General features: G+C 38.0%; 1 long non-coding RNA gene across 1 annotated transcript; it reads right to left on the minus strand.

Moving 5' to 3' along the window:
- Positions 1–24,861: 24,861 nt before the first annotated feature.
- On the minus strand, positions 24,862–57,645 carry LOC111539329. The gene is made up of 2 exons (XR_002730638.1): positions 57,388–57,645; positions 24,862–25,974 (listed from the first exon to the last, which is right to left on the minus strand). It is a non-coding gene; the product is annotated as an uncharacterized LOC111539329 (long non-coding RNA).
- Between the last annotated feature and the right edge of the window lie 14,444 nt (positions 57,646–72,089).

The raw sequence follows: 72,089 nt of genomic DNA on the forward strand, positions 1-72,089 counted from the left end.
CGCGAATGACTTTGTCTGACAGCTTTGAAGAGAGCAGTGGATCTCCCAACACAGAGGTTGAGATCTGAGAAGGGGCAGACTGCCTGCTCAAGTGGGTCCCTGACCCCTGAGTAGCCTAACTGGGAGACATCCCCCACTAGGGGCAGTCTGACACCCCACACCTCACAGGGTAGAGTACACCCCTGAGAGGAAGCTTCCAAAGCAAGAATCAGACAGGTGCACTCGCTGTTCAGCAATATTCTGTCTTCTGCAACCTCTGCTGCTGATACCCAGGCAAACAGGGTCTGGAGTGGACCTCAAGCAATCTCCAACAGACCTATAGCTGAGGGTCCTGACTGTCAGAAGGAAAACAATTAAACAGGAAGGACACCTATACCAAAACCCCATCAGTACGTCACCATCATCAAAGACCAGAGACAGATAAAACCACAAAGATGGGGAAAAAGCAGGGCAGAAAAGCTGGAAATTCAAACAATAAGAGCGCATCTCCTCCTGCAAAGGAGCACAGCCCATCGCCAGCAACGGATCAAAGCTGGTCAGAGAATGATTTTGATGAGATGAGAGAAGAAGGCTTCAGTCCATCAAACCTCTCAGAGCTAAAGGAGGAATTACGTACCCAGCGCAAAGAAACTAAAAATCTTGAAAAAAGAGTGGAAGAATTGACAGCTAGACTAATTAATGCAGAGAAGGTCATAAACGAAATGACAGAGATGAAAACCATGACACAAGAAATACGTGACAAATGCACAAGCTTCAGTAACCGACTCGATCAACTGGAAGAAAGAGTATCAGCGATGGAGGATCAAATGAATGAAATGAAGTGAGAAGAGAAACCAAAAGAAACAAGAAGAAAAAGAAATGAACAAAGCCTGCAAGAAGTATGGGATTATGTAAAAAGACCAAATCTACGTCTGATTGGGGTGCCTGAAAGTGAGGGGGAAAATGGAACCAAATTGGAAAACACTCTACAGGATATCATCCAGGAGAACTTCCCCAACCTAGCAGGGCAGGCCAACATTCAAATTCAGGAAATACAGAGAATGCCACAAAGATACTCCTCCAGAAGAGCAACTCCAAGACACATAATTGCCAGATTCACCAAAGTTGAAATGAAGGAAAAAATTTTAAGGGCAGCCGGAGAGAAAGGTCGGGTTACCCACAAAGGGAAGCCCATCAGACTGACAGCAGATCTCTCGGCAGAAACTCTACAAGCCAGAAGAGAGTGGGGGCCAATATTCAACGTTCTTAAAGAAAAGAATTTTCAACCCAGAATTTCATATCCAGCCAAACTACGTTTCATAAGTGAAGGAGAAATAAAATTCTTTACAGATAAGCAAATGCTTAGAGATTTTGTCACCACCAGGCCTGCCTTACAAGAGACCCTGAAGGAAGCCCTAAACATGGAAAGGAACAACCGGTACCAGCCATTGCAAAAACATGCCAAAATGTAAAGACCATCGAGGCTAGGAAGAAACTGCATCTACTAATGAGCAAAATAACCAGTTAATATCATAATGGCAGGATCAAGTTCACACATAACAATATTACCCTTAAATGTAAATGGACTAAATGCTCCAATTAAAAGACACAGACTGGCAAACTGGATAAAGAGTCAAGACCCATCAGTCTGCTGTCTTCAGGAGACCCATCTCACATGCAGAGACATACATAGGCTCTAAATAAAGGGATGGAGGAAGATCTACCAAGCAAATGGAGAACAAAAAAAGCAGGGGTTGCAATCCTAGTCGCTGATAAAACAGACTTTAAACCATAAAAGATCAAAAGAGACAAAGAAGGCCATTACATAATGGTAAAGGGATCAATTCAACAGGAAAAGCTAACTATCCTAAATATATATGCACCCAATACAGGAGCACCCAGATTCATAAAGCAAGTCATTAGAGACTTACAAGAGACTTAGACTCCCATACAATAATAATGGGAGACTTCAACACTCCACTGTCAACATTAGACAGATCAACGAGACAGAAAGTTAACAAGGATATCCAGGAATTGAACTCATCTCTGCACCAAGCGGACCTAATAGACATCTATAGAACTCTCCACCCCAAGTCAACAGAATATACATTCTTCTCAGCACCACATCGCACTTATTCAAGTGGGCTTCATCCCTGGGATGCAAGGCTGGTTCAACATTTGCAAATCAATAAACGTAATCCAGCATATAAACAGAACCAAAGACAAGAACCACATGATTATCTCAATAGATGCAGAAAAGGCTTTTGACAAAATTCAACAGCCCTTCATGCTAAAAACGCTCAACAAATTCGGTATTGATGGAACGTACCTCAAAATAATAAGAGCTATTTATGACAAACCCACAGCTAATATCATACTGAATGGGCAAAAACTGGAAAAGTTCCCTTTGAAAACTGGCACAAGACAGGGATGCCCTCTCTCACCACTCCTATTCAACATAGTGTTGGAAGTTCTGGGTAGGGCAATCAGGCAAGAGAAAGAAATCAAGGGTATTCAGTTAGGAAAAGAAGAAGTCAAATTGTCCCTGTTTGCAGATGACATGATTGTATATTTAGAAAACCCCATTGTCTCAGCCCAAAATCTTCTTAAGCTGATAAGCAACTTCAGCAAAGTCTCAGGATACAAAATTAATGTGCAAAAATCACAAGCATTCTTATACACCAGTAACAGACAAGCAGAGAGCGAAATCAGGAATGAACTTCCATTCACAATTGCTTCAAAGAGAATAAAATACCTAGGAATCCAACTTACAAGGGATGTCAAGGACCTCTTCAAGGAGAACTACAAACCACTGCTCAGTGAAATCAAAGAGGACACAAACAAATGGAAGAACATACCATGCTCATGGATAGGAAGAATCAATATCATGAAAATGGCCATACTGCCCAAGGTTATTTATAGATTCAATGCCATCCCCATCAAGCTACCAATGAGTTTCTTCACAGAATTGGAAAAAACTGCTTTAAAGTTCATATGGAACCAAAAAAGAGCCCGCATTGCCAAGACAATCCTAAGTCAAAAGGACAAAGCCGGAGGCGTCACACTACCTGACTTCAAACTATACTACAAGGCTACAGTAATCAAAACAGCATGGTACTGGTACCAAAACAGAGATATAGACCAATGGAACAGAACGGAGTCCTCAGAAATAATGCCACACATCTACAACCATCTGATCTTTGACAAACCTGACAAAAACAAGAAATGGGAAAAGGATTCCCTATTTAATAAATGGTGCTGGGAAAATTGGCTAGCCATAAGTAGAAAGCTGAAACTGGATCCTTTCCTTACTCTTTATACGAAGATTAATTCAAGATGGATTAGAGACTTAAATGTTAGACCTAATACCATAAAAACCCTAGAAGAAAATCTAGGTAGTACCATTCAGGACATAGGCATGGGCAAGGACTTCATGTCTAAAACACCAAAAGCAATGGCAGCAAAAGCCAAAATTGATAAATGGGATCTAATTAAACTAAAGAGCTTCTGCACAGCAAAAGAAACTACCATCAGAGTGAACAGGCAACCTACAGAATGGGAGAAAATTTTTGCAATCTACTCATCTGACAAAGGGCTAATATCCAGAATCTACAAAGAACTCAAACAAATATACAAGAAAAAAACAAACAACCCCATCCAAAAGTGGGGAAAGGATATGAACAGACATTTCTCAAAAGAAGACATTCATACAGCCAACAGACACATGAAAAAATGCTCATCATCACTCGCCATCAGAGAAATACAAATCAAAACCACAATGAGATACCATCTCACACCAGTTAGAATGGCAATCATTAAAAAATCAGGAAACAACAGGTGTTGGAGAGGATGTGGAGAAATAGGAACACTCTTACACTGTTGGTGGGATTGTAAACTAGTTCAACCATTATGGAAAACAGTATGGCAACTCCTCAAGGATCTAGAACTAGATGTACCATATGACCCAGCCATCCCACTACTGGGTATATACCCAAAGGATTATAAATTATGCTACTACAAAGACACATGCACACGTATGTTTATTGCGGCACTATTCACAATAGCAAAGACTTGGAATCAACCCAAATGTCCATCAGTGACAGACTGGATTAAGAAAATGTGGCACATATACACCATGGAATACTATGCAGCCATAAAAAAGGATGAGTTTGCGTCCTTTGTAGGGACATGGATGCAGCTGGAAACCATCATTCTTAGCAAACTATCACAAGAAGAGAAAACCAAACACCGCATGTTCTCACTCATAGGTGGGAACTGAACAATGAGCTCACTTGGACTCGGGAAGGGGAACATCACACACTGGGGCCTATCATGGGGAGGGAGGAGGGGGGAGGGATTGCATTGGGGAGTTATACCTGATATAAATGATGAATTGATGGGTGCTGACGAGTTGATGGGTGCAGCACACCAACATGGCACATGTATACATATGTAACAAACCTGCACATTATGCACATGTACCCTAGAACTTTAAGTATAATTAAAAAAAAAAAAAAACCCAGACACATAGACCCATGGAAATGAATAGAGAGCCCAGACATAAGGCTGCACACCTATAACCATCTGATCTTCGACAAAGCCAACAAAAACAAACAATGGGAAAAGAGCTCCCTATTCAATAAGTGTTACTGGGATAAGTGTCTAGCTACATGCAGAAGATTGAAACTGGATCCCTTCCTTACACCATATACAAAAATCAACTCAAGATGGATTAAAGACCTAAATGTAAAACCTAAAACTATTAAAACCCTGGAAGACAACCTAGGAAATACCATTCTGGACATAGGAGTGGCAAAAATTTCATGACCAAGATGCCAAAAGCAACTGCAACTGCAACAAAACTGAAAATTGACAAATGGGCTCTAGTTAAACTAAAGAGCTTCTGCACAGCAAAAGAAACTATCAACAGAGTAAAAAGACAACAGAATGGGAGAAAACATTTGCAAACTATGCATCTGGTAAAGGTCTAATATCCACCATTTATAAGGAACTCAAATTTCCAAGAAAAACACAATAATCCCATTAAAAAGTGGGCAAAAAAGGAGAAGAGGGGCCAAGATGGCCGAATAGGAACAGCTCTGGTCTGCAGCTCCCAGTGAGACCAATGCAGAAGGCAGGTGATTTCTGCATTTCCAACTGAGGTACCAAGTTCATCTCATTGAGACTCGTTAGGCAGTAGGTCTAACCCACAGAAGGTGAGCAGAAGCAGGGTGGGGCATCGCTTCACCCTGGAAGTGCAAGGAGCTGGGGAACAGCCCTCCTCCAGCCAAGGGAAGCACGGAGGGACTGTGCTACTCAGCTGGGTTACTATGCTTTTCTCATGGATTTTGCAGTCTGCAGATAGGAGATTCCCTCATGTGCCTACACCACCAGGACCCTGGGTTTAAAGCATAAAATTGGGCAGCTATTTGGGCAGACACCAAGCTAGCTGTAGGAGTTGTTTTCCATACCCCAGTGGAGCCTGGAACCCCAGCAAGACAGAACCATTCAATCCCCTGGAAAAGGGGCTGAAGCAAGGGAGCCAAGTGGTCTCACTCAGCAGGTCCCACTCCTACAGAGGCTGAAGTCAACCTGGGACAGTCAAGTTGGGGGGGGGGGGGGGGGGTGGCGTCCACCATTACTGAGGCTTTAGTAGGCAGTTTGACAGTGCTAAGGAGGCTGGGAGGTCTGGACTAGGCAGAATTCACCACAGAACAGCAAACTGGCTGTGGCCAGACTGCTGCTCCAGATTCCTCCTCACTGGGCAGGGCATATCTGAAGGAAAGGTAACAGCACCAGTCAGGGGCTTACAGACAAAACCCCCATCTTCCTGGGACAGAGCACCTGGGGAAGGGCGATTTAATCTTTCCTGCCTGCCAGCTCTGAAGAGAGCAGCTGATCCTGACAAGAGGGATTCTCCCAGCACAGGGTACCAGCTCTGCTAAGGGACAGATTGCCTCCTCAAGTGTGTCTCTGACCCCCATGCTTCCTGACTGGGAGAGACCCCCCAGCAGGGGTCGACAGACACCTCATACAGGAGAGCTCCGGCTGGCATCAGGCCAGTGCTCCTCTGGGATGAAGCTTCCAGAGGAAGGAGTGGGCAGCAATATTTGCTGTTCTGCAGCTTGCACTAGTGATACCCAGGTGAACGGGGTCTGGAGTGGACCTCCAGCAAACTGCAGCAGACCTGCAGAGAAGAGGCCTGACTGTTAGAAGAAAAACTAACAAACAGAAAGCAACAACATCAACATCAACATAAAGGATCCCCACAAAAAAACCCCATTGAAAAATCATCAGCCTCAAAGATCAAAGGTAGATAAACCCATGAAGATGAGGAAAAACCGTATTGTCTTCTAAATGATCACAACTCCTCTCCAGCATGGGCATAAAACTGGACAGAGAATGAGATTGATGAATTGACAAAAGTAGGCTTCAGAAGGTGGGTAATAACAACCACTTAACTGTTGATTAAGAGTATTTCCGGCCGGGCGGGTGGCTCAAGCCTGTAATCCCAGCACTTTGGGAGGCCGAGACGGGTGGATCACGAGGTCAGGAGATCGAGACCATCCTGGCTAACACGGTGAAACCCCGTCTCTACTAAAAAAAAAAAAAAAAAAAACTAGCCGGGTGTGGTGGCGGGCGCCTGTAGTCCCAGCTACTGGGAGGCTGAGGCAGGAGAATGGCATAAACGCGGAAGGCGGAGCTTGCAGTGAGCTGAGATCCGGCCCCTGCACTCCAGCCTGGGCGATAAAGCGAGACTCTGTCTCAAAAAAAAAAAAGAGTATTTCCAACTCTCAGTTTTATGTTTCACTAACTTTTCATATCAAGCTAAGCAAAGAACTATAAGTTGATTATTGCAGAAATTATAATAGATATATATCTTCCTGGGGCATAAAAGCCACCAAATTACACTAAATTTTCGTGGAAGACAAAAACTTTCTGTATATTATTTCCATTTACCCATTATTCATTAATTCAAACAAGGGATAATTATTGAATGCCTACTACATGCTAGGCACTATGATATTGCTGAGTGCCTACTACATACTAGATAAGTACTATGCTCAGTATTTAGTCCTTAAAACTCTTGCGTGTAGGTAATTATTATTACCAATTTATAGATTAGCAAAGTGAGAATCATAGAGGTTAAACATATGCCAAATTTTATACTACCTAGGACACAGGAAATCTTGGAATAGTGATTTTTTTAACAAAAAATATATAATTAAAAAATCTCTTCCTCCTAGTCATCCACAGATCTTTCTCTGGTTCTCTGGTTTGGTAGAAATGAGTATTTGTCAATTACATATTCACACACACACACACTCAGAGTTTTTTAAGGCATTTGAAATATTTTTAGTTTTGTTACTTTATTCCCATTCACCAGGACTATTTTCATTCATTTGAGACTGTAGTTTTAAGGTTGTGTCTAGCTTCCAACCTTCCCCTGTGAAGTGAAGGTCCCAAAAACATAAAGGAGCTTGGTTAGCAAATGTCAATAATGTACTTAAAAGGAATTGGGATATAAAAGGAAATTGAAAGCTGTTATTCTTCCTGTAATAGAAGAATTGATTGAAATATTGAATTCTCATTAGAACCTTTCTTGGTAAAATGGGTTACTGCCAAAGGGTCTAAACAACTAGTGGTTTAGTGTATGGTAAATAACACTATACACTAACATAACACCTGAACAGCATGAGGTGCAGGTATTTTTCAAAGTGAAATAAGATTGGAAGCAAAGGGGTCATGCACCTTGCAGTAAGGTGAGACATCAGTTTTGCCTCATGGGCTGTTCAAAGGGACACAGCAGCTGTGAAGAAGGGGAAGCTGGACTGGAGCCACATAATATATGCCCTAATTTCATTCATGGAACAGACTAAGCACAGAGCAGATGGCCCTTTACTTTGATGAATGATCAGAAAGGAAGTCCATGGATGCCATAGAAAACAGGAACATACAAAATGTTTTTAGGGGACCGTGTGTCAAGAAGAATTCCAGATGAGACGAGATGGTTAATTCCTTCTTCTCACCCTTAGATCAAAATTCATCAAGACATTGCAATTGGAATGAGTGGTCAGTAAAGAGACAAACAATGTTAATGGTATGGAGTGAATGTCCTCTTCTTCATCAGGTTTCCTTCCTTGGCACCTAAACCTACATTCTCTCTTTTTAGAGCCTTTGTCCCTACAATTTCTACTCTCTGAAAGCCTGTCCCTGCTTCTTCTACACAATCTGAGCTTACCTATCCTTCAGGACTCTGCTCAAATTCCATATTTCTTTAGTTTTCTCAGCCTGTAACGATTGCCCCTTCATTATTCCCAAGTTACTCATAGTTTGTATCAACCATTGTTTTTTAACTAATAATAAATGCAGTAAGTGATATTATCTTTGTATATTCCTAGCAATGAGTAACTTGAGGTCTGAGCTATCTTTACTAAACACAATAAACTTATCCTGCCTCACAGTAGTTAGAATACAGCAGATGTGTGACTGTCTTCTTTGTGCCAATTAAGGACATAATATAGATATATTGTCATATTTGAGACTTTAAAAAAAAAAAAAACAGGAAATTCTTAACCCCAGAGAACACACTGAAGTTTGAGAGACACAGCTCTCAGAGAAAAGCTTTATGGTATGCCCCAGCTATTTGGAAATTACCACAAGATTGACGCCAGGTATTTAATATCCAGTTACCAAAGGCATACAGAAAGAGGCCATTTGGATTCAATGGTGGAAATAAATACAGCAGTACCCCCTTATCCACTGTGGCCCTTTTCACAGTTTCAGTACCCATGGTCAACTGAGGTCTGAAAATAGTGAAGGGAAAATTCTGGAAATAAACAATTCATAAGGTTTAAATCACATGTCATTCTGTGTAACATGATGAAATCTCACATTGTTCCACTTTGTCCCACTCAGGATGTGAATCATCCGTTTGCTCAGCATATCCACACCTACCCACCCATTAGTCACTTAGTAACCATCTCGGTCAGCAGATGGAAAAAACAGTATGTACAATTAGCCCTGCATATCCACAGGTTCTGCATCCATGGATTTAACCAACAGCAGATTGAAAATACATTTTTAAATAAAGCAATAAAAAATACAATATGACAACTATTTATATAGCATTTACATTGTATCAGGTATTATAAGTAATCTAGAGAGGATTTAAAGTACATGGGAGGATGAGCATAGGCTATATGAAAACACTACACCATTTTACATAAGAAACTTGAGCATCTGTGGATTTTGTTATCCACAGGGGTCCTGAAACCAATACCCTGAAGATACTGAGGGATGACCGTACAGGGTTTGGTACCATCCCTGGCTTCAGACACCCATTGGAGTTCTTGGAATATCCTCCACAGAGTAGAAGGGACTACTGTATCTCCAAACTAGAAGCAACTGACTTTTTTGCTTTCCTATTATTCTTGATAATGTTCTTTTATTCATTAGGACTTTCTTCAGTTGCTAGCAACAGAAATAAACTCTAACTGGCTTGTGGAAAAAGAAAATTGTTTCATTCACAAAGCTCTGGAGCATACACGAGCAATTCACACAACTGAAATGAGAGCTACAAGAATCCGAGCCTCAGGACCTTTAGCCAGAGACTCAAAGCCACAAGATTTCTTCTGTCTCTGTCTGACAATTGTCTCTACTTGGCTTCACTCTGCAAGCAAATTCTCTCCACAATTCTGCTAGCAGCCCCATGTTCCTATCCTCCTGTCTTGGAAATCTTAAAGAATATGTTTAGTTCCAGGGAAGGATTACGAGTGATTTTTCTTAGGTCACATACCCATCCTAGATCCATTCACTGTAACTAATGAAGTGGAATACTATAGATAGACCTGAGCTACCCACCTTTCCACCCTTTAGCCAGGGAACAATATTTGTAACAGGAAAGGAGGAACAGAAAGTTTATTATTCCAAGAAAAATAATAATTTTCACGGTTCACTGTGAGTGTGGCATGCATTGTTGGATGATAGGTAAGAGAGTTCAAATTGAGAGGGATTTGTGAAATTGTTGAAATGAAGGAAGCACTTTTACTTATACAAGCCTTTATCAAAATGTTCTCCTTTGAGCCAGGCTGGGGCCATTGCACTGCTGTCTTCCTGGATGTCACCTCCATGTGGAGGACAATAAAATTTCCCAAGATTCTGTGAGTGATGTGAGTCTCTAAGTTATCCTGAAACCCCTAGAATCCAAACCTATTAAGGAACAAGGTGAAGTAATTTTGTTAGTGATGCCTGACAACAGCTTATCACGATGATTCCAGAAAGAAATATGTGTCACTACCTTGAAGGTGCTGTAAGTCCTACAGAACTGACACACAGGTCACATGAAGAGCACTAAGGAGACAAGTATCATGGGGCACCATTCCCTTTGATTTGTCACACTGATTTCATATCTACTGAAGAAAGGATAAAGGTAAATCCAGGGAACAGTCTTATTTTTCTTTGTTCTCATTTCCTGAAAAACTTGTTGCCACCATCGCATTAAAAGATGGCAGAAATTCTAGAGAAAGTATAAATTTCTTCACAAAATACTAAGATACTTCTGTTTTTCAAATTTTGCAAAGATAAAAATCATTCCAAACTGATTGAATATCATTCCTGAGAACACTAATATATCTGTAGGTACATCACTGTAATTTGTATCTGAAAAATGGGCATCTGATTATGTTTGTTTATAAGTATATACAAGAAAAAACAACTAGGAAATTCTGTCTTGCATTTCATTGGGGACCAACTCTCTGCTTTGAAGAAGCACCTTAACTATACTATAGAGCCCCTGTATTGTCTGTTAACTCTGCTTCTTGGTTTCCTGGATAGAATCTGTGGTTCATGCTAAATTATTACATTTTTAACTGTGCTATAAGCATCAGTTTGTCAGTTGAGATAGTTTTCCAGCCTCTAGACACATGTTCAAAGTAAAAACAGGCTGGGGGGAATTATCTATTATGGGTTTACTCTTATCTGAATGGGTCTCCCAGGAATGGATTACTTTGCTGTTTAGCATTCCTCTTTGGGGTCTATTTTCAGAGGGTTCTCAATCGGGCTCCCTTTATTCTCTCAGTAACCCAGAGTTTTCCAAGGTTTCTATACAGAGCTTTCAACTTTGTTAGTTTCTAAGAAAGTTTAATGCCTACCCACCACCTGCATCTTTTCCTGCTGGGTCTTTGCACCAGGAGACAGATGCAGTGTTAAATAACTACTCCATATATCAAACAGTGACCCATCCTTGGAACTCTCCAGTGTTCTAAATCACAGACTACACTGAGCAACAGGTAAATGGCCACATTTTTCTTCATTAGTCAATATGAATAAAAGGAATGTCTCATTTAGGAAAAGTATTCAAGCCTAAAAGCCTCAAGAATCAGAAGTCATGATTGGAAACTAATTCTAGAAAGATTGAAAAGGGAAATAACCCTTAGACATTGATTTTTAAAAATCTCCAATTTCCATGGAGTAGCCTCCAAATTATTAAAAATTCCTTTAAAGGGAGTCAAGCTCAAATGAACTATTTCTAAGCTCAAATGAACAATTTCCAAATTCCTTTCTCATCTCTTCACAGGAAAAAAAGTAGTTTTTCCATAATGTGAATAGAAGTCCCTTCAGAGTATTTTCCCCCTTCCTTTACTGAAGTATACATGTGCATTCATAGATCTTCTCATAAAAAAGAAAGAAGTGTACATGAATCATGATTGTACGACTGAAATGTTCTCAAAGTAAATGCATCCATGTCAATGGGGAAACTATAGCAATGAGAACTCATCACAACTTCCAGAAGCTCCCTTGCAAGTCTTTCTAGTTATTATGCTATACCCCACCTCCCAACAAAGGTTAACAACAGTTCTGACCAAAGATAATTTAGGCTTGTTTTTGAAATGTGTACTTCTGTTCAACATATACCCTTTTGTGACTTGTGTCTTTCGCTGAGTGAGATGCATTTTGTTGAGTGAGACGCATCTATGTTGATGCATGCAACTGTCGTTTGATTGTCATTGCTATTTAGTACTTCATTTTAGTACATCATTGGCACAGCCTATTTAGAAAACCGATATTATGTATTAAAGATGAACATATGTATTCCCTATGACCTAGCAATTCTATTCTTATATATCAACAGATGAATAACTAATTATGTATCTGTTGATATATATCTGTTTTTAAAAAGTATATCCCTATTCAATATGTACCATTTTGTGTCTTGCTTCTTTTACTCAACATTACATTGAGTGATTTTTATCCATGGTGATTCATCAAACTGCAGTTTGATTATTGTCATTGTTATTTAGTACTCCATTATATACATGAAAGACTATTTATTCATTCTGTTATTATGAACATTTGGCTTATTTTTTGTTAGACTGTAAGTGCTGTCACAGCAAAGGATTCATCTGAACTCAGTGGCGGCTCTGAAACCGAATGTTCCTTCAGAGTTTTACAAGTTGGAGCTAAGAGCAGGGCTTTTATAACCTCCATTCATTAGACAAAGGCTTCCTTGGAAAGGTGGTGTGACATCAGTGGAGGAATTCCAAGAGAAGGCAGACAAATAAATGCTTTTATCTAGCAGCACTCCTAGCAGCTAGAGAAATAATTATCCTTTCCATCTCAAAGCAGGGTATGAAAGTGAAGGCTGGCCATGTAGCACAGTATGCACTAAAAATCCTTACCACACGCACAAAGATTTCCAAGAAAATTCTTAAGTCAACATTTGCCAAAATTATGAGGTCACATGTCTCCATCATATTATGGTGAAAAAAACTTATCAAAGGGACGACTAGAAACCTTTACAGAACAAGTTTCTAATTGTAACCCAAATGATAGTAGGCATAAATGAAGTCATGGACATTTAAAAACTCAATTTTTGACTGGGCGAGTTGGCTCATGCCTGTAATCCCAGCACTTTGGGAGGCTGAGGTGGGCAGATCACCTGAAGTCAGCAGTTTGAGACCAGCCTGGCCAACATAGTGAGACCTCATCTCTACTAAAAATACAAAAATTAGCCGGGCATGGTGGCGAGTGCCCATAATCCCAGCTACTCGGGAGGCCGAGACAGGAGAATCACTTGAACTTGGAAGGTGGAGGTTTCAGTGAGCCGAGATCATGCCATTGCACTCCAGCCTGGGCAACAAGAGTGAAACTCCATCTCAAAAAAAAAAAAAAAAAAAAAACACACACACACTCAATTTTTAAAGAACTTTTCTTTTTCTGCTCCTGGATACTTTAAACCTCACAATTTCTCTCAGTGATTTCTGCAAGATCCCAAGAGAGGTTTTTCTGTGTGTGAGAAATCAGTAGGCTCATCCATCTCTTTGACAGTCTCCTTGTCAAGGCACTCCACATTTGTGTGTTCTGACAGTGCTCTGCCCTACCAGGAAAAGCAGTCGATGCTGATGGACATTTTGCCACTCAGACTGCTAGACCCGCATTGTAATATGAAGCATAGAGGAGGGCTTCTTTCCTATTCTACGTTGCATTTTGTCACTGGGCCTCACAGCAGCTCTGCTTGTGTGCAGATTCCTCTAAAGCCTTTCTTGGAAATAGATCCTAAAGTTTGGTCTATAGTATCTCTCTACTAAAAGGCTAAAAACAGTTAACTAGTCCAGATGCAAAAAAAATAATAATGCCATTGTCCTGGCCATTGTTGTTTACCCTGATTGTTGCTCTCACTCCTAACTCTTCTCTCTGCCTCCTACACAAAAGCCTATACATATGGGCCTTCCATATTCATGAGGTCTATATACGTGGATTCAAATAACCACAGATAAAATATATTGAGGAAAAACAATAAAAAATAACTACAATAATAAAAATAATACAAATTTTAAAATATAGTATGACAACTTTTATATAGCACTTACCTTTTATTGGGTATAAGTAATCTAGAAATGATTTAAAGTATAGAAGAGGATGTGCATAGGTTATATGTAAATACTGTTCCATTTTATATAAGGGACTTGAGCATCTATGATTTTGGTATCTATGAGGGGTCCTGGAACCAATTCCCCACAAATACTGAGGGACGACTATACTCATATCAGTTCATGCAAACAGTTACTTGCAGAGATCACAGGTCTATCACCTCCACAGACCACCAGAGACTGTGAGTCTTAGTTTGCACTCACCAGAGAGCGCTGCCACACTATTAGCAGAATCTTTCATAATGCTTATTGTTGAAACATTTGAGACACATATTTTTTAATTTCTCTATTTTAAAAATTTTATTTGTATAAATATGTAGGGGACAAGCATAATTCTTTTACATGGATATATATTGTGTAGTGGTGAAGTCAGAGCTCTTGTGTGTCTATCACCCTGTTAATGCACATTGTATCCATTAAGTAATTTCTCATCATCCAACCTGCTTCTATTTCCTACCCTTCCAGGTCTGCAGTGTCTATCATTCCACTCGACACACGTGTACACATAATTTAGATCCCACTTATAAAATTGGTAAATGCATAGAATCATAAAAATCACACTTTTAAATGGTTATAGGCAGAATTGTGCCCTGCCTCCTCCCACCCCCAAATTCACATGTTGAAGTCCTGATCCCCAGTACCTCAGAATATGACTATTTAGAGACACAAGTCTTTAAGAAATAATTATGTTAAAAGGAGGCCATGAGGGTGGGTCCTAATTCAATATAACTAGTGTTCTTATAAGATAGTAGAATATAGACGCACATAGAAGGAAGAGGACATGGAGACACAGGAAGGAGCAGATAGCCACTACAAACTAAAGACAGAAGCTTAAAAAAAAAAAAAAAAAAAAGACAAACCTTGCTGAAACCTTGATCTGGAACTTCTAGTCTCCAGAATTCTGAGAAAATAAATTTCTGTTGTTCAAGCTTCCAGGTCTGTGATACTTTGGTATAACAGTACTAGCAAACTAATACATACTTTTTATTTTTTGTTGTTATGATTTTATTGGAAGTACGTGTATTTTAGAGAGCCCTATATTGCTTGATAAGTAACTTGTATTTAAATATGGGGTTTGATCATATTTCTTTAAAAGGCGGGCATTAGTGGGAGGCTGAGGTAGGACAATCGCTTGAACCCAGGAGGTGGAGGTTGCAGTTAGCCAAGATCGTGCCATTGTACTCCAACATGGGCAAAAAGAGTGAAACTCCATCTCAAAAAAAACATAAACAACAAAAGTGGGCATTATGACCTTGATCAATATTGTAACCCATCTTTTTCTTTTTTCTTTTTTCTTTTTCTTTTTACATTTTAAATTCTGGGATACATGTGCAGAATGTGCAGCTTTGTTACATAGGTATACACATGCCATGGTGGTTTGCTACACCTATCAACCTGTCATATACATTAGGTATTTCTTCTAATGCTATCCTTCCCCTAGCTCCCCCACCCCCAACAGGCCCCAGTGTGTGATGCTCCCCTCCCTGTGTCCATATGTTCTCATTGTTCACCTCCCACTTATGAGTGAGAACATGTGGTGTTTGGTTCTCTCTTCCTGTGTTAGTTTGCTGAGAATTATGGTTTCCAGCTTCATCCATGTCTCTGCAAAAGACATGAGCTCATTCTTTTATATGGCTGCATAGTATTCCATGGTGTATATGTGTCACATTTTCTTTATCCAGTCTATCATTAATGGGTATTTGGTTGGTTCTAAGTCTTTGCTATTGTGAACAGTGCTGCAATAAATATATGTGTGCTTGTGTCTTTATAGTAGAATGGTTTATAATCCTTTGGGTATATACCCAGAAAAGGGATTGCTGGGTCAAATGAAATTTCTAGTTCTAGATCCTTGAGGAATCACCACACTGTCTTCCACAATGGCTGAAAAAATTTACACTCCCAGCAACAGTGTAAAATTGTTCCTATTTCACCACATCCTTTCCAGCATCTGTTGTTTCCTGACATTTTAATGATTGCCATTCTAACTGGTGTAAGATGGTATCTTGCTGTGATTTTGATTTGCATTTCTCTAATAACCAGTGATGATGAGCTTTTTGTTCATGTTTGTTGGCTGAATGAATGTCTTCTTTTGAGAAGTGTCTGTTCATATCCTTTGCACACTTTTTCATGGGGTTGCTTTTTTCTTGTAAATTTGTTGAAGTTCCTTGTAGATTCTGGATGTTAGCCCTTTGTCAGGTGGATAGATTGCAAACATTTTCTCCTATTCTGTAGGTTGCCTATTGACTCTGATGACAGTTTCTTTTGCTGTGCAGAATCCCTTTAATTTAATTAGATCCCATTTGTCAATTTTGGCTTTTGTTGCCATTGCTTTAGGTGTTTCAATCATGAAGTCCTTGCCTATGCCTATGTCCTGAATGGTGTTGCCAAGGTTTTCTTCTAGGGTTTTTATGGCTAAAATCATAAACAGCATGGTACTGGTGTAAGACCATAAGACCTAAGACATAGACCTACCATAAGACCTAAAAGTCTTACGTTTAAGTATTTAATCCATCTTGAGTTAATTTTTGTATAAGGTGTAAGGAAGGGATCTAGATTCAGTTTTCTGCACATGACTAGCCAGTTTTCCCAACACCATTTATTTATTGAATAGGGAATCCTTTCCCTATGGCTTGTTTTGTTCAGTTTTTTCAAAGATCAGATGGTTGTAGATGTTTAGTGTTATTTCTGAGGCCTCTGTTCTGTTCCATTGGTCTATATATCTGTTTTGGTACCAGTACCATGCTGTTTTGGTTACTGTAGCCATGTAGTATAGTTTGAAGTTGGGTAGTGTGATGCCTCCATCTTTGTTCTTTTTGTTTAGGATTATCTTGGCTATATGAGCTCTTTTTTGATTCCATATGAAATTTAAGGTAGTTTTCTTCTAATTCTGTGAAGAGAGTCAATGGTAGCTTGATGTGAATAGCATTGAATCTATAAATTACATTGGGCTGCAGTATGGCCATCTTCACAACATTGATTCTTCCTATCCATGAGCATGGAATGCTTTTCCATTTGTTTATGTCTTCTCTTATTTCCTTGAGCAGTGATTTGTAGTTCTCCTTGAAGAGGTCCTTCACATCCTTTGTAAGTCATATTCCTAGATATTTTATTCTTTTTGTAGCAATTGTGAATGGGAGTTCATACATGATTTGGCTCTCTATTATTGGTGTATGTCTGTGGTTTTTGCACATCGATTTTGTATCTTGAGACTTTGTTGAAGTTGCTTATCAACTTAAGGAGATTTGGGGCTGAAATGATGGAGTTTTCTAAATATACAATCATGTCGTCTGCAAACAGAGACAATTTGACTTTCTCTCTTCCTATAGGAATACCCTTTATTTATTTCTCTTTCCTGATTGTCCAGGCCAGAACTTCCAATACTATGTTGAATAGGAGTGGTGAGAGAGAGAGCATCCTTGTCTTGTGCCAGTTTTCAAAGGGAATGCTTCCAGCTTTTGCCCATTCAGTATGATGTTGGCTGTGAGTTTGTCATAAATAGCGTTTATTATTTTGAGATACATTTTATCAATACCTAGTTTATCAAGATTTTTTAGCATGAAGGGATGTTGAATTTTGTCAAAGGCCTTTTCTGCATCTATTGAGATAATTATGTGGTTTTTGTCATTGGTTCTGCTTATGTGATGAATTACATTTATTGATTTGCATATGTTGAACCAGCCTTGCATCCCAGGGATGAAGCCAACTTGATCGTGGTGGATAAAGCTTTTTGATGTGCTTCTGGGTTTGGTTTGCCAGTATTATATTGAGGATTTTTGCATCTATGTTCATCAAGCGTATTGGCCTGAAATTTTCTTTTCTTGTTGTATCTCTGCCAGGTTGTGGTATCAGGATGATGCTGGCCTCATAAAATGAGTTAGGGGGAGTCTCTCTTTTTCTGTTGTTTTGAATAGTTTCAGAAGGAATGGTACCAGCTCCTCTTTGTACCTCTGGTAGAATTTGGCTGTGAATCTGTCTGGTCTTGGGCTTTCTTTGGTTGGTAGGCTATTAATTATTGCCTCAAATTCAGAACTTGTTATTAGTCTATTCATGCATTCGACTTCTTCTTGGTTTAGTCTTGGGAGGGTGTGTGTGTCCAGGAATTTATCCATTTCTTCTAGATTTTCTAGTTTATTTGCTTAGAACTGTTTATAGTATTCTCTGATGGTAGTTTGTATTTCTGTGGGATTAGTGGTTATATATCCTTTATCATTTTTTATTGTGTCTATTTGATTCTTCTCTCTTTTCTTCTTTATTATTTTGGCTAGCAGTCTATTTTGTTAATCTTTTCAAAAATATAGCTCCTGGATTCAATGATTTTTGAAGAGATTTTCATGTCTCTATCTCCTTCAGTTCTACTCTGATCTTAGTTATTTCTTGAGCAGTGGTTTGTAGTTTTTTAGTTTGTTTGCTCTTGCTTCTCTAATTCTTTCAATTGTGATGTTAGGGTGTCGATTTTAGATCTTTCCCACTTTCTCCTGTGGGCATTTAGTGCTATCAATTTACCTCTAAACACTGCCTTAGCTGGGTCCCAGAGATTCTGATATGATGTGTCTTTGTTTTCATTGGTCAAATAACTTATTTTTTTTCTGTCTTTATTTTGTTATTTACCCAGTAGTCATTCAGGAGCAAGTTGTTCAGTTTCCATGTTGTTGTGTGGTTTTGAGTGAGTTTCTTAATCCTGAGTTCTAATTTGATTGCAGTGTGGTCTGAGAGACTGTTTGTTATGGTTTCCATTCTTTTGCATTTGCTGAGGAGTGTTTTACTTCCACTTATGTGGTCAATTTTGGAATAAGGGCTATGTGGTGCTGAGAAGAATGTATATTCTGTTGATTTGGGGTAGAGAGTTCTGCAGATGTCTATTAGGTCTGCTTGGTCGAGAGCTATGTTCAACTCCTGAATATCCATGTTAATTTTCTCTCATTGATCTTTCTAATATTGACAGTGGGGTGTTAAAGTCTCCCATTATTATTGAGTGGGAGTCTAAGTCTCTTTGTAGGTCTCTAAGAACTTGCTTTATGAATCTGGGTGCTCCTGTATTGGGTGCATATATATGTAGGGTAGTTAACTCTTCTTGTTTCATTGGTCCCTTTACCATTATGTAATGCCCTTCTTTGTCTTTTTTGATCTTTACTGGTTTAATGTCTGTTTTATCAGAGACTAGGATTGCAACCCCTGCTTTTTTTTTTTTTCTTTCCATTTGCTTGATAAATATTCCTCCATCCCTTTATTTTGAGCCTATGTGTGTCTTTGCACATGAGATGGGTCTCCTGAACACAGCACACTGATGGGTCTTGACTCTTTATCCAATTTGCCAGTCTGGGTCTTTTAATTGGGGGGCATTTAGCCCATTTACATTTAAGGTTAATATTGTTATGTGTGAATTTTAACCTCTCATTATCATGCTGGCTGGTTATTTTGCCCATTAGTTGATGCAGTTTCTTCATAGTGTCGATGGTCTTTCTAATTTGGTATGTTTTTGCGGTGGCTGGTACCGGATTTTCCTTTCCATATTTTGTGCTTCCTGCAGGAGCTCTTGTAAGCCAGGCATGACTGTTACAAAATCTCTCAGCATTTGCTTGTCTGTATTTTATTTCTCCTTTGCTTATGAAGCTTAGTTTGGATGGATATGAAATTCTGGGTTGAAAATTCTTTTCTTTAAGAATGTTGAATATTGGCCCCCACTCTCTTCTGGCTTGTAGGGTTTCTGCTGAGAGATCTGCTGTTAGTCAGACCACAGTGCAATCAAATTAAAACTCAGGATTAAGAAACTCACTCATTTTTTCCTTCATTTCAACCTTGGTGAATCTGATGATTAAGTGTCCTGTGGTTGCTCTTCTCAAGGAGTGTCTTAGTGGTGTTCTTTGTATTTCCTGAATTTGGATGTTGGCCTGTCTTGCTAGGTTGAAGAAGTTCTCCTGAATAATATCCTGAAGGGTGTTTTCCAACTTGGTTCCATTCTCCCCATCACTTTCAGGTACAACAATCATACATAGGTTTGGTCTTTTTACATAACCCCATATTTCCTGGAGGCTTTGTTCATTCCTTTTCATTCTTTTTTCTCTGATCTTGTCTTTGTGCCTTATTTCATTAAGTTGATCTTCAATCTCTGATATTCTTTCTTTTGTTTGATCAATTCGGCTATTGATACTTGTGTATGCTTCACGAAGTTCTCATGCTGAGTTTTTCAGCTCCATCAGGTCATTTATGTTTTTCTCTAAACTGGTTATTCTACTTAACAATTCCTCTAACCTTTTTTCAAGGTCCTTATCTTCCTTGAATTTAGTTAGAACATGCTTCTTTAGCTTGGAGGAATTTGTTATTACCCACCTTCTGAAGCCTACTTCTGTCAGTTCGTCAAACTCATTCTCCATCCAGCTTTGTTCTCTTGCTGGCGAGGAGTTGTGATCCTTTGGAGGAGAAGAGGCATTCTGGTTTTTGGAATTTTCAACCTTTTTACACTGGTTTTTCTTCATCTTTGTGGATTTATCTAGCTTTGGTCTTTGATGTTGGTGACCTTCGGATGGGGTTTTTGTGTGGACATCCTTTTTGTTGATGTTCATGCTATTCCTTTCTGTTTGTTGGTTTTCCTTCTAACAGTCAGGCCCCTCTGCTGCAGGTCTGCTGGAGTTTGCTGGAGGTCCACTCCATACCCTGTTTGCATGGGTATCACCAGCAGAGGCTGCAGAACAGCAAAGACTGCTGCCTGTTCCTTCCTCTGGAAACTTCATCCCAGAGGGGCACCTGCCAGATGCCAGCCAGAGCTCTCCTGTATGAGATGTCCATTGACCCCTGCTGGGAGGTGTCTCCCAGTCAGAAGGCATGGGGATCAGGGACCCACTTAAGGAGGCAGTCTGTCTCTTAGCAGAGCTTGAGCACTGTGCTAAGAAATCTGCTGCTCTTAGGCCGGGCACGGTGGCTCAAGCCTGTAATCCTAGCACTTTGGGAGGCCGAGACGGGCGGATCACGAGGTCAGGAGATCGAGACCATCCTGGCTAACACGGTGAAACCCCGTCTCTACTAAAAAATACAAAAAACTAGCTGGGCGAAGTGGCAGGCGCCTGTAGTTCCAGCTACTCGGGAGGCTGAGGCAGGAGAATGGCGTAAACCCAGGAGGCGGAGCTTGCAGTGAGCTGAGATCCGGCCACTGCCCTCCAGCCTGGGCGACAGAGCGAGACTCTCAAAAACAAAAAAAGAAAGAAATCCGCTGCTCTCTCCAGAGCTTGCGGCAGGAATGTTTAAGTCTGCTGAAGCTGCGCCCACAGCTGCCCCTTCCCCCAGGTGCTCTGTCCCAGGGAGATGGGAGTTTAACTATAAGCCCCTGAGTGGGGCTGCTGCCTTTCTTTCAGAGATGCTCTGTCCAGAGAGGAGGAATCTAGAGAGGCAGTCTGGCTACAGTGGCTTTGACCAGCTGCTGAAATTCATTCAGCATTTCAAGTTGTTTGCAGTTATAACTTCCAGGCAGCTTTGTTTACACTGTGAGGGGTAAACCGCCTACTCAAGCCTCAGTAATGTCAGCCGCCCCTCCCCCCCACCAAGCTTGAGCATCCTAGGTCTACTTCAGACTGCTGTGCTGGCAGTAAGAATTTCAAGCCAGTGGATCTTAGCTTGTTGGGCTCCATTGGGGTGGGATCCACTGAGCTAGACCACCCATCTCCCTGGCTTCATCCCCCTTTCCAGGGGAGTGAACAGTTCTGTCTTGCTGCTTTTCCAGGCACCAATGGGGCATAAATACAAACAAACAAACAAACAAACAAAAAAACCTCTTGCAGCTAGCTCGGTGTCTGCCCAAACAGCTGCACAGTTTTGTGCTTGAAACCCATAGCCCTGGTAGCATAAGCACCCGAGGGAATCTCCTGGTCTGCTGGTAACAAAGACCATGGGAAAGCATAGTATCTGGGCCAGAGTGCACCGTTCCTCATGGCACAGTCCCTCATGGCTCCCTTGGCTAGGGGAGGGAGTTTCCCAACCCCTTGCACTTCCCAGGTGAGGCAACACCCCACCCTGCTTCGTCTCACCCTCCATGGGCTGCACCCACTGTCTAACCAGTACCAATGAGATAAGCTGGGTGCCTCAGTTGGAAATGCAGAAATCACCCGCCTTCGGCGTTTATCTCACTGGGGGCTGCAGACCAGAGCTGTTCCTGTTTGGCCATCTTGCCAGCCACACTCTCTCTTTGTTTTTTAGGAGCTTTATTATGATGTTCCTTTATTATGGTGTGGTTTACTTCACAGTTTTCTATGTGGAATTCACAACTCTTCTTGAATCTATGTCTTGATGTTTTTCAGCAGTTTTGGAAAATTATCAGCCATTGTCTCTTCCAATATTGCTTCTTCCCCATTCTCTCTTTTTCTTCTTCTAAGATTGTGATTACACATTTGATAGATATTTTCATTATTTCCTATATGTCTCTTATCCTCTGTGCTTTCCTTTACTTTGTTTCTCTATACTTTTTTCTGAATATTTTCACTGACTCATCTTCTAATTTACTAATTCTATTTTCGGCTATGCCTAACTGGCTCTTAAACCCACACATTAATTTTTAAGTTGACTTTTAAATTCAGTTATTGCATTTCTACCCTAGAATTCTAATTTCATTATTTTTCTAGATTCCAGTTCTATACCAATTCTCTTCACGTTGTCCTTTTAGTTAGAATATTTATCATAGTTATTTAAAGGTCCATGTCTGATAATTCTAAAAAATGTCTCTCCTATAGGTCTGTTTTATCTTATTTTTTCCTGTTTTTTTTTTTTTTTTTTCCCTCCGTTTTTATAATTTGCCATTGCCTCCTGGAAGGTGTGGTAATATTTTATTAAATGCTAACATTGTATATGAAATATTTTAGCAATACCTTTATGCTTTTGATGATGTTATCTCCCTCCATAGAGTATTTATTTTGCTTTCAGTGTACTATTAGCCTAGGAAAAGTGCTTTAATATAACAAGGGATTAAACTGACATGACAGTTTGTTTTAGTAACTGGAAAGACTTATTGTGTTCATTATTGATTTCAATTTGTATCCCTGTAGGGATCCCAACTGAAAGCCTGGTTGTTTACCAGGTCCTCGACACATTCACAGATTCTAATACCTAATTTTTGTCCCCTCGGTCCCATGGAACTGCCAAAAGGAGCACTCAGTTTCTCAATTTTGTTGACCTGGATAGGAAAGGCAGCACCAAATTTCAGGCTCCTTTCCTGGTTCTTTTATCATCTTGACACTCTTGAACTCTCAATTTTTGACTGGCTTATAGCTCTCCAATGTCATCAAAATGATTTTTAAAATTTATTCAGCATTTCAAGTTGTATTTCCTGAGTAGACTTCTAAAAGCATAATTTCTTGGTCAAAGTTACAAACATTTTAAAACTCTAAAACATTTTTGCCCTGTTGCCTCCAGAAATATTTGGCTATCTATATTCTAATAATTAGGCTTAGTTTTAAGTGACTATCAATAACTTTACTTTTTTTAATTTGAGAAAAACATGAAAATATTTTTATCCTGGAAAATATTTTTCTCCATCCATCCAGCCATAAAATTTTATTAATGGAATTTTTACTTTATTATTCACATACAGCAAAAGATCTCTTTGGGCCTGATTCAAAATATATTAAACTTCACTCATAAAGATATTTTTTTCCTAGGAACATGTTTCCATTTATATCAAGCAGGGAGTTCCCATGAAATTCATGTTGTAACCTTAAATGCAATTGCTTCAATAATTGCAGAAATAAAGGTCTGGTGGGCAAAGCCTAGGAAGCAGAAAAGTAACTTAAAGTTTTGCACATGGTCCGACCTTTCAAACATACATGGGTGGCATGACACTTTCCATGCATCTTTTGTTGCCACCCATTAGGAATGCACCTAATCGAACATGTTAATAAGAGTCTGGACGTGGCTTGATTCAGCTCAGGAGTGGTAGAAAAACTCAAGTTCTGCGCTTTGTAATGACAGAAACAAATGCTGTATGGTCTCTTAAGAAAGCTACAAGAATATGAGGTGGTTTAGGGTACCTCAACCAGAGAGGCTAACTTCAAATTACCAGACACATCTATTATGAAGTGTTGAAAGGAAAAAGAAAAACAAATAATAAAGTTACAAAATAAAGTTTATTTTATCAAAATTAAAACGGCTTCCTTCCCTCCACTTCAGAGTAACCTTGAGATGGAACAGTCTGAGGATTACATTGCTATAATCCCTTAGCAGTTAGTTCCACAGCAGGAGGTGCCTGCTACAGACAAAATTATAGGGTTAGGAATGTTCACAATTCAGTGACCCGATTGGCTGACTATTCCTTAGAGCTTTAGAATCAAATATTTATACATCTAAATGGGAGCAAAGAAAGGAAAATGGTTCATAAAGAGAGTCCCAGAGCATGTATTATTGAAATAACAGATGGAAATATTATATTTTTGAAACATTCTTTCTATAAAGAAGTCTTTTGAAGTGTGTTTTGGTAGGATAAGCTGAGCCAAAAGTGGAGCAGAGTGAAAGAAAAAAATAAGGTTTTATATTCAAATGTTTGGTGTCAGCAGAGTATAAAGTTAGCACTTCCCAAAAAAGGCATGTCCCAAAAAGCACTGCAGCACAATGTGTTTGCTCTACTTCACATAACAGTCCCAGAGGAGAAATATTTCAAAATACATTTTACCATCACTGCTCAGTTTGTGTGTGGACTCTCCCAAAACTTGACCTCTGACATCTTTGCAGAGGGTGTATGATCTCCCACGACTGAATTTTTTATGTTTCCTAAAATGACTGAAACCTAAGCTAAGACTCAGTCATTATCTTGAAAAAGCTGTTGGCTACCTCATACTTGCTGAGAGTTTGGTAAGAAGTATATTTAAATTGTAGGTTTTATGCCACATGGACAATAGTGATTGGTCATCTAGGCAGGGCTGCTTACAGACTAAAAATGGAGACATGCAGAAAGCAAGAAAGTAGGCAGAAGGCCAGATGAAAAATTCATCACACTTTCTTTATTTTCCTGTACATGGGAGCCTGTACCCATGACAGAACCAACAATTCAGAATTATTCTGTTGTCTTTCCAGGAAAAATATCCCATTACTAAGCAATCAATTTGAAGTGCTCCATGGCCAGTCCAATTTCTCCACCATTTAGCTCTGAGGACATGGTTCAGTTATCCTGCTAGTCTCAGCTTTTAGCTGGATCTGCCATATGATGATGTGATTTATTTCATGGCAACTGGTAGTCACTCTGGTTGAAAAAAGAAAAAGAATCCACAGGAACACAATGATTTTGACCTTGTATCCAGACAAGATTTATATCTGTGACAGGGATCTGAATGCAATTCCTACTTGAGTCATTCTTAGGGGAAACAAAAGGAAGACTAGCCTGGGAGAAAGACTACTGGCTGGGATGTAAGAAATGAAGGAATTGCTGGTTCTCTTTCCTTCAGTACCCTGTAAAGTCCAGGGTATTGATAGATTCACGTCAGGTGATCTAGGTATTGATAAGAGTTTGGGGATGTGGTATTTGTATACAGGCCCTTAGCACCAAACAATAGTCAGTTGGCAAAGGGCATAAATCCAGTAACCTATGGCCTCTGAAAATTCAGAATTGAGTAACCATATGGCAACCTCTAACTTCTGCCAAAAGAAAGAAACAAGAAAGAGAAAAAGAGACAGTAATTCACTTGCACCCACCAGTGAGGCCACCTCAGAGCAAAGCAAAAAAATGCTTTAGTGATGGCTCCTTGGGTGACAGCATCTGTTCAGGGAGTTGACTCAGAAAGCCTCAGAAGCTCAGGGTTCCAGCCAGGAGCAGAAAGGACTCTTGGCAGAGCTATTTCCTGTACCTCTTTTGATCATAAAGCTCAGTTTTGGAAAGGTTCTCACCAGTCTTGTGGTTTCCTGGTCGTGCGTCAGTACATTCTGGCTGAAACACTTCCCTTCCTTCAGGCCAGCCCCTCCGCCAATGGCTCCCAGTTCCATGGTTCACTCTCTTCAGCTTTGAACTAGACTCCAAGGACACTGCTGGCTGCAACATAAACCTTGAATGAGAGTTTGCAGCTGGGATGGTAGCCCTCCCCTCCTTGTGATGGGGATCCTAAAACGAAAAAAATAAGGGTGAAACCAAAAGTCCATAGAAGCATAGAATTTTAGAATCAGTGAGTAGTTAGCATACAATCTCTTTTCCAATATAGTATGCAATAGAGTCACCTGGGCAACTGGTTAAAATAGAGAGATTCTTAGTCCAACCTCAGACCTTCTAAATGAGAATCTTTAAGTAGAAACTGGGAATCTGTGTTTTCAAGAATCTCCTTGGCAATTCTTACATAGTTGCTGTATAGTATAATTTACCAAGTTTTGTAAATTAGGAAACATTAATTAACTTTGTCAAGGTAAAACAGGTGGCCTAAATCTCACGTTGTGCTCTTTCTATTGTACCACATTGTCCTTTACTCTTCTTTCTTGTGATTCTGTAATCGGGTTTGGGTCTCGTGTTTCCTAATCATGCACTCTTCCTGTGCGTGTATTTCTCTAAAAAATAACTCAGTCTGTTTATATAAGGTCACTTTCAAATCCCATTACCCTCAAACACAGGCCGTATTAGACAAATGTGTAAGCTCAGAACAGCTATTAGAAATGGCAATGTTCTTATTCATCTGTTCCTGATGAGAAGGTATATATGATGTGACCAGGGACACTGGCAGTTTGGATAGCTCACATATGTCCTCCCCCACAAACCAAAATAAAAAGGAATTCTTCAGACACTTTAGTAAGCGATAATTATATACAGTCATTCAAAGTTTTCAGGGTTATTTATAGAACAAAGTTTCTGCTGGATGGCTTGGGTATGCTACAAAGTAGAAATGGTTAAGCAGAAGACCAAAAGATTATCCAGTGAAAATGGGTTATTTTTCTCTAGAAACTTAATGGTATTAGAAACTGTAAATTTTGCAATGGATCAGAACCACCATAAGCTGAAAGGAGCCCTAAGGATGATATATGCTTCCTCATTCCCATGCTTACAGACCAGAGTATGAACTGTGCCAGGACTCACAGACTAGCTCAGAGAAGTCATAATACCATGTGATTAAGTACTTCATGGTATATGCATAGAGGAAACTTTTAAAATAATGCAAGAATAAAATTGTGGTTGACACTGCAACTTTTGGAGTCAGATAGATCTGAATCAAAATCCCAGATCTACTACTCACCAGCTGTGTAGACTTGAGGAAGTTTTTAAATTTCTTTAAGTCTTAATTTCCTCATCTATAAAATGAAACATGAGAGGGCTCTCAAGAATATTAAAGCATGAGAGTGGGAAGAATGTATTGGGGAGGGGGTGCTGGGTTTTGGAAGAAAACAACAGACAAAGCGAGAAATATAGGTAAACCAAAGTTATCCAAGGAGAAATACAAAGTTATCCAAGGAGTAACAAACTAAAAATATTTGTATGATAATTAACCTAAAATATCAATGTGAGTTTTGACACCAAATCCCATGAGTCCTGTGCCCACCTTAGGATATGTAAAGATTGTCAAATATGGATAACAAACACGTATTATATAAGCCCCATGAAATTAGGGAGTTTTATATGTTTGTTCACTCCCATGCTTTCTGCTTAGTTATGGAACGAATGAATAGGTTGGTAGGATCTAAAAAGAGCCAAAGTCTTGATACCTCAACAAGAAAGGAGGTCAATTAATATGTAATGAATATATAAATACCTCTGAGCCTTCTGGGTGACTGTCTATCCTGTGTGCAGTTGTGTGTGCCAAGTCTCTGCCATACAGCTAAGAAATGAAGGTTAGGTTCTGTTGTAAGAACAAAGTAGATTCCCTGTTGTGTTGCTAAAATGTCTTAAACTCTGCTTCAGTACCAATGAACTTGGGGAACACCTGCTTAGATAAAAGTTCTAATATTAGTAACAAATTGCTTAATACTTGATATTATCTCAAATCAGATGCCACATCAAGAAAGCCATAAGTTTGTTCTGAACATTTCCAAAACATTGCTACAATATAATGGAGACTTGGTGAAAAGGTGTTGGAAGTAAACCATAATTTAATAAATCCTTCTTGTATTACAGATGAAGTTCAAAGCCATTAAATTGGCAGAAAAAAAGTGAGGAGAGAAGAAGGGGGAGGTTAGTAGAAAGAAGGAAGGAATGAAAGAAGGAAAAAGGAAGGAAGACCAGCAAAGAGAGTATAGGATCATGTACTTAAACAAAAGTATAAGTAAGCTAAAACTTGCAGTTATTTTTTAATGTATATTCTCTTAACATATCATTGCCTTAACAAGTTAAATTAGTCACTATAAAATGAGTCAAAGTGTTGCGAAGAACAAGAGTAGTTCCCTCTTAACAGCTCATTGATATGTACCTAGTGCCTTGGTAGTGGAAGTGGTGCAGCATGCTGGTTATGAGCTCAAACTTGGGGTCATAGAGATGAAGACTGGCTCTGCCTCTCACTAGTTCTGTGACTTCAAAGAAGCCACTTATGCTGACTGAGCCTCAGTTGTTTTTGTTTTTTTGTATAAGGGATATAAAAACATATACCTCACAGATTTGTATAAAGACAGTTTTGATAATAAATCCCAAAACATGGTATACAAGGCTCAACAAATGGTAACTACCATTTTCATCATCATCACTAATATTCTTGACATCTTGAAACATCTCAATATCTGAGATCCTGAAATCTCTGTTTTATTATTTAAAAATGTATTATATGTGTTGGTATGGAAAATGGGGCTGCGAAATGTATTTATTGCTGGAGCTCTTGGGAGAAAGATCTAAAACGCTATACCCCTGTGGCAGTTGAGATGACTATACTTAGCTTTTATATGTATCCTGTGCTCACTAACTGCATGCAAGTTTTTCTATCCTTTGTATTCGACCTTCTGGTTACAAACAATAGATTTTACCTTTCGCTGATGAAGCAACTAAAGCAAAGAAAAATGAAATACTTGGCCTGGGATCATAAGATGAGCCATAATTATCTTAATTCCCCAAATCCCAGTCCTGAGTTTAGCCAAACAAACTGGAGTTACCATGGGGTATAACAATGAGTCAACCACAGAGATATTTGGGACAATTTTAAGACAATCCAAATACACTTTGCATTTCTTAGTTTGTATTATACAAAAAAAAGTAAACTGAAACAGAGGAATGGATAATACAAAACTGTGTAGTAAAAATAGTAAGGAGTCTTTTAAGTTCTACTGTAAAAACAAAGTAGATTTGATTCATGAGCTACAGGAAGATTATTCTGCCAAAAGAGAACCAAAAGAATGAGGTAAGTTTTAGAGAAAAATGATTAACATAGTCTGTGTGGTTACTAAGGTTGTTGCATGGAGACTTAAAATATTTAAATAAAATAAGAAATTCTGAGAAGCCAGAGAGTAGAATAGAAGAACACAGAAATAGGAGTAAGGAGGCCTGGCTCTGTTCATCATGAATTGAACTGCTTTTTGGAGATCACATAGTTGCTAAAATGGGGATATCTATCCTAACCCTAAAGAATGGTTATGAAGATATAAACACAAAATACTAGTTTTTTTAAAAAACTAAAAATAATATGCACACTAGGTATTATTGAAACTTACTTATTAGGAAACATTGATTATTTCATATCACCACCCCTGTCTCCACTAGAAGAAACCCTGGAAAAAAATGTAGCCTTGAATCCCATTCTCCTTTACCCATAAGTAGACGTGTATTAAATACTAATTCTGGATATTGTAAAGGATTCAAAGACCTACAAAACATCAATTCTGCCCTTCAAAAATTTAGTTGGAGTATAAAACATAAAAGGTATATAATTACAGAAAGATAAATTATTTGATGAAGATAAATCACAGTTTGATAAATTGCTAAAAGATTTCCACAAATGACTACCATAAAAATTTTTTCATGTTGATGAAAACTAAAATGGTTAAAGGGAGAAAAATAAAAGGAAGTTGAGTTTGTGATAAGACATGGAGGAATTAAATTGTTAAAATGAAGGTGTGGTTTTTTTATATCATAATGAAAAGTTAAACATTCATCCGATAGAAATTGAGGAAAGTCTAAGAAATATTTTAGTAAGAATGAATCTTTTGGAAGACTCATCTAGCACTGGTGGTTTGGATAAGGAATAAAAGCAAGGAGGCTCATTAGGAGACATTTGTGATCATTCAAATACAGGAACAAGCGCCTGAAATACAGTTATGGCTGTAGGAATTAAAATGAAACAAGTATATGAGAAATTTTTAGGGAGATTTCTTACGGAAAAAGTCTACAAAATCTGACAATTGATTCAGTGAATAAAGTAAAAATCAGGATACAAATCAGGCAAAAGAGACTATGGTTTTAAGCCTTGGTTCAGAAAAACATGGTCCTACCTATAGATATAGAATGTCACAAGGAGAATGTTTTCCTATTATAACACTTAAGAATAAAATTTTCAGCACAATACTTGGGGAGTAGTAATAGCTCTAAAAATTACTACTGTCAGATATACTTAGAGATGTCTCAATAAATCAAGGGTAGGTTAGAGAAAATCAGAGACCTGGAAACACAAATTCCAATAGTCTGCAAATATGCTATCTACCTTGTGGACTGGGCATTATCCACTGTGACATAAGCAGACATATCAAGTTTACATGGCCTTAGAAAAGTGAATAGTTAAATTTGCTTAGATGTTATCAAAGCCTAAGTGTTGTAGTGTCTTTCAGAGCATGTGGGATGTGTATCAATAGATTATCTCTTCTTACAGTACATTCTAAGAATGACGATGTATTCTCCCAATAATTCACAACAAAAACTTGAATAATTGTGGTCAGGAGAATAATGGTTCCCCAAAGATGTCTGTTTCCTAACCCCTGGGACCTTGAATATGCTACTTTACATTGTAAAAGGGTCTGCAAAAATGATAAATGTAAGGATCTTGTGATGGAAGATGACACTGGATTATCCAGTTGAGCTTACTATAATCACAGGTCCTTTTAAGTGAAAGAAGACAAGAAAGTCAGAGTTAGAGAGAGATTTGAAGATGCTACGCCTCTTAATTTGATGATTAAAAAAGTGGCTATGAGCCAAGGAATGCAGGCAACCTGTAAAAGCAAATAAACAGATTCTCTCTCCCCTAGAACCCCTAAAAGATAGGCAGCCCTTTCAACACCTTAATATGAGTCCAGTAGGACTTTGCAGGACTTCTGACCTACAGAATTCTAAGGTAATAAATTTGTATTCTTCAAAGTCTCACTTGCTACAGAAAAAATAGGAAATCCACACAATAATATTATGTATATTTGTTGAATAATACATGTTAATTGTTGAAAATTAAAAGTCTATAAAAATAATATTTTTAACAATACGATGACCAAATTTACTTGTCTGGCACTGACAGAATAACATGTACCTGATTTGTCTTCTTATAAACAACTAGAAACTCGACAAAATATAAGAAACAACTCTTTTCAGATATATGACTGTATTCTCTACAAGAGAGTAGGAAAATGAAGTGAGCTCTACAATCCCCCAGGTGTCTCCCTGAAAACACTTTTGAGACCACATTTGAAATTCCAGCCATCCAGAGGGAAGAGACTTTTTAGAACATCTGTACCATACAACAGAGACTCAAGAAACATTGTACCTTAGTTGTAGGACTAAACTAGCTCCAGAAGACAGGCAACTCTAGACCTGCACTGAGAAAGTTTAAAAATAAGCCTGAAAAAATTAAATGAAACCTCAATTTATCTAGCTGGCACTCAAAATAAGAGTTAACACTCTTCAAATGGAAGGAAACAAAATACACAGACTCTTCAATGTAATATTCACAGTATTTCAGCAACCAATCAAAAAATACTAAATATGCAATAGGCCAGGAATTATGACCATAACCAAAATACAAATGAACTGGTAGAAACAGATGCAGAAATGATAGAGATGGTAGAATCAGTATACAAGGATGTTCAAACATCTATAATAAATAGGGTCATGAAGTTAGTAAAGCACGAACATAAGAACAAGAGAAATCGAAACTAAAGAGTGAAATTGAACTTCTAAAACTGAAGTTCATGTCAACTTCACTAGACGGGAATAGCAGCCAATTAGACATTACAGAAGAAAAGATCAATGAATTTGAAGACATAGCAAGAGAAACTATCCAAACTATAGCACACAGAGAAAAAAAAAGGTAAAGAAAAAGATAAGACTCAGTGACTGTGGAACAATATCATATAGTTTAACATACATGTAAATGGATGCCCAGGAGAAAAACTATTTGAAGACGTAAAATCAGAAGTTTCCCAATTTGATGAAAACTATAACCCATGTATCCAAAATGCCCATGCATTCAAGAAGCAAAATAAAAACAAAAAGAACCATAGGAAGTCCTATCATTATCAAATTACTGAAAATCTGTAATAAAAAGAAAATATTAAAAGCAGTCAGAAATAAAAAGACACATTAAATTCAGGGAAACAAATATAAGAATGATTAATGACTTCTCAGAAATAAAAAAGCAAGAATACAATGAAATAGCACCTTTAAAATGCTGGATACAAAAAGTATCAACCTAGAAGCTAATACACAGAAAAAATAACCTTCAAACATGGAGATGACCTGAAAGTATTTAAATACAAACAAGAACTGAGATAATTTGTCACTAGAAAACATGCATTAAGAGAAATGTCACTGGACGTTCTTCAAGGCCAAAGGAATATCAGATGGAAACTTGGATTTATAACAAAAATGAAAAGCCCTGAAAATGGCATATGTGGATAAATAGGGTAAATTTTTATTTAACTGTAATTTACTTTACTTTTTAAAATCTACTGTTTAGAACAGTAACAACAATGTATTGAAGGCTAATTTGTGTAAAAATATAATCTATGACAATATTAGCACAATTATGACATAATTTTATGCAAATAAAATTATATGGTAGCAAGAGTCTTACATTATACATGAAGTAGCATATTATTTGAAGGCAGACTTAAAGAAGTTAAAGGTGCTTATTATAAAACTTGAGTAGTCACTACAAAAAAAGACCACATTGGTAATAAACAAAAAAAGGAAATAGAATATTTAAATATACTCCATTAAGACCAAAAAAGCCATGAAAATGGTAAAAACATATAAGCAGGAAAAATGAAGAAATATTTAGGATAGTAAACAAATATGATGAAACTTAACTATATTGATAATTACACTCAATGTAGATGACCTAAACATCTCAATTAAAAGGCAGAGATTGTCACATTGGATAAAAAAGCAAAACATAACTCTATGTTGTCTAAAAGAAATACACTTTAAACTTAAGAACATACAGAGGTTAAAAGTGAAAGAATAGAAAAAGATACCACAGAAACACTAAAGAGAAATCTTATATGGCTATATTAATATTGGGCAAAATATAGTTCAGAACAAGGAATACAATCAGGAATAACAAGGCCATTTCATAATGATAAAAGAGCCAATTCATCAAAAAGATGTAACAATCCTAAATGTGTATGCACTTTATAATACAGCTTCAAAAATACATAAAATAAAAACTAACAAAAATGAAAGGAGAAACAGAAAAGCCCACAATTATAGTTAGATGTAAAAACACATCTCTCCTGGTGATAAAACAGGTTGACAGAAAATCAGTCTAGAAAACTTGAACACTATCAACCAATGTGACACCTAATTGACATATACCAACAATGGCAGGATAGACTTTTTTTCACATGCAAATTGGACATTTACCAAGATAGACCATATGCTGAGACATAAAACAAGTCTAAACAAGTTGAATGGATTGAAATCATATGTCATATGCCCTCTGACCTCAACAAATTTAAATAAGAAACTAATAACACAAAGATGTATGAAAAATCTCCATATTCTTAGAAATTAAACAATATACTTCTCAATAACCCATGAATGAAAGAAAAACTTTTAAAGGCAAATAAGATAATTCAAGTTGTTTGAAAATGAAAACACAACATATCAAAATTTATGGGATACAGCTAAGTGATTGCCTGAAGATAAATGTACAATTGTAATGCTTATGTTAGAAAATAATATGTAATGTCAGTGATCTAAGTTTTCATTCAAAGAAGCTAGAAATCAATTAGACTATTAAGCATAAAATAGAAAAAAAATAATAAAGGCAAGAGCAAAACTCAATGGAATAGAGAAGAAAAAAAGGAGAGAAAAACCAAGTATCTAAAAGATACTTATTTTTAAAAGATCAATAAAATATAGACATCTGGCTAGACTGACCAAGAAGACAAACTTTTTAAACCATAACAGAGAAAAAACAATGCATTTGACTTTATAAAAAAAAAAATTTTTAACTCTTCAAAAGAGAAAATTAGGATATTAAAATGCAATCCATAGACGGATGTGGAGGGATATCTGTAATATATATATTTGATAAAAGGCTTGTATCCAAAATATATACATATAAAATTTTTGCAACTCTTTACTGAGAAAAGAAGCAACCCAATTTTTTGAAAATAGGCAAAAGATTTGACCAATTTCTTGCAAAAGAAAATGTATAAATGGTAAATTAATAGGCGGAAAGATGGTCCACATAATCTGCAATCAAGGAAATACAAAAAGCAAGCCCACAGTAAGATATTACTAGACAGGCATTTAGAATGGCTAAAAATACTTAAACTGTCAATATTCATTGTTGTTATGAATAAAAAATAAGGGAAATTTTTATACATTGATAATGAAAGTGTAAAATATATACACCATTTTGGAAAAGAGTTTAGCAATTTGTGTCACAGTACGCTTACCGTTTGGCTCAGTGATTTCATTTATTGGTATTTACCCATGAAAACTGAAAACATATATTCACAAAAAAAATCTGTATACAAATGCTCATAACGGCTTTGTTCATGGTGGTCCCAAACTGGAAACAACCTAAAGTTCCATTAACAGATAAATGGCTAAACAAATTACGAATGTTGCTTAGCCAAATGAAAAAAACAAACAAAACAAAAAAAAAAGAGAAAGCAAGCAAGCAATGAACTGCTGACATATGCAACAGCAAGGATAAGGTTCAACAATATTAGGTTGACTGAAGAAAGTTGAAAACAAAACAGTGCATACTGTTTTATTGTATGTGCATTCCATTATACTGTTACATATTGCATTATATGACATCTAGAATAGGCAAGACTGATACAGTGACAGAAAGAAGGTCAGTAGGTACTTTGCTGAGTAAAGGGAGGGATGCTGACAGCGAATGGGCATAGGGGAAATTTTGGGGGTGATGAAAATATTCTATATCAATTCAAGTGATTGTTATATGAGTTTATATGTTTGCCAATACTTATTAATTGTTCACCTAATATATATGCATTTTATTGTAGGTAATTTATATGTCAATAATGCTGATTTTAAAGAAAAATCTATTTAAAAATCTATAAATCTGTCATCCAATTTTGTTACAATTATTTCTAATTTTTTCAAACTTCTAATTCATATTCAAGATTCTATTCTATGTACTATTTGATACCTGTTTCTCTACCTGTACCATTTATAAGTACTTGATGCATATCATCAATAATTATTTGCAGACATTTGCTAACTTAATGATCCCTATGACCCTTTATTATTTTAATAAAAATTTGTCTTATAGTTTGGTATTTAGATGTTCAGTTTCTCATTTTTAGAAATAATACTCCAGTCATCACCTCTACACGTAAAGCTTTGTCCACATTTCTATCAGTTCCTTGTGAAAGATTTCTAGAAAAGCGATACTGGCTTAAGTTGAAGGATCCAGAAAGAAGATATTTATATGTGGCCCCTACTTTTCTGGAATTTTACTTATAAAAATTCTGCTTAAAAGGTGAACCACAATGACAAACCAAGACTATGATTCTTATTTCAAGATGATTTGCTTGGAAGATATATTTTAATTAATTAGCCCATTAGAAATTGGGGCAAGATGGCTGGGCACAGTGGCTCATGCCTGTAATCCAAGCACTTTGCATCATTGTCAGATGCAAAGTTTGCAAATATTTTCTACTATTCTGTAGGCTGTCTGTTTAGTCTGTTGATAGTGTCTTTTGCTGTCCAGAAACTCTTTAGTTTAGTTAGGTCCCACTGTCAATTTTTGTTTTTGTTATAATTGTTTTTGTAGTTTTCATCATGAAATCTCTGCCAGGGCCTATGTCCAGATTAGTATTTCCTACATTTTCTTCCAGGGTTCATGGGTTTTAGGTTTTACTTTTAAGTCTTTAATTTATCTTGAGTGAGTTCTGTACGTAGTAAAAGAAGGGTGTCCAGTTTCAATCTCCTGCATATGGCTAGCCAGTTATCCCAACACCCACAATTGAATGAGGAGTCCTTCCCCATTTCTTGTTATTGTCACCTTTGTCAAAGATCAGATGGCTGTATTATAGATGTGCAGCTTTATTTCTGGGTTCTCTAAGCTGTTCCACTTGTCTATGTGTCTGTTTTTGTACCAGTACCATGCTGTTTTGGTTACCATAGTCTCGCAGTTTAGTTTGAAGTCAGGCAATGTGATGCCTCCAGCTTTATTCTTTTCACTTAGGGTTGCTTTGGCTATTCAGGCTTCATTTTGATTCTATATGAATTTTTGAATAGTTTTTTCTAATTCTGTGGCAAATATTTTTGGTAGCTGGATAAGAATAGCATTAAATGTGTAGGTTGCTTTAGGCAGTATGCTCATTTTAACGTTATTGACTCTTCCTCCATGAGCATGAAATGTTTTTCCATTTGTTTGTGTCAGCTCTGATTTCTTTTAGCAGGTTTTTTTTTTTTTTTTTTTTTTTTTTTTTTTTGGAGACGGAGTCGCACTCTATCGCCCAGGCTGGAGTGCAGTGATGCCATCTCGGCTCACTGCAAGCTCTGCCTCCCAGGGTCACGCCATTCTCCTGCCTCAGCCTCCTGAGTAACTGGGACTACAGGCACCCACCACCACGCCTGGCTCATTTTTTTTTTTTTTGTATTTTTAGTAGAGATGGGGTTTCACTGTGTTAGCCAGGATGATCTCAATCTCCTGACCTTGTGATCCGCCCGCCTTGGCCTCCCAAAGTGCTGGGATTACAGGTGTGAGCCACTGTGCCCAGCCTCAGCAGTTTTTAAATTCTCATTATGGAGATCTTTCACTTCCCTTGTTAACTGTATTCCAAGGTATTTTATTACTTTTGTGGCCACTGGAATGGGATTGCATTCTTGATGTGATTCTCAGCTTGGACACTGTTGATGTATAGAAATGCTAATGATTTTTGTACATTGATTTTGTATTCTGAAACTTTGCTAAAGTTGTTTATCAGACCTAGAAGCTTTTGGACAGAAATTACCAAGTTTCCTAGGTATAAAATCATATCATCTGCAAAGACAGTTTGACTTCTCTTCCTGTTTGGTTGCCTTTTATTTGTATCTCTTGCCTGATTGCTCTGGTTAGGATTTCCAGAACTATGTCAAGTAAGAGTGAGCATCTTTGTCTTCTTCAGATTCTCAGAGGGAATGCTTCTAGCTTTGCCTTGTCAGTATGATGTTGGTTGTAGGCTTGTCATAGATGGCTGTTACTATTTTGACATATGTATCTTCAATGCCTAGTTTGTTGAGGGTTTTGAACATAAAGGGATGTTGAATTTTATTTAAATTCAACATTCTATTGAGATGATCGTGTGGTTTTTCTTTTTAGCTGTTTATGTGATGAATCACATTTATTAATTTACATATGTTGACCCAACCTTGCATCCCAGGAATGAAGTCTACTTGATCATGGTGGATTCGCTTTTTGATATGCTGCTGGATGTGGTTTGCTAGTATTTTGTTGAGAATTTTTGCATCTACATTCATCAGGGGTATGGGCCTGAAGTTTTCTTTTTTTGTTGTGTCTCTCTCAGGTTGTGGTGTCAGAATGATGCTGGCTTCATAGAATGAGATAGGGAGGAGTCTATCCTACTCCAATTTTTGAAATAGTTTCAGTGGGATTGGTATCAGCTCTTCTTTATACATCTAATAGAATTCATCTATGAATCTATCTGGTCAGGGACTCTTTCTGGTTGGTGGGTTTTTTTATCATGATTTAATTTCTGAACTCTATTGGTCTGTCCAGGGTTTCAATTTCTTCCTGGTTCAATCTTGGGAGGTTGTATGTGTCCAGGAATTTATTCGTTTCTTCTAGGTTTTCTAGTTTGTGTGCACAGAGATGTTCATAGTAGTCTCTGAGGGTTTTTTGTATTTCTGTAGGATCAGTGGGATTGTCCCCTTTGTCATTTCTGATTGTGTTTCTCTGTATGTTCTTTTTTTCTCTATTTGTCTTTTAGAGATCTGTCAATCTTATTTATTCTTTCAAATAATCAGTTTTTTGTTTCATTATCTTTTGTATGGCTTCTTATATCTCAATTTCATTCAGCTCTGATTTTGGTTATTTCTTATCTTCTGCTAGTTTGGGAGTTGGTTTGCTCTTGTTTCTCTAGTTCTTTTAGATGTCGTGTTAGGTTGTTAACTTGAGATCTTTCCAACTTTTTGATATGGGTATTTAGTGATATAAACTTTCCTCTTAACACTGCATTAGCTGTGTCCTAGAGATTCTAACTAATGTTGAATCTTTGTTTTTATTAATAATTTCTTGATTTCTGCCTGTCTCCTTATTTATTCAAAAGTCATTCAGGAGCAGATGTTTAACTTCCATATGATTTTGAGAGATCTTCTTGGTATTGATTTTAATTGTTGTTATGATTTAATAATAATCATAATAAAATGTGATTTTATTATGTGGTTTTACACATATTATTTTATATTATTTTACACTGTGGTCTGAGAGTGTGGCTGGTATGATCTGGGTTTTTAAAAAGTTTTTTGAGAATGGCTTTATGGCTGACCATGTGGTCAATTTTAGAGTATGTGTCATGTACAGATGAGAAGAATGTATGTTCTGTTGTTTTGGTCTGGAGAGTTCCATAGATGTCTATTAGGTCCATGTGGTCAAGTGTCAAGTACAGATCTCAAATATTTTTGTTGATTTTCTGCGTCAATGATCTGTCTAATACTGTCAGTGGAGTGTTGAAGTTCTCCCACCATTATTGGGTGGTTATGTAAGTCTCTTCATGCGTCTCTAAAAGCTTTTTTTTATGAATCTAGCTGCTCCAGTATTGGGTTCATATATATTTAGGAAACTTAAATCTTCTTGTTGAATTGAATCCATTAGGTAATGCCCTTCTTTGTCCTTTTTGATCATTATTCATTTACTGTGTGTTTTTACTAAAATAACAACAGCAACCTTTGCATTTTTTTGTTTTCTGTATGCTTGGTAGATCTTTCTCCATCCCTTTACTTTGCGCCTATGGGGGTCATAGCTTGTGGGATGGGTCTCTCGAAGACAGCATACAGTTTATCTTGCTTCTTTATCCAGTTTGCCACTCTGTGCCTTTTAAGTGGTGTTTAACCTGTTAATGTTCAAGATTAATATGGATATGTGTACATTTGATTCTGTCATCACATTGTTAGCTGGTTGTTATGTAGACTTGATTGTGTAATTGCTTTATGGTGTCAATGGTCAATGTGCTTATGCGTGTTTTTGTGGTGGTCACTAACAGTCTTTTGTTTCCATGTTTAGCATTCCCTTAAGAACGTCTTGTAAGGGTGGTCTGGTGGTAATAAATTCCCTTTGCATTTTGCTTGTCTGAACAGGATTTTATTTATCCTTTGCTTATGACTTAGTTTGGCTGGATATTAAATTCTCAGTTGAAATTTGTTTTATTTAATGAGGCTGAATATAGGCCTCCAATGTCTTCTGACTTCCACAGTTTCTGCTAAAAGGTCCACTGTTAGCCTAATGGTGTTCTCTTTGTAGGTGACCTGTCCGTTCTCTCTAGCTGTGTTTAATATTTTCTCTTTCATGTTGATCTTGGAGAATCTGAAGACTATGTGTCTTGAGGATGGTCATCTTCTACAGTATCTCACAGGAGTTCTCTACATTTCTTGAATTTGAATATCATTCTCTCTAGTGAGGCTGGGAAAATTTTCATGGAAAATATCCTCAAACATGCTTTCCAAGTTGCTTCCTCTGTATCCTTCTCTTTCAGGGATACCAATGAGTCATAGGTTTGGTCTCTTTATATAATCCCATATTTCTCTGAGGTTTTGTTCATTATTTAAATTATTTTTTCTTTATTTATTTTATTTATTTTTGAGACAGTATCTCGCTGTCTCCCAGGCTGGAGTGCAGTGGCTGGATTTCAGCTCACTGCAAGCTCTGCCTCCCAGGTTCACGCCATTCTCCTGCCTCAGCCTCCTGAGTAGCTGGGACTACAGGCACCCACCACCATACCCGGCTAATTTTTTGTATTTTTAGTAGAGACAGGGTTTCACCGTGTTAGCCAGGATGGTCTCGATCACCTGACCCCATGATCTGCCCAGCTTGGACTCCCAAAGTGCTGGGATTACAGGCGTGAGCCACCATGCCCGGCCTTTTTTCATTTTTATAATGACTGAGTTGATTGGACGACCCAGTCTTCAAGCTCTGAGATTCTTTCCTCAGTTTCTTGTATTCTACTATTAATACTTCAGAATGTATTATAAAATACTTGTGTGAGTTTTTCAGCTCTATTCAATTAGTTTGGTTCTTTCTTAAAATCGCTATTTTGTCTTTCAGTTCTTGAATAGTTTTACTGGATTCCTTAGATTCCTTGGATTGGGTTTCAACAATCTCCTGAATCTCAACAAGCTTCAGTGCCATCCAGACTTTGAATTCTATGTAAGCCTATTCAGCCATTTAAATCAGGTTAAGAACCGTTGCTGGGGAGCTAGTGTAGTCATGTGGGGGTTAGAAGACATTCTGACTTTTAGAGTTACCAGAGTTTTTACGTTGATTCTTTCTCATCTCTGTGGGCTGATATTCCTTTAATCTTTGTGTTGCTTTCTTTTCAATAGAGCTTTTTGCTTTTGTATTCTCTGATGCCCTTGAGGGTTTGACTGTGGTTTTAAGCTGGGTTTAGTCAACTGGCTTCATTTCTGAATGATTTCAAGGGGCCAAGGCTCAGCTCAGCACTTCTGGGCTGCATGCTCTATACCTGGGGGCCTGGGATCAGGCCCACAGCTTTTTTTCTCGGGCTCCTCAAAGTTAAACACCTGCTGTGCTGGAGGGGCTGAGGTGTTTCCTGTCCACTGGCAATAGCACTCCAATGGGGAGTGTCAGACAAAGCACTTAGGGCAGTGGCACCAGGGTCCACACCAGCAAAGCATCATGGGAGGCTATAGGCAAGCATGTTATGGCAAATCAGTGGAGTACAGCTGCAAGCAGGTGCATGCTGGAAGGGGCCTATCTTCAAAAGCTCTGATGATTAGGCAAGGTCGTCTCACTATGGCAGTGGCCACCAGGAAACACGCTGTTTGGGAATCTGAAGCTTCATTGCAAACAAGTTCAGCCAGGCAGGAACTCTGGAAGAGGCTGCTGGCAGACAGGAGAATCCTCAGATCAGATTGGCCTTGTCCCACAGGCAAAATATCCCTGTTCTATACAGGTCCAACAGTCAACAAAGACCAAAGCCTCCTAGAGGAACATGGCGAGCCTTGAGGAGTAGGCATCTCTGGCCATGCTCCATTGCAGCCATTCCCATGCCAAACCCTATGGGTTCCATGCAGGCTGTAATCCCATCCCTGCTAACTCTCCAAGCCATTCTCTCTGCCAGCTTAAATGTCCATGGGGGTTGCCGGCAGGTCTCCTGCAGCCAGGATTCTGGAAGTCCATGGAAAGAGTGGTCCACTGCATACCTATTTAACTCACCCTCCCTCAGGAGCCACTTGGGGGCAGGAACAAATACTGGAGCTCACTATTTTTTATTTACATATGTTATAGGTATATTTATTATACTCTCCAAAGTCACCCCAAGAGACATAAGGAAATAATGAAGAGTATCATGGCAAACAATAGAATAGAACAAATAACCAAAGAAATTGAAGGAGAGTGAAAACTTAAGGTCCTACAATTCATAAACCATTTAGATATTAAGTCCACAAATTCTTCAAAGGCATATTGTAAATAGTAGGCTAAATTCATGATTAATAAAAACTATTTAACATGATTATATTTTCTATGCTAAAGTTTTATATTAAAATCATCTTAGTGCCTCCTTCATCCTGAATAGGTAAGGCTGAGAACACCGTAACATGAGTATCTCCAAAGGAGGGCATTTTCTGATCAGGATAACACTTTTCATAGATTCCCTGATTATGATAGTAGTAAAAATTCTAGATGATTCTTTATTATTTTTTGTTTAATGAAATCAAAAGTTAACATACTTTCTTATTCTAAGATGCCATTGACTGTCATGTGCACTATTAATAACAAATTTGGGTACAATAAATAAACATTAAACATTCACATTGAATTTAAGACTCATTCCAGTTATGGAAAAATAAACCATGGGCAAAGTACATTTTATCGTTGAGGATACTGTACTTTTAAAATAGCTGATCTGATTTCAATGAGTTCGCTATTTAGTGATTTTGAGGCAGTAAATATCAAAGTATTGGATCTTTTTTGCTCTCATTTGCTTGACTTCAAAATGAGATTATTCTTGCCTTTCTGAAAGTAGAGAAAGAAAAGGGCTAAAGGAGGACAGGGCAGAACAGATAATATTTGAGGAACAATTCTAGCTCTAAGGCTCTTAGGTTACAGTTCCATGTCTCTCAATAACAATAAAATTATTGAAAGGGAACAGATGCTCATTTGATTAATTCATACAAACACTTGTTTTAACTTTCATTCTCATCTGAATCTATTTGCAGTTCTCAGAGAATTTCTACCTTTGTAACCCATGATTTTGAAAGGGACTTTAAAAGTTGATGATTTTAGGAGTTGATGAGTCATTCTTTCTTCATAAAATCTTTGACGACAAGCTCCAATAGCTAAAGTAGACACAGCTTCCAATGAGCAGGACAGCAGCTCTACTTCTAATAAGTTAATCCAATGGTTTTTGTCATGAGCAAAACAAGAAATCATGTTTTTAATAATACTAAAAGGTCGCTGCATCTTGTTAACATCTGGAGTTCAATCACTTCTGTGCTAAAAACCGGGGAATGCTTCAGCAGGGCATAAATCTTGCCCCTTATTGTACATACGATCCAGATGCCGGAGGAGAATTAACGTTTGTTTGTAACACATCTGGTGTCGGCAGCTTTGAGTAAGCTCTAATAGAAAGAGTGTGGAACTAACGCAGCATTACACCTTCACTCAGGCCAGGGGTTCTAGACTGAAGGTAAAAGCCTTCAGGTGTCCCTTGGGGTTTAGCAATAAACTGCACTAATCAGCACTGGCATTGTGTTAAGTGCAGGGTGTTTTGAATTTTCCACATCAGTTTTGCAGCCCTGTAACTCTACATTCCAACTGTCTGCTTTTGACAACTTTGTAGATTTGCCACCATCTTAAGCTCCAAATGAAAGAAAGGCCCAGATTCACTGTCAGAGTTCAGACTATCCCATAAAATGGGGGAGGACACATGATTACTACCAGAGCAGTAGTGAGCAAATAATAACAAGACTAGCCTTATCTGTAGATATAAAAAGTGACTTGGTATCCTATCCATGAAAAGCAATAGAATGAAGTAGAAAGAGTGCAGAATTTCAGTTGGGACATCTAAGCTCAAGTCCTATCTCTGGTATGTGTGCAGAAGTCCAAAATTAACTGGGTCATGTTTTCTCACAAGGGATGTGTAAGAACCAAATCAGATGATGACTTTTGTAACAAAAGGATCAGGTCCAAATTTCCTGGAATAGTATTTTAATTAACTTTGTAATATAACCTTCCTTCCCAACCTTTGTTATCGTCAGCATATTCTGGGTTTTAAACTATAACAAATATCTTGCACCTTAAAAACCTGCCACATAATTTGATGTTTTACAGTCTTTGTCCATGTTGTTCCTATTGGTAATAATGTTTTCTTCAATCCATTATTAATTTCTGGACACTTTGCACTAAGATTCCTTCTTTATAAGGCACTTGTGCATGTCTCTAGCATAGTAGTACTTTTTATGGAGTATTATATATTGCTCATTGTTTTCTATGCCTTTCTCCTTGGCTGGACTGTGATCCTACTTCATGGTATCTGTGAAAGAAAAGGTGGTAACCATTAGAGGCACTTAATAATAAAGTCTTTTTTTTTTTTTTTTTTTTGAGCTAGTGTCTCGCTCTGTCACCCAGGCTGGAGTGCAGTGGCATCATCTCAGCTCGCTGCAATCTCCCCTTCCCATGTTCAAGCGATTCTCCTGTCTCAGCCTCCTGAATAGCTGGGATTACAGGTGTGTGCCACAATGCCTGGCTAATTTATTTATTTATTTATTAGTAGAGATGAGGGTTTACCATGTTGGCCAGGCTGGTCTCGAACTCCTGACCTCAAGTGAGCCACCCGCCCCAGCCTCCAAAAGTGCTGGGATTACAAGCATGAGCCACCACGCCCAGCCCATTTAATAATAAAGTCTTAAGGATACATTTCATGTTGTTGCAGATAGCCTCCAATTAAATCACACTTCTATGAGAAAGTTATTTGTGATGGTCAAATGATATGGCAGCAAATGCTACTGGGTAATTGGGGGATTTTATAGTAGGATTTAAAAGAGTACCTAGCTAACTGTAAATGTGTTTTTATGATGGTGTTATGCTCTGTCGGGGGTCAGGCTCTGAAATCAGAGAAGTAAGATGCTCCCACCGGCAGAGGCATATAGGAACCAAGATCATCTGAACCAAGGACAGATTCATGTGTCCTAATTCACACTGTCTGGCTCATGTGTTCATTGAGGAAAATGGTGGGTAAAATCTTCCGCCCTGTTCAAAGTGTTCTTCATTTTAAGTTCGCACAGCATGTATGGTTGACTGAGTTAAATATGCATATGACATGGTTCCACTAATCACATGTTTTAAATTTGGTTTTTGTAACTGTAACTGGAAACCCAGAAGAGGCTGCTTTCCAATTTAGACTTGAAAACTGCCACAGCACCAAATGAATCATATAGAATAAAATTATAAGACATGAACATTGGAAGAAAAAATGCAGAGTACAAAAGTAAGATTTTAAAAGGTATTAATGTCTCAAAGAGACTGATTTCTAGTACTAATATGATTCTAATAACTTCACTTTGTTTTTGGAGAATGCTTGTATATTTCTCAGTACTTTCATATGTCTTTCATTCATTTGTCTTCCCTGCCTACCTGTGGAATAATAGGCAACACCACACTTAGGGTGGAAGGAAAAGCAAAGAATGGATACATCAGTCTAAAAATAGCCACATAAGTTATATCAGTTTTCCAGTAGAAAGTTTTCTAGCTTATAAAGACATTATGGAAAAGAGCTTAGATTGAAGAAGACATATTTAATTCAGGTATGAAGAATAAATAACTAGTAGAAGATAAAACTAATGAAGTGGTGAAACACACACACACCCAAGGCTGACAGAATTCACAACCAACAGATCTTCACTGTAAGAAATTTAAAAGAACATGTTCTAGACTGAAAGAAAATAATAAAAGTTGAAAGTGCAAGAAGCAATGAACATCTTTGTGAAAGGTAAATATGTAGATAAAGTACTGACTGTTTAAAGCAAGAACAATTGCAGTATTTTATGGGGATTATCACATGCAGAAACATACGACAATAGCAAAAATGGCAAAGGGTTAGGGAGAGCTGTTTGGAGAGATGGCAGGGACAGAAACTCCAGCCTACATGGAACTCAGAGGGTTTGGTGTGGGAATAGCTGCAGTGGGACATGGTCAGGGAGGCCCATCCCCTAAAGCTCATCACACTCCTCTAGGTGGCTTTGGTCTTTGTTGACTGTTGGACTTGGAGAGAAAAAGGCTTTCTTGCCTGTGGGATGGAGCCAGTCTGATCTGAGCACCCTCCCGTCTGTCAGCCTCTGCCAGAGTCCCTGCCTGGCCATGCCTACTTTCGGCACAGTCTCAAATGCCCAACCAGGGTGCTTCCTGGTGGCTGCCACCATAGTTCCTTTGTGTGGTGGCTCATGCCTGTAATCCCAGCATTTTGGGAGGCCTAGGCAGGCAGATCACTTGAGGTCAGGAGTTTAAGACCAGCCTGGCCAACATGGTGAAACCGTGAAACCCCATCTCTACAAAAAAAAAAAAAAAAAAATTAGCTGGATGTGGTGGTGTGTGCCTCTAATTCCAGCTACTCAGGAGGGTGAGGGAAGAGAATTGCTTGAACCTGGGAGGTGGACATTGCAGTAAGCTGAGATCACGCCACTGCACTACAGTCTGGGTGACAGAGGGAGACTGTCTCAAAAAAGGAAAAAGAAAAAAATAAAAGGCAGGGGGAATAAAGGAGTGAAGGACATGAACAGACACTTCTAAACTTCTAAAAAGAAGACATACAACTGAGCACGGTGGCTCACGCCTGTAATCCCAGCACTTTGGGAGGCCAAGACAGGTGGATCACCTGAGGTCAGGAGCTCAAGACTAGCCTGGTCAACATGGTGAAACCCCATCTCTACTAAAAACACAAAAAAGTAGCCAGGCATGGTGGTAGGCACCTGTAACCCCAGCTACTCTGGAGGCTAGGCAGGAGAATCATTTGAACCTGGGAGGCAGAGGATGCAGTGAGCTGAGATTGCGCCATTGCACTCCAGCCTGTGTGACAACAGTGAAACTCTGTCTCAAAGAAACAAACAAACAAACAAAAAAAGAAGACATACACATGTCCAACAAGTGTATGAAAAAATGTTCAACATCACTAATCATTAGAGAAATAAATATCAAAACCAAATGAGATGCCATCTCATACCAGTCAGAATAATGCCTATTACTAAACAGACAACAAATAATAAATGCTGGCGAAGTTGCAGAGAAAAGGGAAAATTTATACACCATTGGTGGGAATGTAAATTAGCTCAGCCACTGTGGAAAGCAGTCTGGAGATTTCTCAAAGAACTAAGAACAATCATTTGACCCAGCCATCTCATTACTGGGTATATGCCCAAAAGAATATAAATCATTCTACCATAAAGACACATGCACGTATATGTTCAACACTGCACTATTCACAATAGCAAAGACATGGAATCAACCTAGATGCCCACCAACAGAGAACTGGATAAAGAAAATGTGGTACATATACACTATCAAATACTATGTAACCATAAAAAAAGAAGAGATCATGTCCTTTGCAGCAACATGGATGGAGCTAGAGGCCATTATAATAAGCAGATTAATGCAGGAACAGAAAACCAAATACTGCATGTTATCACTTATAAGTGGAAGGTAAACCTTGAGTAGACATGGATGTAAAGACTGGAACCTACCTGATTGTGGAGGGTGGGAGGAGGGTGAGGATCCAAAAACTACCTATCAGGTATTATGCTTATTATCTGAGTGACAAAATAACCTGTATACCAAACCCCCACAACACTCAATTTACCCATATAACAAACTAGTACATGCACCCCCTGAACCTAAAAGTTGAAAAAAATGCTTTGTAATTTTTATTTGTCATCAATAGTAATTTATCCTTTGTATTAATTCAAAATATTAAAAGCAGCTCACCTTTTACCCCTACATACATGTATTTTTTAATGGAATTTTGTGTTAATATTCCCAGGTACCTAAAGCTACTCTTAACCCACTATCTGCATCCTCTACCTTTCCTAAAAAGCCTTCTTCCAGGATTTCCTAAATGTAAATATAAACAGCTTACATAAATGTAAGCATATTTTTATGCAGCATCCAGCCATTCTTGTATTTAATCAGCAAAGAAAAAGTAATGGTAAAAGCCCAATATTCCCATTTTGCTACAGGTTACATTTTAGAAAATAAAGTTAAAAAGCAGCAACACCAACACAGACTGTTCTCATTTCAATTTTCTTTAGTTTTTTCCTACTGCTGTTTATTTGACAGAAAGTCAGTTGCTTACTGCGGGGTGACTGCATGAGAAGAAATTTTTAAAACATTAATAAAAATAATACCTTAAAGTATGTGGCCCTTAATGCAACAGTAGCTTTCTTTTTATTAAACAAGTGTAAGACAGGGAAGGAGGACTTGAGACTTGATTTAAGCCTCTAAGCATTAGGCCATTTAAACTCAAAGAGTTGTAGGGAAGAAAAATAATTTTTTTCTTCACCCCTCTAAGGTTCTCCGTTGAAACAGACCCCTTAACAAAAGACAGATTTACAAGAAAAAAATAAACAGAAGTTTATTAACATGTATACCTCATGTATAAATGGGAGCCACCCAGGGAATGAATAATTTTCCTAAGAAGTAGCTTTAAGTTCACACATCATCTTCAACTGAAACAAAGAAAGAAGGATATGGGGGAAGGCCTATTATGGGGAGATGCACAGAAAAAAAACACGGTAAAACAAGGGTAAGGTTACTATGCAGACTTAAATTAGTGCCTTCTCCACTGATGAGGGTTTCTAGTGATTTCTTTTTTTTTTTTTCTCTCTTTTTATTTATTTATTTATTTATTTTTCTTTTTTTTTTATTATACTTTAAGTTCTAGGGTACATGTGCATAACGTGCAGGTTTGTTACATATGTATACTTGTGCCATGTTGGTGTGCTGCACCCATCAACTCGTCAGCACCCATCAATTCATCATTTATATCAGGTATAACTCCCCAATGCAATCCCTCCCCCCTCCCCCCTCCCCATGATAGGCCCCAGTGTGTGATGTTCCCCTTCCCGAGTCCAAGTGAACTCATTGTTCAGTTCCCACCTATAAGTGAGAACATGCGGTGTTTGGTTTTCTCTTCTTGTGATAGTTTGCTAAGAATGATGGTTTCCAGCTGCATCCATGTCCCTACAAAGGACGCAAACTCATCGTTTCTTATGGCTGCATAGTATTCCATGGTGTATATGTGCCACATTTTCTTAATCCAGTCTGTCACTGATGGACATTTGGGTTGATTCCAAGTCTTTGCTATTGTGAATAGTGCTGCAATAAACATACGTGTGCATGTGTCTTTGTAGTAGCATAATTTATAATCCTTTGGGTATATACCCAGTAGTGGGATGGCTGGGTCATATGGTACATCTAGTTCTAGATCCTTGAGGAATCGCCATACTGTTTTCCATAATGGTTGAACTAGTTTACAGTCCCACCAACAGTGTAAAAGTGTTCCAATTTCTCCACATCCTCTCCAACACCTGTTGTTTCCTGATTTTTTAATGATTGCCATTCTAACTGGTGTGAGATGGTATCTCATTGTGGTTTTGATTTGTATTTCTCTGATGGCGAGTGATGATGAGCATTTTTTCATGTGTCTGTTGGCTGTATGAATGTCTTCTTTTGAGAAATGTCTGTTCATATCCTTTGCCCACTTTTAGATGGGGTTGTTTGTTTTTTTCTTGTATATTTGTTTGAGTTCTTTGTAGATTCTGGATATTAGCCCTTTGTCAGATGAGTAGATTGCAAAAATTTTCTCCCATTCTGTAGGTTGCCTGTTCACTCTGATGGTAGTTTCTTTTGCTGTGCAGAAGCTCTTTAGTTTAATTAGATCCCATTTGTCAATTTTGGCTTTTGCTGCCATTGCTTTTGGTGTTTTAGACATGAAGTCCTTGCCCATGCCTATGTCCTGAATGGTACTACCTAGATTTTCTTCTAGGGTTTTTATGGTATTAGGTCTAACATTTAAGTCTCTAATCCATCTTGAATTAATCTTCGTATAAGGAGTAAGGAAAGGATCCAGTTTCAGCTTTCTACTTATGGCTAGCCAATTTTCCCAGCACCATTTATTAAATAGGGAATCCTTTCCCCATTTCTTGTTTTTCTCAGGTTTGTCAAAGATCAGATGGCTGTAGATGTGTGGCATTATTTCTGAGGACTCTGTTCTGTTCCATTGGTCTATATCTCTGTTTTGGTACCAGTACCATGCTGTTTTGGTTACTGTAGCCTTGTAGTATAGTTTGAAGTCAGGTAGCGTGACGCCTCCGGCTTTGTCCTTTTGACTTAGGATTGTCTTGGCAATGCGGGCTCTTTCTTCGTTCCATATGAACTTTAAAGCAGTTTTTTCCAATTCTGTGAAGAAACTCATTGGTAGCTTGATGGGGATGGCATTGAATCTATAAATAACCTTGGGCAGTATGGCCATGTTCACGATATTGATTCTTCCTATCCATGAGCATGGTATATTCTTCCATTTGTTTGTGTCCTCTTTGATTTCACTGAGCAGTGGTTTGTAGTTCTCCTTGAAGAGGTCCTTGACATCCCTTGTAAGTTGGATTCCTAGGTATTTTATTCTCTTTGAAGCAATTGGGAATGGAAGTTCATTCCTGATTTGGCTCTCTGCTTGTCTGTTACTGGTGTATAAGAATGCTTGTGATTTTTGCACATTAAATTTGTATCCTGAGACTTTGCTGAAGTTGCTTATCAGCTTAAGAAGGTTTTGGGCTGAGACGATGGGGTTTTCTAAGTGTACAATCATGTCATCTGCAAACAGGGACAATTTGACTTCTTCTTTTCCTAACTGAATACCCTTGATTTCTTTCTCTTGCCTGATTGCCCTACCCAGAACTTCCAACACTATGTTGAATAGAAGTGGTGAGAGAGGGCATCCCTGTCTTGTGCCAGTTTTCAAAGGGAATTTTTCCAGTTTTTGCCCATTCAGTATGATATTAGCTGTGGGTTTGTCATAAATAGCTCTTATTATTTTGAGGTACGTTCCATCAATACCGAATTTGTTGAGCGTTTTTAGCATGAAGGGCTGTTGAATTTTGTCAAGAGCCTTTTCTGCATCTATTGAGATAATCATGTGGTTCTTGTCTTTGGTTCTGTTTATATGCTGGATTACGTTGATTGATTTGCGAATGTTGAACCAGCCTTGCATGCCAGGGATGAAGCCCACTTGATCATGGTGGATAAGCTTTTTGATGTGCTGCTGAATCCGGTTTGCCAGTATTTTATTGAGGATTTTTGCATCGATGTTCATCAGGGAGATTGGTCTAAAATTCTCTTTTTTTGTTGTGTCTCTGCCAGGCTTTGGTATCAGGATGATGTTGGCCTCATAAAATGAGTTAGGGAGGATTCCCTCTTTTTCTATTGATTGGAATAGTTTCAGAAGGAATGGTACCAGTTCCTCCTTGTACCTCTGGTAGGATTCAGCTGTGAATCCATCCGGTCCTGGGCTTTTTTTGGTGGGTAGGCTATTAATTGTTACCTCAATTTCAGAGCCTGCTATTGGTCTATTCAGGGATTCAACTTCTTCCTGGTTTAGTCTTGGGAGACTGTAAGTGTCCAGGAAATTATCCATTTCTTCTAGATTTTCTAGTTGATTTGCGTAGAGGTGTTTATAGTATTCTCTGATGGTAGTTTGTATTTCTGTGGGGTCGGTGGTGATATCCCCTTTATCATTTTTTATTGCGTCTATTTGATTCCTCTCTCTTTTCTTCTTTATTAGTCTTGCTAGTGGTCTGTCAATTTTGTTGATCTTTTCAAAAAACCAACTCCTGGATTCATTGATTTTTTGGAGGATTTTTTGTGTCTCCATCTCCTTCAGTTCTGCTCTGATCTTAGTTATTTCTTGCCTTCTGCTAGCTTTTGAATGTGTTTGCTCTTGCCTCTCTAGTTCTTTTAATTGTGATGTTAGAGTGTCAATTTTAGATCTTTCCTGCTTTCTCTTGTGGGCACTTAGTGCTATAAATTTCCCTCTACACACTGCTTTAAATGTGTCCCAGAGATTCTGGTATGTTGTATCTTTGTTCTCACTGGTTTCAAAGAACATCTTTATTTCTGCTTTCATTTCATTATGTACCCAGTAGTCTTTCAGGAGCAGGTTGTTCAGTTTCCATGTAGTTGAGCGGTTTTGATTGAGTTTCTTAGTCCTGAGTTCTAGTTTGATTGCACTGTGGTCAGAGAGACAGTTTGTTATAATTTCTGTTCTTTTACATTTGCTAAGGAGTGCTTTACTTCCAATTATGTGGTCAATTTTGGAATAAGTGCGATGTGGTGCTGAGAAGAATGTATATTCTGTTGACTTGGGGTGGAGAGTTCTATAGATGTCTATTAGGTCCGCTTGGTGCAGAGATGAGTTCAATTCCTGGATATCCTTGTTAACTTTCTGTCTCGTTGATCTGTCTAATGTTGACAGTGGAGTGTTGAAGTCTCCCATTATTATTGTATGGGAGTCTAAGTCTCTTGTAAGTCTCTAATGACTTGCTTTATGAATCTGGGTGCTCCTGTATTGGGTGCATATATATTTAGGATAGTTAGCTCTTCCTGTTGGATTGATCCCTTTACCATTATGTAATGGCCTTCTTTGTCTCTTTTGATCTTTGATGGTTTAAAGTCTGTTTTATCAGAGACTAGGATTGCAACCCCTGCTTTTTTTTGTTCTCCATTTGCTTGGTAGATCTTCCTCCATCCTTTTATTTTGAGCCTATGTATGTCTCTGCATGTGAGATGGGTCTCCTGAAGACAGCAGACTGATGGGTCTTGACTCTTTATCCAGTTTGCCAGTCTGTGTCTTTTAATTTGAGCATTTAGTCCATTTACATTTAAGGGTAATATTGTTATGTGTGAACTTGATCCTGCCATTATGATATTAACTGGTTATTTTGCTCATTAGTTGATGCAGTTTCTTCCTAGCCTCGATGGTCTTTACATTTTGGCATGTTTTTGCAGTGGCTGGTACCGGTTGTTCCTTTCCATGTTTAGGGCTTCCTTCAGGGTCTCTTGTAAGGCAGGCCTGGTGGTGACAAAATCTCTAAGCATTTGCTTATCTGTAAAGAATTTTATTTCTCCTTCACTGATGAAACTTAGTTTGGCTGGAAATGAAATTCTGGGTTGAAAATTCTTTTCTTTAAGAACGTTGAATATTGGCCCCCACTCTCTTCTGGCTTGTAGAGTTTCTGCCGAGAGATCTGCTGTCAGTCTGATGGGCTTCCCTTTGTGGGTAACCCGACCTTTCTCTCTGGCTGCCCTTAAGATTTTTTCCTTCATTTCAACTTTGGTGAATCTGGCAATTATGTGTCTTGGAGTTGCTCTTCTGGAGGAGTATCTTTGTGGTATTCTCTGTATTTCCTGAATTTGAATGTTGGCCTGCCCTGCTAGGTTGGGGAAGTTCTCCTGGATGATATCCTGTAGAGTGTTTTCCAATTTGGTTCCATTTTCCCCCTCACTTTCAGGCACCCCAATCAGACGTAGATTTGGTCTTTTTACATAATCCCATACTTCTTGCAGGCTTTGTTCATTTCTTTTTCTTCTTGTTTCTTTTGGTTTCTCTTCTCACTTCATTTCATTCATTTGATCCTCCATCGCTGATACTCTTTCTTCCAGTTGATCGAGTCGGTTACTGAAGCTTGTGCATTTGTCACGTATTTCTCGAGTCATGGTTTTCATCTCTGTCATTTCATTTATGACCTTCTCTGCATTAATTAGTCCAGCTGTCAATTCTTCCACTCTTTTTTCAAGATTTTTAGTTTCTTTGCCCTGGGTACGTAATTCCTCCTTTAGCTCTGAGAGGTTTGATGGACTGAAGCCTTCTTCTCTCATCTCGTCAAAGTCATTCTCTGACCAGCTTTGATCCGTTGCTGGCGATGGGCTGTGCTCCTTTGCAGGGGGAGATGCGCTCTTATTTTTTGGAATTCCAGCTTTTCTGCCCTGCTTTTTCCCCATCTTTGTGGTTTTATCTGTCTCTGGTCTTTGATGATGGTGACGTACTGATGGGGTTTTGGTATAGGTGTCCTTCCTGTTTGATAGTTTTCCTTCTGACAGTCAGGACCCTCAGCTATAGGTCTGTTGGAGATTGCTTGAGGTCCACTCCAGACCCTTTTTGCCTGGGTATCAGCAGCAGAGGTTGCAGAAGATAGAATATTGCTGAACAGCGAGTGCACCTGTCTGATTCTTGCTTTGGAAGCTTCCTCTCAGGGGTGTACTCCACCCTGTGAGGTGTGGGGTGTCAGACTGCCCCTAGTGGGGGATGTCTCCCAGTTAGGCTACTCAGGGGTCAGGGACCCACTTGAGCAGGTAGTCTGCCCCTTCTCAGATCTCAACCTCCATGTTGGGAGATCCACTGCTCTCTTCAAAGCTGTTAGACAGAGTCGTTCGTGTCTGCACAGGCCTCTGCTGCTTTAGCTGTGCCCTGTCCCCAGAGGCGGAGTCTACAGAGACAGGCAGGTTTCCTTGAGCTGCTGTGAGCTCCACCCAGTTCGAGCTTCCCAGCGGCTTTGTTTACCTACTTAAGCCTCAGCAATGGCCGGCGCCCCTCCCCCAGCCTCGCTGCTGCCTTGTCGTTAGATTGCCGCAGACTGCTGTGTTAGTAAGGAGGGAGGCTCCGTGGGCGTGGGCCCCTCCCAGCCAGGTGTGGGATATATTCTCCTGGTGTGCCGGTGTGCTTACAGCGCAGTATTTGGGTAGGAGTTATCCGATTTTCCAGGTGTTGTGTGTCTCAGTTCCCCTGGCTAGGAAAAGGGACTCCCTTCCCCCTTGCGCTTCCCAGGTGAGGCGATGCCTCGCCCTGCTTCAGCTCTCGCTGGTCAGGCTGCAGCAGCTGACCAGCACTGATTGTCCGGCACTCCCATGTGAGATGACCCCAGTACCTCAGTTGAAAATGCAGAAATCCCCGGTCTTCTGTGTTGCTCGCGCTGGGAGATGGAGACTGGAGCTGTTCCTATTCGGCCATCTTGCTCCGCCCCCTCTAGTGATTTCATCCATCTCTTCCTGGTACAGAGAGGAGATGCTTTTACCAACGAGTATTTCCTTTATAGATGTTAATTTCCCTAACAAAAGGGTAAAGGTAAACTTCTACTCTGTTTACAGAGCTCCTCCTGTTTGTAAGATTTCTTTAAAAAGCTAGGTGTGGTGGTTTAAGCCTATAGTTCCTGCTACTTGGAAGGCTGAGGTGGAAGGATCCCTTGATCCCAGGAGTTCAAGGCTGCAGTGAACTGCCATGCCACTGCAGTTTAGCCTGGGGAACAGAGTGAGACACCATCTAATCCTTAAACATTTTTTTTAGGTGGCATATTTTGGTCTCCTGCAGTAGCTATGACCATATTGCCCTCCAATAAGGTTTAACAATGTACCCACCTACTAATTATGTATAAGAATGCCTGTCATTATCCTCATCGGCACAGTATGCTATTAAACTTTATGATCTTTGCCAATCTAGTGTGTGACCAGGGGTCACTAGATTTAGTATTACCCCTTTCCATGAGTATTGAATGTAATTTTTGTGTTTCTCTTGTATGAGTCTGGTTAAGTATCTTTCTACCTGTTGAAACTAGATTTGTTTCCTTCTTTTATTATAAACTATTCATTTCAACTCTTCCGAGACACCTGTTTTATGTATAATTCCTAGGCATGAAGCTGTGTTTTTATTAGATCAAATCTGAAAACAACAAAAACTTAGGAATAAGTTAACCAGAAATAAATAAGGAGTGAGGAAAATTTTTAAATGCTCCTAAGAGTCACAAAATATACATATATATTCATATACACACATAGCATAAACACACATGAACACATACACACTTAAACAACTGGGAAGGAATACCATGTATTTGAAAAGAAATACCCGCAAAATATGAAAGTGTCAATTTCACTTAATTTATAAATTTGATATATTTGTTTTAGAGGGTTGATAAGACTAAGCTAATCTCTAAAGATCATCGGAAAAATAAGCAAGTAAAAATTGCCAGAAAATTTCTGAAAAACTAAATCAATAAAGGAAGCTATTTCTATCATATTTTAATATGTATTATAAATATATTAAAAATTTAACAGAATTTTTTAAAAAATTGATACTTGTATATGAATAGACAGATAAGCTTATGAGAGAGAAAAGAAAATCCAGAAATAGATTCAAATACATATAGTTACATAGTAAAAACACAGGAACATTTCAAAGTAGCATTGAAAATATGGATTATATATTAACCTTATGGGAAAACTGCGTAGCTACCTGAAAAAAAAAAATAGATTTATGTCATTTACCAGAATATATCTGAAATTGATCAAATATTTAAGTATAAGAAATACAATTGTAAAAGTAGTAGGAAAAAAGCCATGAAAACATTTTATTCTTTCAAGTGAGAAAGTTTAAATAGAAAAAAAATCCAGAGGTCATTAAAAAATTGATAAACTTGATACAAAAAATTTAAAGAAAACATTCTACATGGCAACAATCACAATAAAGTTAAAATCAGGCAAAAATGGTGAGAAAATACTTGCATAAGAAATAAAGAGATAATTTCTCTAATACATAAAGAACTTCTATTTATCAATAAGAAAAAACTCAACCATTCAGTAAATTAATGAGCAGAGAATGTGAGCACACTGATCATAGAAAAGAAAATATAAACAGCTCTGAAATATATTAAAATAAGTTCAGAGTTGAAGGAAACACTCTTTATACATAGATTGTGAACATTTAAACCAATAAAATCTGTTTGCAGGGCATTCTGACCATGCCTGTCAAAATTATAAGTGCACATACCCTTTAACCTAGCAATTCCACATTTAGAATATACTCTACAGATTTACTCATACATATAAAAATGAAATGTATACAAGATTATTTATTGTAACTTTGTTTATAAAAGCAAAATATAGTAGTCTTCTAAATATCCATCAATAGAATATTGCTTATAGAAATTATAAGGTATACATATAATGGTATATTATGAATAGTAAATAAGGAATAAAAAAGATTTTCATATATAGATATGAGATGATCACCAAAATGTTTTTAAAAGAGAAAATTATGTAGAACACTGTATATAATATACAAACATTTGAGTAGAACTTGATAGATAGATAAAATACATATTTCAACCCCAGCCACTACATTTCAATATGAACAGACCACATACTATTCCCCATATACATCTTTTTGTTACCACTATTATAATTTTGATTACATTATTCCCTACATAGATAGACTTTCATCTTGATTTTTGCTTGCTAAAATTCAACCCATCTTTGGATCCTGTAAATTAACCTTTCTCTTCTGTTCTTGCAATACAACTTTCTGAATCTAGGTTCTTTCTTCTAATAAAAACTAGTAAAATCTATTAATTCCAGTAACACTAAAGGAAGAGAAGGGAGGGAAAAGGAACAACTACCAAATACATATCTGCCAGACACTTTAATGTCCTATGACATTTAATTCTAGACAACTTTTTAATTCAGGTTTTATTCCAGTAACAAATGTTGTTACCAGTTTGAGAAGATTAGAGAATGTTCGCAATGTCACAAATCTGATAATAGGAGGTACAGAGGTTTAAACTCAAGTATCTAGGATTCTAAATCCTTTTCTGACTATACAACCTTGTACTTGATGGAATTTCTGCCACATTTCTTTAGAATCCGAACCTTTGAGATCATCTAGTTTGACACTCTCAATTGACAAATGAGGGAAAGAAAGCAGGAGAGGTTAAGAGCTTTGCAAACTAGTTTGTTCGTTTCAGTGGGGTTGGATAGGGGTCTATAAAAACATATGTATGTAATTAGGACTAGGATGTAAGGTCAACTTGGTACTTTACACTTTTATAATAGAATTTAGGATTAACAGGATAATTGATAGTCTTTAAAATTAAAAAATTGGCACATACCACAGACAGGAGTTGTTTCAGGAATCGAAAGCATAAACATCTGAGAATGAATGTCTATCTGTGAAAATTAACACCCATCCATAACGTTCATAAGAATTATTTAGTGTCATTAACTGTTTGCCAAGCATCTTCCTGTGCTAAAGACAAAATGAGTTTTTGACATTCTCGTACAAAGTCCATGTGCCCTACAATAAAATCCTGAGGTCTCCAGCACTTACTTGCCTCCTCCCTCCAATATCTGGCTCCCATCCCACAGCCTCTACCACACTGGCTCAGGAAGTAGGCAATTTCCTGCCTTGGCTGAGCCGGATATTAAGACTTCTTTGTTCCCTTATCTCTGAGAAATAACACCCCTCTGAAATACTCCAATAGCTGACTGATTCATGCTCAGATTTACCTAAAGGACTCTCTGCTGTTCTTTAATGTTAGTGTTGGCTGAGGCAGAGCAATTCACCCACATTCTAATCGTAAAATGTCGTGGGGTGATATGGAGCACTCTGGATAATTATAGTTCGTAGACTGTCTAATATTAGAATAAATAAGATTTTTTTTAAAGAACTATTGAGCTAGGGGATCTTCCTCTCTGCTCCCACCTCCCCTCACTGACCCATCCACAAACAAACCCATTTTATGTCCATTTGCATTTATAAAAGCATCCCTTCTCATACAAGACATCTTAAATAGATTCATTCATATTGGTACAGACTAAACTGAAATTTCTAGGCTGTGTAACACAGGCAATTTGACTATTCTCCTTGGAGGCAATACATACAGAAATAACAACTGCTGACAACTTCTTGGTACCTCCAAATGTATACAGACACATGACATATCGATCTATACACATAGCCTGTGTTCTCTATTTGACTGATGGTTAGTAATACCATCTGCACATCCACAGCTTGTCCAGTTTCCAGGTTTCTTCCATTTAGTGGAATGTTCTTAATACAATATTCCTATTCAACACTTCAAAGCCCTTTCAAAACATTTCACTTCTCATGTAATGCATGCCCTACATTCCAGCTTCTTTTGTTTGGAGTTCTGATACGAGGAAAAGCTAAAAACAATACATCATGATAACCAAGCCCAGAAAATGCAATTTAGAAGTAAAAATGATGGGAACACAATCTTCCCTCTTCCTTCACTGGCAAGGTTAAATGAACCAAAATATTCTAGAACTAAGAAATTTTAAAGACGATTTAGTCTCACCAGCTCATTTTACAAGTTGGGGAACTAGGTTCTGGGTGGTGAACAACATTTTAGGTTGTGGAATGGAGTAAGTTCCAGGTAAAAGAAACAACATCTGCATAGACACAGGGATGCTGATTGTGCCACCAGAGGAAGACTTTAACTCGATGGGCTATCAGGAAGAAAAGAACAGAAGATTAAATAAGTAGAGTTGAACAAATTTACAAGGGACCTTGGAATTTCCATTTACAATTTGTGGGTCAATTTTCTACTTTCATGAAAATGTAGACATTGAATCATATAGATTAGATTTGGAAAAGAACTCAGGATCTCAGCTCTTATTTTGTTCCTTCATAATACTTTATTTAGTTATAATTTTGTATTAATTTAACTTTAAAATTTTTGTCATTCACTAGTTTGTAATCTTCATAGCATCTGGCACAGTTGACAGGCATACAGTAAGTACTCCAAAACTATCTGTTGAATGAATGAGATTATCTGAATTAACTTTCTGCATAGAGATGGCATCTTTTCTTAGACTTTCCTGAACAGTTGACTCTGTGGTCTCTCTGAAAATACTCAGTGATGAAGTGTGGCTATCACCAAGGTCCCTGCCAGGCCATCCTTACTGAGAAGGTGGTAACTTCTTTTGGAAGAAGGAGGACAGACTTTAGGTTACCAGGACAGTCTAGGCCCAAGAACATTAGAATATTGAATATTTCTATGTTTCTAGTAGGCACTAGTGTTTAGTTAAGATGCAAGGAAATGAAGTATGTGAGGACGTTTTTGTACTTTTTCAAAAAGCTCTATAGAATTAGGCATTACTGGCCGGGCTCAGTGGCTCACACCTGTAATCCCAGCACTTTGAGAGGCCGAGGCAGGCAGATAACCTGAAGGTCAGGAGTTCGAGACCAGACTGCCCAACATGGTGAAACCCCCATCTCTACTAAAAATACAAAAATAGCCAGGTACGGTGGCACACACTTGAAATCCAAGCTACTTGGGAGGCTGAGGCAGGAGAATCTCTTGAACCCAGGAGGCAGAGGTTACAGTGAGCCGAGATTGATTACACCACTGCATTCCAGCCTGAGTGACAGAGCAACACTCCATTTCAAAAAAAAAATAGGCATTACTAGATACATTTCACATATGAGGTAATTGAGGCTAAGCTTTGAGTACTTTATTCAAGGCAACACAACACACAGTAGTGAAATTAATTTGAAATTAGGTCTGGGCTTTGAAGATCAGGTTCTTCCTAACCTGCTACACTGCCTCTATTAAAAAATATAAAACAGAATTGTTACCCTCAAATGAGACACAATCTAGCTGGAGAGACAGATTCGGAAACATCTGTTATCATACTTATTGCCAGTATGTAAAACGCACTAAGCACAGAGATGCAAGCTGTTCATTCTTCCTGGAGTTTGAAAATGTCATGAAAGGTTTTACCAAAGAGGTGCCTCCTGACCTGTGAAGGTGATTGTCAGGTGGAATCAACCAGACTCAACCAAAAAAGTTTCTCGAGGAAGAAGTCCAAGAACTCAATGCTGCCAGATTTTCTCATTGGGTCATAATATGTCCCAGCCAGGCTGGGGGCACACCTAAGTCAATACGCAATAATTTCAACGGAATTTTTATCAGATTTTGCTTGCTTGCTATGTGAGTACCCCTTCAACTTCACCCTGTCACCCTACATGCACACACACACACACACACACACTCACATGGAAAGAGAGAGAGAGCAACTACCAGCACCATATACGTCCTATTGCCATGACTAGATAAATTGCCTCAATGCCTTTTCTACTACACTCGCTGCCTCTGACCATGAATAAATAAGGTACTCCGTTTATGTAAATATAAGAGTGTAGCTAAAGGAATTTTAAATGCCAGACATGGTCAATTTAGCTGTTTTAAATGCTGCGGTGACTAGCCTGCACCAAACTTTTAGAATAGGGAGTAAATACAGACTAGACAACAGTAGGGAAATTTCCTGGACTTCTCAAGTTCATGATGGAAATTGGTGAATGTCTTCTACAATTTGCTGTTAATGCAGATGGAATCAGTTTCTCATGGAAACAGATACCTTCCTTTACATTTATTGCATGTGAAAAAACTGTGTCTGGCTTTAAGGCAGTCCTTAAAGAGTAAGAGACCACCTTACTCTCTTCCTTAGTAGAAACTCAACAGAGAATTTAAAATTAAAACTCCAGCTTGTTCATCACACAGATAACCATACAATACTAACAAGCTAAAAATAAATCAAATTTGCTGTATTATAGTATTCAAATTTGAATGTAGTATTTGAATACCATATTCAAATACCATATTCAAATACTACATGTCCTTGGAAGAAAACATTACATTTTAAGTTTCTTCCATGCAACACAAAATGTTACAGCAGCTGATAAAGCGGAAAGTAAATGTGAACCCAGGATGCACTGGATGTAACACCCACTTTTATAGCTCATCAAGGATACTGAGGCTGAGGGTGGAATGTGTCAGGGATTTTGGTACAATCCCCTGCCACCAGGTTAAGAAAAATATTGGAAAATGATGGTGGGAAGTGATATGAACAGTGTGTGGAAAGAAGTCTAATGTGAGAAAGGACATGATTTCCTTAGTCTTGAACTCGATAGGCCTCAAATTCCCAACACTCCATGGTTTGTACAACTGGATAGTCTTAATGAGGTCATGGAAGATGATGTGGAAGTGGCAGTAAATCTTTACAATGAGTCCTTAGAGAGCAAGTGTTGCTGCTACTGAGGAGAGTCCAAAGAGTTTGCTAATACATGGAACTCTAACATGTTCAAAGGGACCAAATATAGTTTTGAAAAAGAGACCCTAAAAATGGGAACCCTAAAAAATGGGAACCATAGCAGTGAAGTGTTAAAGAAGATGCCAAAAGCACTGACCTACATAATTAAGTAATGTCAAGAAAGAGGAAAAAGCAGATACTTTTAGAAAAAAAAAAAAAAATCATTATTTCTGGATTCACCGAAAGAAGCAGAAGGGGATTAGCCCAGGATGAGAAAGTTGAGAAGACTGCCTTGACAGCATGGTCTCTCTTTCAGGTTGTCACACTTCCTCTCTCAGGGAAAACAGTCTTGGAACATTAGAACCATAATGAATATTAGAGATAATCTATCCCAACCCCATTATAATATAGCTGGGGAAACTGAGGCACTGCAGGTAGTGATTAATTCAAGGTTACACAGCTAGTAACAGGTCACCCAGAACTGGAGCCCATCTTTCAGACTTCTTGTGTTCTCTGGTTTAGAAATTAGAAGACTGGATCTAGCCCTGGTTCCTAAACCAATGAGCTATCATACATTTAAAAGACTCTATAATCTCTCTATGCCCAGTTTTCTCATCTGCTGTCTTTCATGGTTAGAATAAAAGAAGATGTGGCATGTAGCATTCATTATAAAAGACAAATAGTACTATTCAAAAATATAATATTTTTATCAGATGGTGTCTTCTTGAAGTTTAAGGATGGGTATTAACTTTGTATCTTTCCCAGGTTCTAGCACAGACATTACATAAGTATCAGTGAAATGAACTGAACTATCTTCAATTTTTATGAACTCAAAATAACCCAATTGTGTATAACAGGGAAACCGTCCAGCAGAACTATTTCCAAGAAGGCTATATTGAATTCTCAAAACAATAAATGTACTCTTTGGGGAAAAGCAATACCCATCTGCAACATAGTCTTAGATCTGGTGATCGCATCTAGTAAGAATTCAGTGATATAGAGCTGGGTGGGCAAAATAATTTATTACATTTCCAGACGTTGGAACCCAACAAATAATTTCTAATTATTATGCAACTTATTTTCCTTATTTCTCTATTTCAGTAGCAGAAACTTCTACTGAAACTAATCTTTCCTATATGAGCAAACCAAATAAAGTTAAAAATACAGGACCACTAAATCAGGTAATAATTCAATATAATTGACATCTACTTAAAAATACTATCAGTCTTTATGAACCAACTCATTCATTAAATATCTCAAATAATAATTCAGTTTAAGCTAAGCACTTGAACTTTCTAAAAATAGAATCTACTCTGTTGATACAAACTGACATTATTTCATTTGCTACCTAGTTTTAAGTGGGAGAACATACAAATTATTTTAAATTCATAAAATGTTGGTCTTTTGTTTGTTTGTCTCTGTATCTTTTAAAATGTCTTTCCTTTAAATCAGGACATCAAATGTCTTATGCTAATGTCTATTCTGTTGCATCTTCTCAGAGAACATTTATCATTCAGCACATAAGAATGACACTTTCCTGGCCAGGCGCGGTGGCTCAAGCCTGTAATCCCAGCACTTTGGGAGGCCGAGACGGGCGGATCACGAGGTTAGGAGATCGAGACCATCCTGGCTAACACGGTGAAACCCCATCTCTACTAAAAAATACAAAAAAAAAAAAAAAAAAAACCAGCCGGGCGAGGTGGCGGGCGCCTGTAGTCCCAGCTACGTGGGAGGCTGAGGCAGGAGAATGGCATAAACCCGGGAGGCGGAGCTTGCAGTGAGCTGAGATCCGGCCACTGCACTCCAGCCTGAGTGACAGAGCAAGACTCCGTCTCAAAAAAAAAAAAAGAATGACACTTTCCTTCATTTTGAAATTGGCTGAATCTCAATATATTAATATTTTGTGAAATCCAACCAACTTGCCACTAGTACTATCAGGAAAGAAATTGGTCCAAATTAACAAACTTGATTTTACCACTCAGCTCTGGAGCATAGTAACATTAGTTAATTTCATCATTAGAAAGTTCCAGAACCAAATTCTACCAGATAAAATGGTACTAGTGCAAAGGAAATAAGATACCTAAGAGAAACCAGATGATCTTCAAATTTGGTTTCCCTCACTGAAGAAATTCCTGATAGTGCATTTTAATATACACAGCGTCCCCTACCATGATCAAGACTTTCTTAGGGTCTTACATTTCTGTCAACTGACATTTTTCAATTCTCAAAGGTGGAAAAATGCTCCCAGAGACATGGTCATAATTCCCACATCTTGTGACAGCAATGCTCTCTCTAGGTTGTTCTCACCCAAGAATTTTGATGTGTTAATTATGGTCATGGGTAAACTTTGTTTACTCAAAACAGATAACAATATTTTAATGTCTATTAGCAGCTCCCTGATTATTTAAGTTTAGGGAAATCTTATTTTACTCACAGAAGTTCCAGAGGAAAGAAACTGCTTCTACAGGATCAAATAACACATCCCACATAGTCTGGCCTGAGCAAACTATAACAGGGATTTGCTTAGCATAGTCTCTACATCAGGGGGATAAGAGGAAACAAGACAAATGAGAGCATCAACATGTGACCTGTGTATTGTTCAAGGGGTGTGAACTATTTATTTATCAAAAGTCAGACAAGATAGGTGAAGTAAATTGATTGACTCTAGAAGTAGTTCAGTGAGGATCCTCAGGATCCTGTAAGAGTAAGGGTCCAATATTACTGCTGAAGGCTATATGGAGTCACATTGCAGACCAGAGGCTTCGGAGTCAGGCAGATCTCAGTTTGAATTCTGGCTCCATCACTCATGAATTGAGTCACCTTGGACAAGTCCCTCAACCTTTCTGAACCTGTTTCTGTACCTGGAAAGTGGGAATAACATGACTACCTCAGTGGGCTGCTATGGGAATTAAGTGGCAGGTGAATGTGAATGCTTAACCCAGTGCCTGGCACACAGCAAGAGTTGAGAAAACATCTCATCAAGGGAATTGGAGATGTGACCAAAAGGTTTTACAAAAGGTTACATATACTAATCAGAGAGGAGTCGTGTGTTATCTTTATAAGTGAGAGGGCATGACAAGTCCAGAAACTCCATTTAAATCTGTTTTTCTAAGTAAAATGATTATTAGTAACCATGTAAATGAAGTTAAGACTAGAATTTAAAAAACAGATTTAAGTAATAACTGGGGATGATTTTAAGAACAATATGGGTAGAGGATATCAAACTATATTATCTTCTGACAATGAATAAGTTTATCAGCTAAAGAAGACAAAAAGAACACTGCATGACATAAACACTCAAGTGATTCTATTGATGTAAGCTCAAGTATCAGCTGATAATTTTTAATCTATGAATTGTTACTTGCAATCATGGTCTTCCATCAATAAACTTTCCTGAAGCATTCAGAAATTTGGTAGCAAATGAGATACCAGGACTTTCCATTTATATAGTTGCTGTGCAAATCATCTCAAACCAGTTGTTTTTGCCCAAAATCTGTCTTTCAGCAATAAAGGTGAGAGTACAATAGCCTTCAGAATATTTCTAACTAATAGTTTCAATATACCCCTTAGAAATTCCTTCATGTGTACTTGGCTGGATAAGTAGAGAATGATACGATAGTCTTTTCATTGTCTTCTGAAGTCAGTTGTTGCCCATCTTATCTGAACACTATTTATTCAATAGATAAGAAACTAGGTTATAATTTTCACATATACATAAGCCAAATCCGTATTTTTATCCCTCAAAGGGCTAAAAAACATATCCTGGCCTCCCAAAATTTAGTTTATTCTAAACATTTGAGAAACTGCTCTTCCCATTTTTCAGGACAAGTTGCATGTCTAGAGGGAAGCAATAGAACCTAAGAAGGGAATGTATATAGTTTGAATAAAACATGTTCAACATTCTATTTTTTTAATATTTAGAAACAAGAAAAAATGATAAAGGATTTTCCAAAAGCTACAGAAAGAAAAAGGCTCAGTTAACTTTCTCGACTGGTAAAGGAACCCAGAAAACAATAGAGCAATGATCACTCCCTATCTCTTCACCTATTTGGTTTTCTCTTTTTGCAGGCAGAGCATAAAATAATTTCCAGAGAAATAGGAGATTTTTCTTTTTCCAAAAAGGGCAGAGGTTATAAAAAGGTTGAAAAACACCTATAGAAACGTATCAGCTGGATAACTATGTATACATCACTAGGGACAACATATTCCCCCCATGAGGCATGTTGCAGGAAGGAGGTGAATTGTAGTCTTTAATCTCCTCTGTGTTTAGTGGAGCCCCCAAAAATCAGATTGTAAACATTGGAATACTTGCTTGAGCGGTTCCACCAAAGACTTTATTGCAGTAACTGTATTAGACCTTTGTTGCTATCGGTTCTCTTAGGAGCAATCACTTTAGTTTGGATGAACGAGATCCCTGAAAGGAGATTCACTGCTTTACAGAACTGCTAATCCTCCATTCATTTTAAAAGGAAAAATAAATATTGCCCTGATGATTGTCAATTTTATGTAAACTTAATACATATTACTATTTTAAAAATGACCTTTCATTTAAATGAGACTTGTATTGATATGCTCAGTTTTATTACAAAAGCAATTTTTTTATTATATTAAAAGTATGGTTGCCTTGTGTTATGGAGTATATGACTTCAGCACCTTCTATTAGATTTTTTTTTCTTTGCATCATTGTGATATCTGCTCAGGGTGTTTTCAGTCTCATTTCTTGGATGTGTTTCTTCATCAATGTTAGATTTTTAAATTAAAATAATACTTTATACAAAAGAAAAAGTCATCTTTCTTTGCACAAAATGACTAGTCCAAGATCATTTGCACAGATCTGAACAACTATACAATGGCAAGTCTTGATATTTCATCTGCTACGAAATTTCTGAATGACTCTGGACAGTTTTTAGATGGATCATGGTTATAAGTGCAAATTCAAATTGTCAAAATTATCAGCTGATACTCGAGCTTACATCAATAGAACCACTGCGGTGTTTACATTATTATTATTATTATTATTTTATATATTTACTTATTTTTGAGACGGAGTCTCACTCTGTCACCAGGCTGGAGTGCCGTGGCGCAGTCTTGGTTCACTGCAACCTGTGCCTCCTGTGTTCAAGTGATTCTCCTGCCTCAGCCTCTTGAGTATCTGGGACTACAAGCACATGCCACCATGCCCAGCTTATTTTTGTATTTTTAGTAGAGATGGGGTTTCACCATGTTGGCCAGGATGGTCTCGATCTCCTGACCTTGTGATCTGCCCACCTCAGCCTCCCAAAGTGCTGGGATTACAGGCGTGAGCCCCATGCACGGCCTATATTATTAACATAATGGTTATGTAGAATGATTCAAATGAAACAACTGAATTGCATCGATGTTAGGCTCTGGGTTATTGTTGAGTGGGTTGTTACAAAAATTTGAGGTTTTGCTATTTCTGGGTCCTGGTTGATAAAATAGTTCAAATAAGGATGACCTCGAGGTCAAGTGGGTGGTAAATAAACAGTTCAGAATCTCAAACAGCAGTGGAGGTTGTTTGTAGAGTTGTGCGGCAGAAATGCTTATGCAGCCCAACTCGGTAAACATTTTACATCACCTTGCATGAGGGATATATAAAGACAGTGTTTACTGCCATTGATAAAGCCTCAATATATATGTGCCAAAGCTAGGACTGACTGGATGAAACTGCAAAGCAGGGCTGCTCTGCAGATAAAGTATTGAACAAGACAGCTGAGCTCATCCAGAGATAGGCTAAAATAAGACTACAAAATCAGTCATGGAAAACAGAGGGCTATTGCATCATGTGTAGCAGCTGGAACAGTCTTCCCCTCATGTCCAGCTGGGCAACTCTAAACTCCTTTTTTGTATGCAGATGTTTTATCTCATGAACAGCTCATGACTAGACAACAACTGCATGAGGTGTACTTAACTCTTGAGATGCTTCATTGGCACCAGGTCCCTACATCAAACTCAGAAGACCTCTTTAAAAATCAACTGCATAACTTGGCTATTTAAATATGTCATTGCATTTGTAAGACTGACCACTGGATGTTTTAGTCATTTCAATTGCCTTGCAAGGCAGGACAGGTTCTCATGTGCTTTTCTAGTAAATGAAGGAAGGAAAAAGACATTGAATAAGAGATGTCATTAGAGATTGGATACAGATTAAGGAAGAAATTATAGTATGGATCCATACCACTAGAACTACTCTTGAATGGAGAAATAATTTGAAAGGACTCATGGTTAGCTTGGTGAATAAAATGTAATAAGAGTAGAATCTTCTTTTTTTTTTGAGACAGAGTCTCGCTCTGTTGCCCAGGCTGGAGTGCAGTGGCCAGATCTCAGCTCACTGCAAGCTCCACCTCCCGGGTTTACGCCATTCTCCTGCCTCAGCCTCCCGCGTAGCTGGGACTACAGGCGCCCGCCACTTCGCCCGGCTAGTTTTTTGTATTTTTTAGTAGAGACGGGGTTTCACCGTGTTAGCCAGGATGGTCTCGATCTCCTGACCTCGTGATCCGCCTGTCTGGGCCTCCCAAAGTGCTGGGATTACAGGCGTGAGCCGCCGTGCCCGGCCAAGAGTAGAATCTTCTACGACTTTAGTCCAGACTTAATTATTTGCTTCAGGAGAGTGAATTCAGGGAATCACTCTTGAATTTAATGATAATTTCTAGATTTTCTTTTGAATCTAATGAATTATATCTGACATTTAAATCTTTACATAACATAAAAGGGACCCAATGCTTTTTGAGATAGGGAGAAACAAACAATCCAGATATTGGTTTGCTCTCAATCAATATAGGCTAGAAAATTGTGAGACTATTTTCAGGATTTGACGTCAATTTCTATACTTATCAGCATAAAAGATTAATATCCTATTTTCTCATTTTGTGTAATGTTTTGATTTCAGGAATGCAAGTTCTATTTAAGTATCTACAATACTCAAAATACTGATATTTTAGATATATTAGGAATGGTCTTTGTCCAAAAGACAGGCATCTCAAAAAAATGTAACTTAACCTCAAAAAGAAATTGAGCTTGTCTCCCGGGGTACAGTTTCTTTTTTTTTTTTTTTTTCAAGTTTTTTTAATACTTTAATTTCTGGGATACATGTGCAGAAACGTGCAGATTTCTTACATATGTATACATATGCCATAGTGGTTTGCTACACCCATCAACCTGCCATATACATTAGGTATTTCTCCTAATGCTATCCCTCCCCTAGCACGCCACCCCCTGACAAACCCCAGTGTGATGTTCCCTCCTTGTGTCCATGTGTTCTCATTGTTCAGCTCCCACTTATGAGTGAGAACAAGCAGTGTTTAGTTTTCTGTTCTTGTGTTAGCTTGCAGAGAATGATGGTTTCCAGCTTCATTTCCAGCTTCATCCATGTCCCTGCAAAGGGTATGAGCTCATCCTTTTTTATGGCTGCATAGTATTCCATGGTGTATATGTGTCACATTTTCTTTATCCAGTCTATCATTGATGTGCATTTGGGTTGGTTCCAAGTCTTTGCTATTGTGAACAGTGCCATAATAAACATACATGTGCATGTGTCTTTATACTAGAATGATTTATAATCCTTTGGGTATATACCCAGTAAAGGGATTGCTGGGTCAAATGGTATTTCTAGTTCTAGATCCTTGAGGAATCACCACACTGTCTTCCACAATGGCTGAAATAATTTACACTCCCACCAACAGTGTAAAAGCATTCCTGTTTCTCCACATCCTCTCCAGCATTTGTTGTTCTTGACTTTTTAATGATCACCATTCTAACTGGCATGAATGGTATCTCACTGTGGTTTTGATTTGCATTTCTCTAATGAACAGTGATGACAAGCTTTGATTCATATGTTTTTTGGCCGCATAAATGTTTTCTTTTGAGATGTGTCTGTTAATATCTTTGTACACTTTTTGATGGGGTTGGTTTTTTCTTCTAAATTTGTTTAAGTTGTTCGTAAATTCTGGATATTAGCCCTTTGTCAGATGGGTAGATTGTAAAAATTTCTCCCATTCTGTAGGTTGCCTGTTCACTCTGATCATAGTTTCTTCTGCTGTGTAGAAGCTCTTTAGTTTAATTAGATCCCATTTATCAATTTCAGCTTTTGTTGTCATTGCTTTTGGTGTTTTAGTCATGAAGTCTTTGCCCATGCCTATGTCCTGAATTGTATTGCCTAGGTTTTCTTCTAGGGTTTTTATGGTTTTAGGTCTTACATTTAAGTCTTTAATCCATCTTGAGCTCATTTTTGCATACAGTGTGAGGAAGGGATCCAGTTTCACCTTTCTGCATATGGCTAGCCAGTTTTCCCAACAACATTTATTAAATAGGGAATCCTTTCCCTATTGCTTGTTTTTGTCAGGTTTGTCAAAGATCAGATGACTGAAGATGTGTGGCATTATTTCTGAGGCATCTGTTCTGTTCCATTGGTCTATATATCTGTTTTGTTATCAGTATCGTGCTGTTTTTGTTACTACAGTGTTGTAGTATAGTTTGAAGTCAGGTAGTGTGATGCCTCTGGCTTTGTTCTTTTTGCTTAGGATTTTCTTGGCTATGCAGGCTCTTTTTTGGTTCCAACCGAAATTTAAAGTATTTGTTTCCAATTCTGTGAAGAAAGTCAATGGTAGCTTGATGGGAACAGCATTGAATCAATAAATTACTTTAGGCAGTATGGCCATTTTCATGATACTGATTCTTCCTATCCATGAGCATGGAATGTTTTTCCATTTGTTTATGTCCTCTCTTATTTCCTTGAGCAGTGGTTTGTAGTTCTCCTTGAAGAGGTCTTTAACATCCCTTGTAAGTTGTATTCCTAGATATTTTATTCTGTTTGTAGCAATTGGGAATGGGAGTTCATTCATGATTTTGGCTGTTAGTCTGTTATTGGTGTATCGGAATGTTTGTGAATTTTGCACATTGATTTTGTATCCTGAGACTTTGCTGAAGTTGCTTATCAGCTTAAGGAGATTTTGGGCTGAGACAATGGAGTTTTCTAAATATACAATCATGTCATTTGCAAACAGAGACAATTTGACTTCCTCTTTTCCTATTTGAATACCCTTTATTTCTTTCTCTTGCCTGATTGCCCTGGCCAGAACTTCCAATACTATGTTGAATAGGAGTGGTGAGAGAGGGCATCCTTATCTTGTGCCAGTTTTCAAAGGGAATGCTTCCAGTTTCTGCCCATTCAGTATGATATTGGCTGTGGGTTTATCATAAATAGCTCTTATTATTTTGAGATACATTCCATCAATACCTAGTTTATTGAGAGTTTTTAGCATGAAGGCTGCTGAATTTTGTCAAAGGCCTTTTCTGCATCTATTGAGATAATTATGGGGTTTTTGTCTTTGGTTCTGTTTATGTGATGAATTATGTTTATTGATTTGTGTATGTTGAACCAGCCTTGCATCCCAGGCATGATGCCAACTTGATCATGGTGGATAAGCTTTTTGTTGTGCTGCCAGATTTAGTTTGCCAGTATTTTATTGGGGATTTTCACATCAATGTTCATCAGGGAGGTTGGCCTGAAATTTTCTTTTTTGGTTGTGTCTTTGCCAGGTTTTGGTATCAGGATGATGCTGGCCTCATAAAATGAGTTAGAGAGGAGTCCCTCTTTTTCTATTGTTTGGGATACTTTCAGAAGTAATGGTACCAGCTCCTCTTTGTACCTCTTGTAGAATTCGACATGAATCCATCTGGTCCTGGGTGTTTTATTGTTAGTAGGTTGTTAATTACTGCCTCAATTTCAGAACTTGATATTGGTCTATCTAGGGATTCAACTTCTTCCTGGTTTAGTCTTGGGAGGGTGTATGTTTCCAGGAATTTATCCATTTCTTCTAGATTTTCTAGTTTATTTGCTTAGAGGTATTTATAGTATTCTCTGATGGTAGTTTGTATATCTGGGGGATTTGTGGTGATATCCCCTTTATCATTTTTTATTGTGTCTATTTTATTCTTCTCTCTTTTCTTCTTTATTAGTCTGGCTAGCAGTCTATCTATTGTGTTGATCTTTTCAAAATACCAGCTCCTGGATCATGGTATTTTTGAAGGGTGTTTCATGTCTCTATGCCTTTCAGTTCTGCTCTGATCTTAGTTATTTCTTGCCTTCTGCTAGCTTTTGAATTTGTTTGCTTTTGCTTCTCTAGTTCTTTTCATTTTGATGTTAGGTGGCAGTTTTAGATCTTTCCTGATTTTTCTGTAGACATTTAGTGCTATAAATTTCCCTCTACACACTGCTTTAAATATGTCCCAGAGATTCTGGTACATTGTGCCTTTGTTCTCATTGGTTTCAAAGAACATCTTTATTTCTGCCTTCATTTCGTTATTTGCCCAGTAGTCATTCAGGAGCAGGTTGTTCAGTTTCCATGTAGTTGTGTGGTTTTGAGTGAGTTTCTCAATCCTGAGTTTTCATTTGATTGCACTGTGTTCTGAGAGACTAACACATACATAGTTGTTTGAGGATGCAGGTAAAAGTTGGCTTTAATGTGTATTTTTTTCCCGCAAAAAAGGAATCATAGCTTTTATCAGCCTAAAAATTGGTCAAGATCATTATTTTGGTGTTTGAGTTGTAGACTCTATTTCTACGTAGTACCAGATGTCTATTACTTCTGAAATAAGGAGGCTGATAGTTTGTTATAATTACAAACTGTATAGAGAGAATACTTGATAAGATCTTAAGAAATATTCAACTATTTTAGTTTGAAAAACTGCTTTTCTTGGAGTAACTAACCATAACTTTGTTATTCAGATAGATCTGGTT

This window comes from Piliocolobus tephrosceles, chromosome 1 (genome assembly GCF_002776525.5).
Source record: "Piliocolobus tephrosceles isolate RC106 chromosome 1, ASM277652v3, whole genome shotgun sequence".
Classification (NCBI taxonomy): domain Eukaryota; kingdom Metazoa; phylum Chordata; class Mammalia; order Primates; family Cercopithecidae; genus Piliocolobus; species Piliocolobus tephrosceles.